The following is a 72089-nucleotide window of genomic DNA, read 5'->3' on the forward strand; positions in this document are numbered from 1 at the left end:
CAAAGTCTCACATTCCACTAACTTGTGACAAAAAATAAAATTTTACATGAACTCGCCATGCCCCTCACGAAATACCTTGGGGTTTCTTGCAAGGTCTCATATTCCACTGGAATTATTATTATTATTTTTTCTTACAAAGTCTCACATTCCACTAACTTGTGACAAAAAATAAAATTTTACATGAACTCGCCATGCCCCTCACGAAATACCTTGGGGTGTCTTCTTTCCAAAATGGGGTCACTTGTGGGGTATTTATACTGCCCTGGCATTTTAGGGGACCTAAAGCGTGAGAAGTAGTTTGGAATCCAAATGCTTAAAAAATGCCCTGTGAAATCCTAAAAGTACTCATTGGAATTTGGGCCCCTTTGCGCACCTAGGCTGCAAAAAAGTGTCACAAATGTGGTATCGCTGTACTCCGGAGAAGTAGGGCAATGTGTTTTGGGGTGTATTTTCACATATACCCATACTGTGTGTGAGAAATATCTCTGTAAAAGACAACTTTTCCCATTTTTTTTATATAAAGTTGTCAATTTACTGAGATATTTCTCTCACCCTAGCATGGGTATATGTAAATATACACCCCAAAACACATTGCCCTACTTCTCCTGAGTACGGCGATACCACATGTGTGACACTTTTTTGCAGCCAAGATGCGCAAAGGGGCCCAAATTCCAATGAGTACCTTTAGGATTTCACAGAGCATTTTTACGCATTTCGATTCCGTGAGGGGTATGGTGAGTTCATGTAAGATTTTATTTAGTGGAATATGAGACTTTGTAAGAAAAAACAAAAAAATGAAAATAAATCAATTTCCGCTAACTTGTGCCAAAATGAACTCGCCATGCCCCTCAAAAGTGATCTTTACAGTGCTGCAGCGATTTTATGGTGTTTTTGCAGTGATCAGAAAAAAAAATTCTGTCAATGCGGTGGGGCGGACTGAACGCAAGTGTGCGCACAAGATCAGGCCTGATCGGGCGAACACTGCGTTTTTTGTAGAGCCTATAGAACATGTCTTATTCTTGTCCGCAATTGCAGGCAAGAAAAGGCATTTTCTATATAGTTCTGGCAACGTGCAGATCCACAAAATGCGGAAAGCACATTGTCGGTGTCCGTGTTTTGCGGATCCGTGGATCCGCAAAACACATACGGACGTCTGAATGGAACCTTCCAGGGGGGTGATCAATGACAGGGGGGTGATCAGGGAGTCTATATGGGGTGATCAGGGGTTTATAAGGGGTTAATAAGTGACGGGGGGGTGTAGTGTAGTGTGGTGCTTGGTGCTACTTACAGAGCTGCCTGTGTCCTCTGGTGGTCGATCCAAGCAAAAGGGACCACAAGAGGACCAGGTAGAAGGTATATTAGATGCTGTTAACAAAACAGCGTCTAATATACCTTTCTGATGCGATTATTTTAACATCGACAGCCTGCTAGCGAATGATCATCGTTGGCAGGCTGTAGTATAACTTCCGAGGAGCACGGGATGACGCGCCAGCGCGTCAATGAGGAACAACCCGGCCGCCCGCAGGAGGTATCCCTGCGTTAGGCGGTCGGGAGAAGGTTAATAGAACATGCAACTTTTTCGTAAAGACATGCGACTTTTGTAAAGGTTAAACTGCTTACCATCAAACCACATCTATCACAGTATTAAAGGACCATTAATAAATCTGACTTAGCGTTTGTTAGTATATTCAGTTCAAAGTTCTCCTTTGTTGGTCCTTCCTTGATAGTAGGAGCTTAGTAATGATCCATATGTTATATACACTGTTGTTAGTATAGTGGGAACCGACCCTGCGTCCCATGTGGTAACAGTGAGGCAACAGGTATTTAATAATAATCCTTATAGTATGCTCACTGTTAGGCCTCTTTCACACGGGCGTTGTGGGAAAAAGTGCAATTGCGTTGCGGGAACATGCACGATTTTTCTGCGAGAGTGCAAAACATTGTAATGCGTTTTGCACGCGTGTGAGAAAAATCGGCATGTTTGGTACCCAAACCCGAACTTCTTCACAGAAGTTCGGGCTTGCTATCGGTGTTCTGTAGATTGTATTATTTTCCCTTATAACATGGTTATAAGGGAAAATAATAGCATTCTGAATACATAATGCATAGTACAATTGCGCTGGAGGGGTTAAAAAATAATAATAATAATTTAACTCACCTTATTCCACTTGATCGCGCAGCCCGGCTTCTCTTCTGTCTTCTTCTTTGCTGTGTGCAGGAAAAGGACCTGTGGTGACGTCACTCAAGTCATCACATGGTCCGTCACATGATCTTTTACCATGGTGATGGATCATGTGATGACCGGAGTGACGTCATCACAGGTCCTTTTCCTGCACACAGCAAAGAGGAAGACAGAAGAGATGCCGGGCTGTGCGAGCAAGTGGATTAAGGTGACTTAAATTTTTTTTATTTATTTTTTAACCCCTCCAGCCCTATTGTACTATGCATTCTGTATTCAGAAACCATGTTATAAGGGAAAATAATAATGATCGGGTCCCCATCCCGATCGTTACCTAGCAACAGTGCGTGAAAATCGCACCGCATCCGCATTTGCTTGGGGCCTGCGTTACGTGAAAAACGCAGAGGAGCATGCTGCGATTTTTTACGCAATGCACAAGTGATGCGTGAAAATCACCGCTCGTGTGAACAACCCCATAGAAATGAATGGGTCCTGATTCAGTGCGGGTGCAATGCGTTCAACTCACGCATTGCACCCGCGCGGAAAACTCTGCGGCTCCGGAAAAAATATAACATGTCCTATTCTTGTCCGCAATCTTTCTTCATAACTAAGACCCTCCATGCCCCTTATTAGCTTAGTCGCTCTCCTCTGTACTTTTTCCAGCTGCAGAGCGTCCTTTCTATGGACTGGTGCCCAGAACTGAACTGCATATTCCAGATGAGGCCGCACCAACGCTTTGTAAAGTGGTAATATCACATCCCTGCCCAACGAGTCCATACCTCGTTTAATGCATGACAATATCCCGGTGGCCTTAGAAGCAGCTGATTGACATTGTATGCTGTAATTTATTCTACCATCTACAATGTTACATCCCCTAGGACATATGAAGCACAGAGATTATTACTACCAAGATGCATAACTTTACATTTGTCCACATTGAACCTCATTTGCCAAGTTGATGCCCAATCACTCAGTGTCCAAGTCAGCTTGTAGTATATCGACATCTTCCATAGACTGCACAGTACTGCACAGCTTAGTGTCATCTGCAAAAATAGAAATGGTGCTATTTATCCCGTCCTCTATATCATTAATAAATAAATTAAATAATAGAGGGCCCAGCACTGAACCCGGGGTCACCACTTATAACTCGGGACCATTCTGAATAGGAATCATTGAACACAACTCTCTGGACACGATCCTTCAGCCAGTTTTCAATCCAATTACAGACTATACTTTCCAATCCAATAGACCTTACTATACCTATTAAACGTCTATAAAAACAGATCATGTTATAGTCTGACAACTTCTATCCTTGGTAAACCCATGTTGGTTATCACTTACAGTATAATATTATTTACAGTCACATACTCCTGTATATAGTCCTATAACAGAAGTTAAACTAACTGTTCTATAATTACCAGTGGAGGACCTAGATCCTTTTTTCAATATGGGCACCACATTTGCCTTGCGCCAATCCTTTGACACTGTACCAGTACCTAGAGAATCTTAAAACATTTAAAACAGGGGCACAGCAATGACTGAACTGAGCTCTTTAAGCACTCTTGGGTGTAATCCATCTGGAACTGGAGCCTTGTTCACATTTGCCTTATTTAACTTATGTTGGACCATATCTACAGTTAGCAAATTGAGTATATCACTGCATGTACTAACAGCCAGCACCACAGATATCAGCTCCTTTTTCTTCTTTTGTATATACAGAGCTAAAAAGCTAAATAAAATCATTTAGTAACTCTGCCTTTTCCTTATCTTTAGTGACTACACCCCCCCCCCCCCCCCCCTTTACCATTATTCAGGGGACCTACCTGCTCGGACCTTGGTTTTATAGCATTTATACATTTAAATAATTTTTGGGACTTGTTTTGCTCTCTTTTGCCACCTGTTGTTCGTTTAGTATTTTTGCTAATTTTATCTCCTTTTTACAGATTTTTTTAAGCCCTTCAAACGCTACAGCTGACCCCTCAGATTTGTATTTTTTAAATGCCCTTTTTTGTCTTTTATTGCCCTTTTTACAGTAACTGTAAACCATGGGGGGTTTAATTTTAGCTGTTTATACTTGTTACCTAAAGGAATAAATTTTTTAGTGCAATTACTCAATGTGGATTTAAATCTCTCCTATTTATCATCAGTATTATTATGTGACAGTAGCTGCTCCCAGTCTATGCCCTGAAATGCTGTCCTCAACCAGGGGAAATTAGCCTTTTTAAAAATCAGTGTCTTTGCTCTGCCTTACAGAGTTTGCTTCTTATAGTTTAGGGGGAATATCATTTTATTGTGGTCACTTTTACGTAGTGTTTCTCGAACAGTAACATTTCCAACAAGCTCTGGATCATTAAAAATTACCAGATCCAACAGAGCATGGCCCCTAGTGGGAGCTTCTACAAACTGGCCCATAAAGTGGTCCTGCAGCAAGTTCAGGAATCTTCTCCCCGTTGCGGTTGAGGCAGAACTATGACCCCAGTCAATGTCTGGGAAGCTAAAATCTTTCATTATGACCACTGTACCAGCCTGTGCAGCTCGCTCTATTTGGTTATACAGTTGCGTTTCTATTCCCACTGTGATGTTAGGGGGTCTATAGATTACACCAAGTATTATTTTTTCTGTGTTTATATCCTTTTGGACTTCCACCCATAAGGTTTCCATATCCTTACCATCCGCACCCACAATTGCCTCTTTCTCCCTTGTCTTCAGATCACCCCTCACATACAGGCACACGCCACCACCTTTTCTATTGACCCTGTCTTTCCTAAATAGTGTAAAGCCCTCAATATTAACAGCCCAGTCATGCGAAGAGTCCAACCATGTCTCAGCCACACCAACTACATCTATGTGTTCTTCTAGTACCATAGCCTCCAGCTCCCCATTTTGCTAGCTAGACTTCGGGCATTTGTGAAAATACATTTTAAATTACTATTACCTGTAAAATGCATATTTGAGATTTTTAGGTTACCTTGGTTGATGTTTGTATGTAACAGGTTCTTGTTACCAGCAGTTCTATTTTTCATCAGTGTATAGTTCTGCCCAGTCTTCTCCCTACTTTTCTCACTAACCCCAGACCCCACTAAATCCCCACTGTCCCCTGCTATATCCCACTCTATCTACACTATCTACCCTTTATTATTATGACCTCCCACCCTTCCCCCAGATCCTAGTTTAAAAGCTCGTCCAGCCATCTAACCATTTTTTCAGCCAGGGCAGTTGCACACTCACCATTAAGGTGCAGCCTGTCCCTACTGTAGAGCCTGCAACTGACCGAGATGTCAGCCCAGTTCTCCGTGAACCCAAACCCTTCCTTCCTGCACCAGCTTCTGAGCCACTTATTTAACTTCCTAAGCTCCCGTTGTCTCTCTAATGACGCTCGTGACACTGGTAGTATTTTTGAAAACACTACCTTGAGGTCCTGGACTTTTTGGGGGACATTATCTTTATACTATTAGTGTCTGGGCGCAGTTATTTTTTTTAGAGCACTGTGTGCCAATAATTGTTGAAGGGGGAACTATCTGTGTGGTATTAGAATTTCCAGGGGGACTGTTTCTGCAGTATAGTATTGGGGGCACAGCGGGCACAGTACTGGGGCACTATCTGTGTGGTAGCAGTATTTCCAGGGGGACTGTTTCTGCAGTATAGTATTGGGGGCACAGCGGGCACAGTATTGGGGCACTATCTGTGTGGTAGTAGTATTTCCAGGGGGACTGTTTCTGCAGTATAGTATTGGGGCACAGCGGGCACAGTATTGGGGCACTATCTGTGTGGTAGCAGTATTTCCAGGGGGACTGTTTCTGCAGTATAGTATTGGGGGCACAGCAGGCACAGTATTAGGGCACTATCTGTGTGGTAGTAGTATTTCCAGGGGGACTGTTTCTATTGGGGGCACAGCGGGCACAGTATTGGAGGTGCTATGTAGGAGAGGAGATGCTCCGGGTCCTCCCCCTGCCATTTGCAGAAGGAGGATTCAGAGCTGGGTGAGGACAGCCAAAGGGGGCAGCAGGCAGATGGTGGGGGGAACCACAGGCCTTGAGCAGGATCTGGGGAGGGAGGAGAGCGGAGGAGCTTCCTGGCTGTAGTCTGCTGTTTATTGTATGATGTGAAGCAGGCAGTGCAGCCAGGACGGGCCTCCCCTCTCCGTATGATGTGTAGAGACAGGCCGCAACTATAGAATGTCAGCTGTACAGTGTTTGTTGGGAGTGGCCTATTATATGTAGGAGGGGCTTTTAATAATGGGTGGGGCCAAAAAATTAAGCGCATTGCATTGTTATTTTCCTACAGAGCTTTTACAATCGCCAAGTAAAAGAATCAGCGCAGCACACTACACCCCGTCCCTGCAGTTTTAAATATAAAGGGGGCTTTGAAAAATTGAATTAGCACAGCGCACTACACATCCCACATTTTTTTGCCTTTCTGACCCCCCCTAGACAAAATTCCTGGGTGCTCCCCTGGGCACGCATACATTGCACAGGACACACACTTAGTAGCATTATCCATGGAGCACATGTTTAAATGGGGATGAACAGTAAAGAAGGAAAACAGTAAATATGAGTTAGAATTAGACCCTGTATGCTGTAGTTGGAGGACTAGCTAGAATCAAGCCAACAACCCACAAGGAAAATCTAGCAAACCTTTATTGCTCCTTGTCTTAAACTCTGGTTATTTAGACTCCACTTATTCACAAGCCCACTTAGTACAGCAAGCCCAGGTAGAGCGAGTAAAATATTAGACATGGTCATTTATTTGTTGAGGAAAATAATCCAATATCACATGTCTCATCAGGCTGGAAAAGGTTATAAAACTATCTCTAAAGAGTTAGGACTCCACCAATCCATAGTCAGACAGACTGTGTACAAATTGAGGTAATTCAAGACCATTATTACCCTCCCTAGGAATGGTCCACCAACAGAGATCTTGCCAAGATCAAGGTGTGTAATAGTCTATGAGGTCACACAGGAACCTAATGTAACATCTAAGCAACTAAAGGCCTTTCTCACATTAGCTTATGTTAAAGGTATTGTCTTACTTCAGCAAATGGCATTCATCATGTAGAAAATTTTATACAAGGCACTTACTAATTTATTGTGATTGTTCATATTGCCTCCTTTGCAGGCTTGATTCATTTATTTCATTATATTATATACAGCTCGTATCCAGGGGTTACAACTATCCAGTAGTGGTTACCATGTTTGCATGCTATAGAGAGGCGCTGGCCTTTCTGGTGGCTGGGACAAGAGGAGTGAACATAGGCTAGTGTTTTTTTTTCTATAGTGAGCAAGCACGGCCACCACTCCTGGATTGGAGGGAGGTTATAACAGTTTTGGATCTGATCAAGGTACAAGATAGGTTGATGTACTGCTCCAAATTAGTAGAAAATTGTATTAACGTGCACAGAGAAATCAAACTCTGACACACCCATTGGAGTCAAAGAAAAAACTCTACTTTATTGTAGGTGTTCACAAAGAATATACCCTCCCGGTGGGAGGTGACTAAGTGTGGTGCATTTTATTGGTTACTGGGAAACAATAGCAAGCATTCAATGGGTTAATCTTACACTTCCCTTCCATCAGGCTGACTTAAGAAATCAGCTAACAGCGCAGCCCCGCAGCCCCCTTTCACTGACATGTACCTAGGGCTTTGGAATGCGCTCCTACCCCCCTCCCATCTTCAAGATAGTGGGAAAGCTGTGTGTGTGTCTGGTGGTACACGCAGGGAGCAGGATGTTTCTACTATGCAGTGTCTGAGCAGTGTGACGCAAGTGTATAAAACAAGCAAGTATCCAAACTGTTTCAATAGTCCATAACCTAACCCCTAAATACAAGAAGATAGATATTTCAGCAGCTGTTTTAATTAACTACAGGTTGATTAGCTTCTTACGACTATAGAGTGTATATATGTCTGAGACTAGATTATTACCCACACTTACCTATTGTTCAGATAATCAGGTTATAAATAAACCTGCACCTCCACTGAAAAAGAATGAAAACACTACCTTGGAGGTCCTGGACTTGAGAAAAAGAATATCAACTTTAATGTGAAAAAGGAGAAAATTCCTTCTTGAAGCAAAAACACAAACATCTTATCAGAGACAAACTCTTTTACCAAAACGAGTAAGAAACGGTTTTAGAAAGCGTGATATAGGTTTAAGCCAACGTGTATTGGCCTCCTCTACATTCCATCCCTATCACATATTTATGGACACAAACATACTTGCCAACATTACAGAAAAGAGTTGTGATTTAGATAACACTTTTTCATCCCATCATTTCACTGTTCGGGCAGCTATTTTTGTTTGTTATTGCAGTGAACATTTTTTATCCAAGGGCTCACCTCAGTAGGTACTGTAGCCTCATTGCTCCTTTCCATTCCTGTCCTAGCAAGTACTGGATTAATCCATTAATCTGTGAGTGTACGACATTCTTCTGACATTCTAGGTTTTCTGTTTATGTTGTAGGGATTTGCTCTGGTAGGCAGGGTAAGCGGACGCAACACAGAGGCAACACCACGGTTGAAAAACAAAAGTTCAGTGTTTATTCACACCAAAACAAGCAGAAAAGGAAAAACACTTTACAGGGTCTTGGTGTTAATTCACACAGCAAGATTCCACAAACCACCTGGCTGTCCACAGCAGGCTGCTCTAATGCAGCTCTCAGCCTGGCAGCGTGGCGGGTCCCCTCAGCTCCCAAAACACAGAGATTCCACAGCTCCAGTATCACTTGGAGAATCACATCACCACCCAGCTGAGCTGCTGGCCGGGTTTTTAAACCCCAGCCCAAAACCTGGCCTGGATGTGGGGAACAGCCACCCACCCTGCTCTTTGACTGCTCCCAATAAGAACCGGCCCGGATTGGCTTTACAGCCATACTAAGTACAACAGTGTCAGAGAGCACTAGCTGCCGCTGACACACAAAATTACAGGAACCTCTGTGACACGTACCTTCCGTCAATGGCGGACCCCTGCACCTTCCTACAATGTATAGCCATTGTAAAAGGCATCACTGTTCCAGGAGGGGATGTTCTAATTATCCTACCGTATATATAATAGGATATGCCTTCTTGAGTGATCCCTTATGTTAGAGCTTGTTTCTTTACATTATTTTGGTGTGACCTGATCAGGCCATTCTGTAACCGTAGGCCCAGTATGAAATTTTGTTATGTTGAGAGTGCACCTGGAGCCAATATTGCATTTTTAGAGACATTTGAATGTACAGATTCAGCAGAGTTAACTGTCACAGTTATAACGTGTTAACTAGATGTGGTAACTCACCAATTGTGACTGTTAACTCTTCTACATCCGAACAAGCTATATGATTATCAATGTAACCTTGTGGTACAGTAATTCAGAGATATGTAAAATACCATATTGTCCAATAGTAGATTCTAAAGAAGAAAAAAAATTAATAAAATTGTGACTGCCTGAAGCCACCTTTCACACGTTTTCCGCGTGGGTGCAATGCGTGACGTGAACGCATAGCACCCGCACTGAATCCTGACCCATTCATTTCAATGGGTCTGTGTACATGAGCGTTGTTTTTCACACATCACTTCTGCGTGAAAATTGCAGCATGTTCTATATTCTGCGTTTTTCACGCAGCCCTAGTCCCATAGAAGTGAATGGGGCTGCATGAAAAACGCATCACATCCGCAAGCAAGTGCGGGTGGGATGCGTTTTTCACTGATGGTTGCTGAGATGTTGTTTGTAAACCTTCAATTTTTTATCACGCGTGTGAAAAACGCATCAAAACGCATTGCCCCGCGTGGAAAAAACTGAACGCATTTGCAGACAAAGCTGACTGAACTTGCTTGCAAAATGGTGCGAGTTTCCCTGAACGCATCCAAACCTAATCCGTCACGCTCGTGTGAAAGGGGCCTTAGGAGAGCTTAGGAGACTACCGTAAGGCCTCTTTCACACGAGCGTGGCGGATTGGCTCTGAATGCATTCAGGGTACGTTCAGGGAAACTCGCACCATTTTGAAAGCAAGTTCAGTTCGTTTTGTCAGCGATAGCTTTCAGTTTTTTCCACGCGGGTGCAATGCGTTTTATCACGCTCGTGATAAGGTTTACAAGCAACATCTCTTAGCAACCATAAGTGAAAAACACATTGCATCCGCATTTGCTCGGGATGCTTAGCGTTTTTCATGCAGCCCCATTCACTTCTATGGGGCCAGGGCTGCGTGAAAAATGCAGAATATAGAACATGCTGAGATTTTCGCGCAGCGCAGAAGTGATGCGTGAAAAATGTTTACACAGACCCATTGAAATGAATGGGTCCGGATTCCTTGCGGGCGAAATGCGTTCACATCATGCATTGCACCCGCGCGGAAAACTCGATCGTGTGAAAGGGGCCTAAGGGCGGACTGGCCATGACTCTACAGGGAAATTTCCTTGCAAATTAAATACAGTGACAAATAAACAGATACAACCCAATCCTAACTAAACAAACAAAAAGAAAAAAACACTAAAATAAACACCAAAACAAAAACTAAAAGACACTAACATAAAATCACAGTCCTGAATCAATGTTCCCTTGTTGTGCTGCGGTCTTTGTTGTGGGGTGGGTACCTTTCACAACTAACTGAAATTCAAACAAAAAGGGAAAACCACGCTGCTTAGAATAAGTTTAGGTTCACATTAGGAGTCAAAAAGGAGTATTTTTGTGATGTTATTCCTCAGTATTTTGCATGGATTATCACAAAGGTAGATGCTCTAATCTCCTAAAGAACAGAAGGAATGGCCCGACATAGTGAAGTAACGCCAACTGAGTTTAAATAAAAGGATTTATTCTACTCACAAGATCCATAAAACAACAGTCATATAAAATGTGCACGCTTCGTCAGTGGCACCTGTGGACTCAACTAAGTTGCTTGCTTTTCAAGGTGATGTGGGCGTTACCACAACTTCTATTCACATAGTTATAACATAACAAACTTCTTCATTTCCCATACCAATTACAAAAATTCCAATACAATAATATTCACATACATAAAATGCAGATACTTCATTTAGTAAAAAACCTTTTGTTCAAAATAACCTCAAAATTCATAAATTACTCCTGTCTCCTCCTCTTTTAATCGTATGACTGATTTAACCCATTCCTCTTCTCCTCCATTATTCTCTCCTACACCACAAAGTTTTTACCTACCCTCCCCCACCATTATTTCAGCTCCACTTATCGATTATCGCACCAGCATCAATATAGACTTTAGTTTTTACATTTTATTACACTCTTCCCCTTCAAATTTAGATCCTTCTCTATCTATAGATATCAAAATCTGTATAACCCCATTTTCTTACTTCATTGTATAAAATACACCCAACTATAATATCTATTTTGCAAATTAAAAAATCTTGAACCAACTTGCCCATCTTATTACCAAAGGTTTATATTTACAGTCACAGATTTTTAAATGCACTGCATATTAATGACAAACCTATATTTTATTTATCTATTATGCAGGCCTTTATGTCAAATTCACCATCGGGGTACAAAGTTTCCAATTTGTAGATCCACTCTACTTTCTTTCTATTTGTAGATTCACACTGAAGACATCAAACTATGAATTAAAACATGTGGAATTATATACATAACAAAAAGTGTGAAACTTGGCATTCTCTTGATGAGCTTCAAGAGGTAGTCACCTGAAATGGTTTTCACTTCACAGGTGTGCCCTGTCAGGTTTAATAAGTGGGATTTCTTGCCTTATAAATGGGGTTGGGACCATCAGTTGCGTTGTGGAGAAGTCAGGTGGATACACAGCTGATAGTCCTACTGAATAGACTGTTAGAATTTGTATTATGGCAAGAAAAAAGCAGCTAAGTAAAGAAAAACGAGTGGCCATCATTACTTTAAGAAATGAAGGTCAGTCAGTCCGAAAAATTGGGAAAACTTTGAAAGTGTCCCCAAGTGCAGTCACAAAAACCATCAAGCGCTACAAAGAAACTGGCTCACATGCGGCCTGCCCCAGGAAAGGAAGACCAAGAGTCACCTCTGCTGCAGAGGATAAGTTCATCCGAGTCACCAGCCTCAGAAATCGCAGGTTAACAGCAGCTCAGATTAGAAACCAGGTCAATGCCACACAGAGTTCTAACAGCAGACACATCTCTAGAACAACTGTTAAGAGGAGACTGTGTGAATCAGGCCTTCATGGTAGAATATCTGCTAGAAAACCACTCATAAGGACAGGCAACAAGCAGAAGAGACTTGTTTGGGCTAAAGAACACAAGGAATGGACATTAGACCAGTGGAAATCTGTGCTTTGGTCTGATGAGTCCAAATTTGAGATCTTTAGTTCCAACCACCGTGTCTTTGTGCGACGCAGAAAAGGTGAACGGATGGACTCTACATGCCTGGTTCCCACCGTGAAGCATGGAGGAGGAGGTGTGATGGTGTGGGGGTGCTTTGCTGGTGACACTGTTGGGGATTTATTAAAAATTGAAGGCATACTGAACCAGCATGGCTACCACAGCATCTTGCAGCGGCATGCTATTCCATCCGATTTGCGTTTAGTTGGACCATCATTTATTTTTCAACAGGACAATGACCCCAAACACAACTCCAGATTGTGTAAGGGCTATTTGACCATGAAGGAGAGTGATGGGGTGCTGCGCCAGATAACCTGGCCTCACTGGCCTCGACAGTCACTGGACCTGAACCCAATCGAGATGGTTTGGGGTGAGCTGGACCGCAGAGTAAAGGCAAAAGGGCCAACAAGTGCTAAGCATCTCTGGGAACACCTTCAAGACTGTTGGAAGACCATTTCAGGTGACTACCTCTTGAAGCTCATCAAGAGAATGCCAAGAGTATGCAAAGCAGTAATCAAAGCAAAAGGTGGCTACTTTAAAGAACCTAAAATATGACATATTTTCAGTTGTTTCACACTTTTTTGTTATGTATATAATTCCACATGTGTTAATTCATAGTTTTGATGCCTTCAGTGTGAATCTACAATTTTCATAGTCATGAAAATAAAGAAAACTCTTTGAATGAGAAGGTGTGTCCAAACCTTTGGTCTGTACTGTACATGTGACTGTTTGATAATTGTTCATTCCATTTTTGGAGAGGCAAGGTGACAAAAAATGACAATCCTGGCATTGGGATAATTTAATAGATGGGGTTTTGATTTAGGAATTATATTTATATCATACCGGAGAGCTAGCAGTCTGAACTGAAAGACCAATTAGTGAGGGCAGAATGTGGCCCCAAGCAAAAAACACATCAAGTGAAATTTACACAACGTGGTCTGGGCAGTTTTCCCTGTCTGAACTGTGTGAATTGCAAGTATATTAGCAAAGGACACCGCTTCATACACCCTGTCACTGGGAAAACATATCCTATTAATTTTCATTTGACGTGCAACTCTAATTTTGTGATTTATGTTTTGGTATGCCCTTGCAATATTCTATATGTGGGAGAAACTTCCACTGATTTAAAAACCAGACTGAACAACCATAGATTCTCCATACATCAGAAACGGCGGGATTTACCGGTACCTAGTCATTTTACTGAACATAAACATGTGGAACGTGAACTAAAATGTTGGATTGTAGACCATGTGCCTCCCCCTGGGAGAGGAGGTAACAGACTAAAAAAAAACAAGAAAATGTGGTGGATATGCACCTTAGAGAGTCTAAAACTGAAGGGGTTGAATATAGAATACAACCCTGGAGGTATTCAATAGCGGTTTGCCAGACATTTCATCATTGATGCTTTCGATCATAATTTTTGTAATGTAGGTGGTATCTGGAATTACAAGCACATAAGTAATTTTGCTTTCTCTCTTTCTTTCGCCTTTTAGATACCATGTAGATTGATGCGAAGAAGGTGAATAAAGAAGCTTGAACATATGCTACAGTGAGCGGTGCTCCATGCGTTTAGAAACAATCGGCTTTATTGAGTTGTTTTAACTTTTCCACTTGGTGTCAAATCAACCTCAGTTTTCATTAGTACACATATATGGGAGATCCCCTATTAGACTATTCATGTACCGTAATGGTGAGATGGTTTAGGGTACACCGCACTGACGCGTGGAGTCCCCATAACCGGATCGCAACTTTGGAGGGGTTGATCCACCCGGGAGGATGGATCCCTCTCCGATTGGTCATGATAGTTATATCGATATATTGGGAATAATGGCATGCCTCCAGAAACAATGATGGCACCTTTAAAAGGATGCCGGATTATGCGCATGCGCTGGTTTCCACATACGTGGTATAGCGGAGCTGTGCTGCGGGCGACAGAGTGGAGCCGTGCTGTAAGCGCAATCCTGATTGTGAGGTTTGTTCTTTGACACTTTGTGGCGCCTGCCCTGTTAGTAAAAAGAGATGCCAGCTTTGGCCATTATTCACATGGATGCGCGATATTGATTGGCAATGTCATGTCTCTTGGTAACGCCCTCTTTTGCCTCCTATCTACATGGACGTACATTTTAATGATTTATATACTATTCATTATCACTATAAGGATATAGCTCACTGTTGTGATGGATATATTATTATCACTTTTTAAATATATTATCATATGTAAAGTGGTTGGATACATTTTAACAGGTTTAATCTTGCGCACAATGTGTATTAATACTTGTATATGTAATTGGTCACATGATGCGGATATGCTAATGAATCACATGATTTGGGTATGCTAATTTGTCACATGACTTTGTATCTGAATGTTTATTGGTCACTAGATTATTTGAGTACTATTTAATGTAGGCACAAGCTTGTATGTCCTTTGCTTGAGAAAGGCTCAGTTGTAAGCTGAAACGTTGCAATTTATTCCAGATGGGTGAATAAAGACACCACGTTTTTTCAAGTCTTGGAGTGCTGTCCGATTTCATACGTATATACAGTACAGACCAAAAGTTTGGACACACCTTCTCATTCAAAGAGTTTTCTTTATTTTCATGACTATGAAAATTGTAGATTCACACTGAAGGCATCAAAACTATGAATTAACACATGTGGAATTATATACATAACAAAAAAGTGTGAAACAACTGAAAATATGTCATATTCTAGGTTCTTCAAAGTAGCCACCTTTTGCTTTGATTACTGCTTTGCACACTCTTGGCATTCTCTTGATGAGCTTCAAGAGGTAGTCATCTGAAATGGTTTTCACTTCACAGGTGTGCCCTGTCAGGTTTAATAAGTGGGATTTCTTGCCTTATAAATGGGGTTGGGACCATCAGTTGCATTGTGGAGAAGTCAGGTGGATACACAGCTGATAGTCCTACAGAATAGACTGTTAGAATTTGTATTATGGCAAGAAAAAAGCAGCTAAGTAAAGAAAAAAGAGTGGCCATCCTTACTTTAAGAAATGAAGGTCAGTCAGTCTGAAAAATTGGGAAAACTTTGAAAGTGTCCCCAAGTGCAGTCACAAAAACCATCAAGCGCTACAAAGAAACTGGCTCACATGCGGACCGCCCCAGGAAAGGAAGACCAAGAGTCACCTCTGCTGCGGAGGATAAGTTCATCCGGGTCACCAGCCTCAGAAATCGCAGGTTAACAGCAGCTCAGATTAGAGACCAGGTCAATGCCACACAGAGTTCTAGCAGCAAACACATCTCTAGAACAACTGTTAAGAGGAGACTGTGTGAATCAGGCCTTCATGGTAGAATATCTGCTAGGAAACCACTGATAAGGACAGGCAACAAGCAGAAGAGACTTGTTTGGGCTAAAGAACACAAGGAATGGACATTAGACTAGTGGAAATCTGTGCTTTGGTCTGATGAGTCCAAATTTGAGATCTTTGGTTCCAACCACTGTGTCTTTGTGCGACGCAGAAAAGGTGAACGGATGGACTCTACATGCCTGGTTCCCACCGTGAAGCATGGAGGAGGAGGTGTGGGGTGCTTTGCTGGTGACACTGTTGGGGATTTATTCAAAATTGAAGGCATACTGAACCAGCATGGCTACCACAGCATCTTGCAGCGGCATGCTATTCCATCCGGTTTGCGTTTAGTTGAACCATCATTCATTTTTCAACAGGACATTGACCCCAAACACACCTCCAGGCTGTGTAAGGGCTATTTGACCATGAAGGAGAGTGATAGGGTGCTGTGCCAGATGACCTGGCCACCACAGTCACCGGACCTGAACCCAATCGAGATGGTTTGGGGTGAGCTGGACCGCAGAGTGAAGGCAAAAGGGCCAACAAGTGCTAAGCATCTCTGGGAACTCCTTCAAGACTGTTGGAAGACCATTTCAGGTGACTACCTCTTGAAGCTCATCAAGAGAATGCCAAGAGTGTGCAAAGCAGTAATCAAAGCAAAAGGTGGCTACTTTGAAGAACCTAGAATATGACATATTTTCAGTTGTTTCACACTTTTTTGTTTTGTATATAATTCCACATGTGCTATTTCATAGTTTTGATGCCTTCGGTGTGAATCTTTGAATGAGAAGGTGTGTCCAAACTTTTGGTCTGTACTGTATATATATATATATATATATATATATACTATATTTTTCAGAATATAAGATGCATCGGACTATAAGATGCACCTAGGATTTGGAGGAGGAAGATAAGAAAAAAAAAATTCATCAGACCCCCATTCTTCCTTTGACCTCATATCAGACCCCAAAATCAGACCCCACGCTCCATTAGACCTTAGATCAAATCCTCATCAGATTCCCATGTACATCAGCCTCAGATCAGACCCCCATGAGCCTCAGATCAGACCCCCATCAGACATTAGATCAGACCTTAAAAAAAACAAAAAAACAAAACTAATCTTGCTTGCTTTAGACAGCGCTGCCACTCTGCAGATCCAGGACTCACCGCTCCCGCTCCCTGTCTTCTTTTGGCACACACTATAGAAGCGGTCATTAGCATTCGGACTATAAGATGAGCTGCCATTCCCCCCCCCCCCCCTGATTTTTTGGGGGAAGAAAAGTGCATTTTATAATCTGAAAAATACAGTAAATGTAGGGGAAGGGTATTTTCTTACATTTATAAAAAAAATGTTAGTTTTTTCTTGATTTTTTAGGGCCCTTTACTTGTACTATACACTTAAATACTCTTGCAGTGGTGTACCTTACATGAAAGCAGGCCATATGACTGCTAGGGGGTCGTGGTGGAAGGTAGGCCTGGCAGTGAGCTGCTTTCACTGCTTGGCTTCCAGACATCTGCTTCTAGGGGGAACTTACTATATAGAGATTTATACAGGTCCTATTGAGTTCTAGTGTAGCTGTATGAAGTCATATGTACTGAGCTCCCCCTAGTGGTGGCAGCAGGAAGTCAGAGCTTTATCATTTAATATGATATATGGAGATTAATCAGTATATTTATGACCGTTTTATAGTATAAATACATTGACATTGAGATGGGTATCATACTTTCTCTGACGTGCAACTGTGTCACACAGATCAGAGTCTTAATTTCTTTCACAATAATTGTGGTTTAATGTAACATTTTTTAAAAAAAATCCACATTTCTGCAGCATTTTTTCTAGCTTTTTTTAAGCAGCTGTGGCCAAATATTTAAATATAGAGAAGTTAGAGAAATATAAAATGTTCCACAATCAGTGCATGTTAGTCAGTGATATACAGTATATATATATATATATATATATATATATATATTTATTTATTTTTTCAAAATCCATCAGGCTGCTGGTATGGCCAAAAAGCCACCACCAAGTCACTATGGGTGAAGGAAACCTTAGACAAGTGACAGAAAACACTGCTAGATCCAACTATACCCCACTGATAGGCATTAATTGGGGGCATTTTGCTATGAGGCCTTGAAATTTCTGAGTACACCCCTGCTGTTATGGCTCCTTATTATGTAGACACTCTTTTGGCCACTGTATGGTACCTCCATCCACGTCTGTATTACTGAATTATTCTCCCCAAGGGCCTCATAGATCTCTATGGGTGACGTATTATAGCAGCACACAACCTTTACAGAGCTGTAATACGCTCATGCACTTATTATTATTATTATTATTTATTATTTAAGCGCCATTCATTCCATAGCGCTGTACATAGATAAGCGGTGCACATACATAACAGACAATTGTACTAATCATAAACAAGATGAGTTACAAACTGGTACAGAAGGAGAGAGGGCCCTGCCCGTGAGGGCTTACAATCTACATGGTATGGGAGAAGGACACAGTAGGTGCGGGTTGAGTTGGTCATGGCGGTATAGAGGCAGCAGGGTCATTGGTTGTAGGCTTTTCTGAAGAGGTGGGTTTTCAGGTTTCTTTTGTAGGATTCCACTGTAGGCGAGAGTCTGATATGTTGGGGTAGCGAGTTCCAGAGTATGGGGGATGCACGGGAGAAATCTTGGAGTCGATTGTGGGAAGAGGCGATAAGAGGAGAGGAGAGAAGGAGGTCTTGCGAGGATCGGAGAGTGCGTGTGGGGATGTATCGGGAAAGTAGCTCAGAGATGTAGGGAGGGGACAGGTTATGGACGGCCTTGTATGTGTTTGTCAGTACTTTGAAGTGGATTCGTTGGGCAATGGGGAGCCAGTGAAGGGATTGGCAGAGGGGAGAGGCAGAGGAGTAATAAGGTGAGAGGTGGATTAGTCGGGCAGCGGAGTTGAGGATAGATTGGAGGGGTGCGAGGGTGCTAGATGGAAGGCCAGCAGAGGAGAATGTTGCAGTAGTCTAGGCGGGAGATAATGAGGGCATGTACGAGCATTTTCGCAGATTCAAAGTTAAGGAAAGCACGGATGCGGGAGATGTTTTTGAGTTGGAGGCGGCAGGTGGTGGAAAGGGCTTGGATGTGCGGTCGGAAGGAAAGGGCAGAATCTAAGGTCACTCCAAGGCAGCGGGCTTTTTTGACTGGGGATAATGTGCAGCCATTGATCGTGATAGATAGGTCTGTTGGGGGGGTTGAACAAGATGGGGGAAAGATTATGAATTCTGTCTTATCCATGTTAAGTTTAAGAAAGCGAGAGGCGAAGAAGGATGATATAGAAGATAGACATTGTGGGATTCTTGATAGTAAGGTGGTGATGTCTGGACCAGAAAGGTAGATTTGTGTGTCATCAGCATAGGAGTGATACTGAAAGCCATGGGACTCTATGAGCTGTCCCAGGCCAAAAGTGTAGATTGAGAAGAGCAGGGGTCCTAGGACAGAGCCTTGCGGGACACCAACAGAGAGGGCATGAGACGAGGAGGTGGTGCGGGAGTGGGAGACGCTAAACGTCCGGTCTGTGAGGTATGATGTGATCCAGGAGAGAGCCAGGTCAGTGATGCCAAGAGATGAGAGAGTTTGCAACAGAAGGGTGTGGTCAACAGTGTCGAAGGCAGAGGACAGGTCAAGGAGAAGGAGGACAGAGTATTGTTTCTTGGTTTTGGCTGTCAGTAGGTCATTGGTGACTTTGGTAAGGGCAGTCTCAGTTGAGTGGTGGGGTCGGAAGCCAGATTGTAGGCGGTCAAAGAGGGAGCAAGAGGAGAGGTGGGAGGACAGTTCAGAATGGACATGTTGTTCAAGTAGCTTTGAGGCATACGGAAGAAGTGATATGGGGCGATAACTGGACAGGGAAGATGGGTCAAGTGAAGGCTTTTTGAGGATGGGTGTAATGGTAGCATGTTTAAAAGCAGAGGGGAAGACACCAGAGTTTAGTGATAGATTGAAGAGATGAGTTAGGGCTGGGATAAACACTGTGGTGAGGTTAGGGATGAGGTGGGATGGGATCGGGTCAAGTGCACAGGTGGTGAGATGTGATCTGGAGAGTAGAGTGGAGAGTTTTTCTTCTGTAATGGTGGAGAAGCGGGTTTTGGGGGTAGAGGACCGAGCAGTTGTGTAGAGGGTCTGTGGGGACTGTGTAGTAAAGCTTTCTCTGATGTGGACTATCTTTTGTTTGAAATATTTGGCAAAGTCCTCAGCTGAGAAGAGAGGAGAGGGTGGGGGCGCTGGGGGGCGGAGAAGGGAGTTAAAAGTGCTAAAAAGTTGTTTAGGGCTGTGTGACAGGGAAGATATGAGAGATGAGAAGTAGGCCTGTTTTGCATCAGCGAGTGAGGATTTGAATATGAGAAGGGATTGCTTGTATGCAGTGAGATGATCTATAGAAGGGGATTTTTTCCATTGTCGCTCAGCAGCCCTGGAAGCTTGTCTGAGTTTCTTGGTCAGGTTGGTGTGCCAGGGTTGTCTGTTGATTTTCCGGATTTTGTTATGTGTGAGGGGGGCAACAGTGTCCAGAGCTGTACTTATTGTGGTGTTGTATAGGGTGGTAGCAGCTTCTGCTGGAACGGCCTGCCAGATTTAAAAACTGAAAGTAGCCTAAGGCTTCATGCACACGGCCGTTCCGTGCATTGGGGACCGCAATTCGTGCAGCTGGCCGGACCGTCCATGGTATACACGCTCTGCAGGATATAATTGCAATAAGTGATTCTTATAATAACAGTGTATTAGAGTATTGTCATTACTACATATTTTGACGTGGGAGCTTCACATTGGATACATATGTATGGTGAGACAAAGTGAATTTGTATAAATGGTTTCTATTGGAAATAAATGTTTACTTTAGAAAATATCACCCCTTATAGTATGTTAGCGGCTGAAGCTGGATATAATAGTTTATATAATAGGAGGCAGAGCTGACTGCCAGGAAATAGGATTGAAGCTGTATGCGAGGAATTCCAGCAGAACCTCTGCATATTGTATTTCCAGTGCTGGAATGCAGAACACGTGGTGATTATGTGCGTAATAATGAACTAACCACCTTTAACCCTTCCTGGCATATAAACTATGCAAGTGCTATGAAGTCATCAAATACTGCAGAGCTACAGGAAATATCATCAGCAATTTGCTTCATGTCAGTAGAAGGAAAGTGGATATTGAGTTTCTTCACTATGCAGAACAAGGGTAATGCATGTATTTGCTTTATATCAGACTTTGAGAGATTTGGCCAGTTGGACTGTATTCATTTAAAGGGAGTCTACCAGCACCATTGCCCATGCTACACTACTGACAGCACTGGGTAGGGGCTGGGAAAAGCAGTACAAACATATATTTTGCAGAGTTGGTGTAGTGGGAATATGAAGTTTTATTCTGCCGGATTCTGCTCCTGCAAGTGCCCAGGAGGTGGAGCTTCACTGTGAAGTGCTCTCTGCATTGATCTCCTTCACAGCCCCTCTCCTCTGTGCTAAGTGATAAATGTTGCATCCAACCAGGAGGCCACTACAGTGTTCACTCTGTGAAGTATCTCAAAGCAGAGTACACTTTACCCTAAAGCCCCATCTATATGGACACTTTGGTACAAAGACAGATTAATCAGTGCAATTACACCCATTGTCACACAGTTCACACTGTGGGTAACTGCTGTAGGCTGGCTTCAGATGAACATATTACAGGAGAATATTATAGATGAGGGTCCCGTCCTGATCGCAGGTCTTCTGACCCAAACTCCCAGCATCACAGTATGAACGCACCAAAATATCTATGGAAATCTGGCATCTGAACATGACCTAAATGTGCCTGTAATATTCATCTAAAATTGGCCTTAGGGGATGTACAGATATAAGGCAGAAAAATCAGCCTCTGAATCTGCCTCCAGATTTTTACAGGCCTTTTTTTGGCAGTGCGAAAGCTGTTTTATTCTGCAGCCCATTAATTGTAGAAAAAAATCGCCTGGAAGTGACTTTTCGTAAAAATGTGTACCATGTGCACTAGGGAAGGTGCTTCCCATTGAAAATAATGAGAATCTGTTTTCAAGCATTTTAGAAGCGTATTTCGGCACATGTTTTACGTGATAAAATGCGCTGCTCTTACTGAAGTTTTTCTTTACGGTTTAGTGGCGGTAGCTGCACCACATCCCTCATCAGGCATGCAGTGTATGGATACGGCCACACATTCAGGTTTCCTGACGCAGTTTTGGAAGCCAAAATCAGGGGCAGATTATAAAAAGAGAGAAAGTATAAAAGACAGGAACTACTTCTCTTTGTTGAATCCTCACTTAGTTTTGGCTTCCAAAACTGCATCAAGAAACCTGACTGTGTGGATGTACCCTAATGCGTTCACACCTTGCATGCAGCACAGGAAAATTACACGTAGTGTTAGTAACTGGGCTCCACAAGGCATTGCCCTGAACCCAAGGAGGAGATAACTGGGCTCCACAAGGCATTGCCCTGAACCCAAGGAGGAGATAACTGGGCTCCACAAGGCATTGCCCTGAACCCAAGGAGGAGATAACTGGGCTCCACAAGGCATTGCCCTGAACCCAAGGAGGAGATAACTGGGCTCCACAAGGCATTTCCCTGAACCCAAGGAGGAGATAACTGGGCTCCACAAGGCATTGCCCTGAACCCAAGGAGGAGATAACTGGGCTCCACAAGGCATTGCCCTGAACCCAAGGAGGAGATAACTGGGCTCCACAAGGCATTGCCCTGAACCCAAGGAGGAGATAACTAGGCTCACAAGGCATTGCCCTGAACCCAAGGAGGAGATAACTGGGCTCCACAAGGCATTGCTCTGAACCCAAGGAGGAGATAACTGGGCTCCACAAGGCATTGCCCTGAACCCAAGGAGGAGATAACTGGGCTCCACAAGGCATTGCCCTGAACCCAAGGAGGAGATAACTGGGCTCCACAAGGCATTGCCCGGAACCCAAGGAGGAGATAACTGGGCTCCACAAGGCATTGCAGCTGGAGTTACCTTTTGCTTTTCTGGAAAAGATTGTATCTTTTTTATTTTCCTTTTTCTTCTAAGTTAAAATTGTGCAACAGAAACAAAGACACAAGTTACAAGTTAGACATTAGTTGCTGTCTTCTTAGGAAAGAGGGATTTTAGAGGGCGGCATGGATCTTGCCCCTGCAGGCTGGACATTTTTAGAGCAGGTAGGGACAAAGCTGCACAGTTGTTTTAATGTGGGCACTGCATTCCTGTAAAGAAACAGATGGGTTGTGCTTACTTACCTGTTCTGGAATCAGTCACAAATAAAATGAGAGGAGTGGGAACAGTTTATGGCCTCCGGCGCTTTGATGTCTGTATTCTCACCAGGGGAGCACACAAAGTATAAATGCATAAATCACAGTGCCACCCTGTTTGTGGCTTATGCACGTGTTTCTTTTCAATGCTGCATTTATAATACAAAGTATCACATGGTCATAGTGTGTTTTTATCTTATAAGGCTGAATATATTGTATGGCAAGTTAGGCCTTATGCACATGGCTGAATGGGTCCGCAATTCCGGAGATGCGCAACGGAGTCACGGAATGGAACACCGGAAACACTACGGAGTGCTTCCGTTGTGTTTCTTTCCGTGGTTCCGCACCGCAAAAAAATATGACACGGCATATTTTTTTGCGGTGCCGATATACCATGGACGGTCCGGCCAGCTGCACGAATTGCGGTCCCCAATGCACGGAACGGCCGTGTGCATGAAGCCTTAGGCTACTTTCAGTTTTTAAATCTGGCAGGCCGTTCCAGCAGAGGCCAGCTAGATTTCACTGTGTCTGGCATAGCCGGATACTGCCATGCACTGCCGGATCCTATTGACTACAGTGGGATCTTACAGGGAACCAGCTGGTTTTAGGCATAATTGCTGGGTTTCAGTCTGACAAAAACCAACGCTTGCACCTGTTTTTATCTGCCCGAAAACCACCACTCATGCTGGAAACCAGCCAGATCGCATTGAAGTCAGTGGGTTTCCGGTGGTGAATGGCAGTATCCGACTATGCCAAAAACAGTAAAATCCGGGGGGCTGTTAAAACCACAGATGTGAAACTAGCCTTAGCTGGGTAAACATGATCTGTATTGTTTCAGTAGCATCTAAAGATGTGGGGAAAACCTTAAAGGAATCTGTCCGCAGTTCAGACCAGGCTAAAGACAGCAAGAGTTTATGATTATGTATTTATATTCTGCCAGATTTTTTTCCTGCAAGTGCACTGGAGGCAGACATTCATAGAATGTGTCGGCAGATAAGAACCGTTTGGCCCATCTAGTCTGCTCAATAAAAAATTCACTGTGAAGTGCTCTCTACATGGTGCGGCTTCACGTCCCCTCCCTCTCTTCTCACAGATGACAGCTGGATTGGTCTCCTGGTTGGAGCCCACAGCTATCACTCAGAGCAGAGGGCTGTGAAGGCGCTCAATGCTGAGAGCACTTCACAGTGAAGCACCACCTCCTGGGCTCTTGCAAGTGTAGAATCTGGTAGAATAAAAGTTCATATCCTCGCTGTTCATGATAAAAGTTTTAAAACGCTATGTTTGTACTACTTTCTCCAACCACTAATATTGCTGTCATGGTTAACACTGCAGACAGATTACCTTTAAAAGGGCCCTTTAAGTGATTCTAATCCCCTCCTACCTGGATGCGACAAAAAGGCGTATCCATAATTATGGAAACAGGCGAGTAGGTTGGGTTTACTTTTGGAATGGGAGTTACGGAAACAGGGTAGCTTTTCGAGCTATGCTGTTTTTATAACTTGTGAGATGCAGAAACTTGCAGTGATACATTGTTACCATATTTCCCATTGTATAGGAACTACAGCCCACTCAGTTGTTTCCATAGTCCCAACCACCTGTGGTCACTGCATCCATTCAGGACCAGGTTGGGGGACTTATTCTTGGATGGGAACACCCTTTTAATGCATAGAGATTTAAGTCTTAGGCCTCATGCACACGGCCGTTGTTTGGGTCCGCATCCGAGCCGCCGTTATGGCGGCTCGAATGCGGACCCATTCATTTCAATGGAGCCGCAAAAGATGCGGACAGCACACGGAGTTCCGCGGCCCCGCAAAAAAAAAAATAACATGTCCTATTCTTGTCCAGTGATTTGCGGACAAGAATAGGCATTTATATTGCCGGCGCCCGTTCCGTTCCGCAAATTGTGGAAGGCAACACGGGCGCCTTCCGTTTTTTGCGATCCATGGTTTGCGGACCGCAAAAAACGGCAATGTCGTGTGCATGAGGCCTTAGGCCCATTTCACACACAGTGTTTACCTTACGCAATTGTTTGCTGCCTTTTTCGTTTTTGTTTGACCCCTTCAACTCTGGGCCTGTTTTCACCTTCCTGCCCAGGTCATTTTTTTGCAAATCTGACATGTGTCACTTTATGTGGTAATAGCTTTGGAACACTTACTTATCCAAGCCATTCTGAGATTGTTTTCTCGTGACACATTGTACTTCATGAGAGTCAATATATTTCACCACTATTTGTGAAAAAATCCCAAATTTACCCAAAAATTTTAAAATTTCAAGTTCTCTACTTTTATAATAGATAGTGATACCTCATATAATAGTTGCTGGGCCCCTGCAGTGATCGCGCGCGCACCGCTCCGGTGTCCACGCGATCACCATGATGTACTATTGTACAGGTTGGGAAGGGGTTAAAAACTATGGGGGTCATTTATCAAACAGTCCATCTCATTTACTATATTACTTTACATTTCCCATATGTCTACTTCATATTTGGATCATTTAAAAAATTACATTTTATTTTTTGGGACCAGTTCCAAAACCCACTTTTTAAGGACCAGTTCAGGTCTGAAGTCACTTTGTGAGGCTTACATAATAGAAACCACCCAAAAATGACCCCATTTTAGGAACTACAGCCCTCAAGGTATACAAAACTGATTTTACAAACTTTGTTAACCCTTTAGGTGTTCCACAAGAATTAATGGAAAATGGAGATGAAATTTCAGAATTTCACTTTTTTGGCAGATTTGACATTTTAATCAATTTTTTCCAGTAGCAAAGCAAGGGTTAACAGCCAAATAAAACTTAATATTTATTACCCTGATTCTGTGGTTTACAGAAACACCCCACATGTGATCGTAAACTGCTGTACGGGCACATGGCAGGGCGCAGTAGGAATGGAACGCCATATGGTTTTTGGAAGGCAGATTTAGCTGAACTGGTTTTTAGATGCCATGTCCCATTTGAAGCCCCCCTGATGCACTCCTACAGTAGAAACTCAAAAAAGTGACCACATTTTGGAAACTACGGGATAAGGTGCCAGTTTTATTGGTACTATTTTGGGGTACATATGATTTTTAATTGCACTATATTGTTTTTTGTGAGGCAAGGTAACCAAAAAATTGATGTTTTGGCACCGTTTTTATTTTTTATTTTTAACATTCATCTGACAGGTTAGATCACGTGCTATTTTTATTGAGCAGGTTGTTATGGACGCAATTTTATCAAATAGGTCTACTTTCTATGATGTAAAAGCATAAAATAGAATAAAGCATTTTTGAAAACAAAAATTTGGTTTTTGTATCTCCATTTTCTGAGCACCCTATTTTTTTTTATTTTTCTGCTGATTGTCTTGTGCAGGTGTTCGTTTTTTGTAGGAAGAGTTTATGTTTTTATTGGTACCATTTTTGGGTACATATGATTTTTTGATCATTAATTATTACACTTTATGGGGCAAGGTGACCAAAAAATTTGTTGTTTTGGTGCAGTTTTTATTTATTTTTACAGCGTTTACCCGAGGGATTAGGTCATGTGACTTTTTTATAGAGCAGATCGTTACGGACGTGGCAATACCTAATATGTCCACTTTTTCTAATTTATTTAAGTTTTACACAATGATAGCATTTTTTAAACCAAAATTATGATATTTTAGTATCCATAGTCTGAGAGCCATAGCTTTTTTATTTTTTGACCGATTCTCTTAGATAGGGTCTCATTATTTGCGGGATGAGGTGATGGTCTTATTGGTAGTATTTTGGGGGGCATACGCCTTATTGATCACTTTTGTGATGTAATGTGACAAAATTGCTTTTTTTACACAGTTTTTTATTTTTATTTATTTTTACGGTGTTCACCTGAGTGGTTAGGTCATGTGATATTTTTATACAGCTGGTTGTTACGGACGTGGAGATACCTAATATGTATACTTTTTTTTATTTATTTCACTTTAGCACAATAATAGCAGTTTTGAAGCAAAAAAACATATTTTAGTGTCTCTATTGTCTGAGAGTGATAGCTTTTTTATTTTTTGACTGATTCTCTTAGTTAGGGTCTCATTGTTTGCGGGATGAGGTGACGGTCTGATTGGTACTATTTTGGGCGGCATACGCCTTTTTGATCACTTGCTGTTGCAATCTTTGTGATGTAATGTGACAAAAAAAAAATGTTTTACATTTTTTTTTTTACGGTGTTCACCTGAGGGGTTAGGTCATGTGATATTTTTATAGAGCTGGTTGTTATGGAGGTGGCGATACCTAATATGTATATTTTTTCTTTTATGTATTTCACTTTAGCACAATAATAGCAGTTTGGAAACAAAAACAAATATGTTTTAGTGTCTCCATGTTCTGAGAGCTATAGTTTTTTTATTTTATGGGCGATTGTTTTAGGTAGAGGCTTATTTTTTGCGGGATGAGGTGACGGTTTTATTGATACCATTTTATGGGACATATGCCTTTTTGATCGCTTGGTGTTGCACTTTTTTTTATGTAAGGTGACAAAAAATTGCTTTTTTTTACACCATTTTTATTTTTTATGGTGTTTATCGGACAGGGTGGATCATGTGATATATTTATAGAGCCAGTCATTATGGACGCGGCGATACCTAATATGTGTGTTTTTTTCTGTTTTTATTTTAAAATAAGGGGAAACCGGCGTTTTTTTCCTTTTTTTTCTTTTATTAATTTTATTACTTTATTCATTTTATTAAAAACACTTTATTTTTTTACTTTTTTCTTTACTTTATTTCTGATGTTCACTTTTGGGGGTCTGGTCCCCTCTGCCGTGCATTACAATACATTTGTATTGTAATGCATTAGCTGTTAGTGTATGACACTGAGTCATACACTAACAGGATGCCTAGGAGACCCAGCCTGAGGCTGGATCTCCTCGGCTGCCGTAGAAGGAAGGTCCCGATGCCACAGCAGTGCGGGGACTCGATGCGCTCACTCACCCGACACAAACCCCTTCTATGTCGTGGTCAGCGCGGACCACGCCATAGAAAGGGTTAATCCCCCATCAGATTTTACAGCGATGCTGGCGGATACAGCAGGGGCCCGGCTACCAGGGACTGCTGGGCCCCTGCAGTGATCGCGCGCGCACCGCTCCGGTGCCGACGCGATCACCATGATGTACTATTGTACAGGTTGGGAAGGAGTTAAAAACTATGGGGGTCATTTATCAAACAGTCCATCTCATTTACAATTTTATAGGCTTGTTTCAGGCGTAGAAAATGGTCTAAATGTAAGACAGCTAGGAAGCAGTCTTACATTTGGAAGTGGCGGAGGTTCTGCTGATGTAATGTAGAGGCCTGCACCTCTTCATAACTTCAACAGATCCACTGCCAGTTATAGGGGTTATTAAGACCAGCGTGTGAAACGCCAGTCTTAATAAACGTGTCCCTATGACTTTTTAGTCTGTAGTAGAATAGTCTACATACAAAGCCCTTTGATGTTTTTAAGGTCATTGGAGTGCTGTGGGCGTGCCATTTTTTCAGGTGTTTTCCTCTATAGATTTCTTTATAGGGCTTCAAAAGTGCCAGGAAAATGCAATAAAATGACATCAAAAATGCTTGAAAATCATGGTGGGAGCTTTATCGAACTAGTGTAAAGTAGAACTGGTTTAGTTGTCCATAGCAACCAACCAGATTCCAACTTTCATCTTTCAAAGGAGCTGTGAAAAATGAGAGGTGGAATCTGATTTTGCTATGGGCAACTGAACCAGTTCTACTTTACAGCAGTTTAATAAATCTCCCCCATGGTGTTTTTTACATGTTTATTTGTTGCCCATAGCAACCAATCAGTTTCCAACTTTCTTTTTTGACAGCTCCTTTGGAAAATGAAAGGTAGATTCTAATTGGTTGCTATGGGCAACTAAGCCAGTTCTACTTTACACCAGTTTGATAAATGACCCCATATGTCTGTGCAAGTTCTCATTCATACAGGTCATGATGTATCAGTCGTAATAAGTCAGAGCACCTGGGATTGAGCGATAACAACAAATATGAAGCCCTAAGAAGGCATCCAACCAGTGGTTATATGAAAAAGATCATAGTACTCGTACAACAGCTGCAAAAGAACCAAGCTATTAATCAGGCCATGCACCATCATATCTACCCTGGGGAGGCCCCTCCTTGTACTGTATATCTGGAATTCTTAAGATCCCCAAGGATGGAACACCTCTCAGGTTTAGAGTCAGCAGCCTCAAATTGGTGACCTACAATATAGTTAAATAAATGCAGAGCACCACATCCACAATTTCACATCTAAAGTTACAACTCGAATTGCTCTGATTACTATTGGTATATGAAAAAGGGGTGATCAAAATTGGACAGCTTTCAGAATGCAGCCGGTCTCTGATCAAGTGACAATTTATATTAAAAATATAAATAAAAATACATTATTCAACTATCCACATTATAAGTCATACATTTACAATTGTTAAGGGGCACTATTGCTGGGACCACACAATAACTAGAACATGGGTCAGATGTATAAAGGGGTTTGAATGGATGAGTTGGATGTTTGATCCATGAATTGCCTAAAAAAATTCCTGGTTCAATTAGAAATGGTATTTAAACAGTCCTCATCATGATGTTCACATTTTGACATCGTGATACCAAGACGACACCTAACAATTGATCAACAGTACCTCGCCATTGCAAGGCTTAAAGCAGGATCTTCTCAGACGGAAGTGGCCACTAAGCTTAGAGTGTCACAGAGTGTCATCAGCAGGTCCCAACAGAGATACAGAGAGACTGGAAGAGACACAGAAAGGCATAGAAGTGGACGTCCTTTGGCCATATCTCACACTGATGACTGGTTCATTGTGAACAATGCCCTTCGGAACTGGATGACGAATGTCACACAACAGGCACATTTAAGGTAGGTGAAAGGCACCCAAGTGTCACGTCAGACCATTTGAAATCGTTAACATCTGCGTGCTAGACGACCTGCAAAGGTCATCGTCTTGCATGGGCCAGGGTGCTGTGGACTGATGAAAGTGGATTCACTCTGAGAAAAAATAATGGTCGCCAACAATGTTGGAGACATCAAGGAGAGCGCTGTGCATCAGCCACTGTTTGCCTCTATTTATTTATTTTATGCACTTATATAGCGCTACTATATTCCACAGCACTTTACATCACACTGTCCTTTATGGGGCTCACAATCTAAGTTCCCTATCAGTATGTCTTTGAAGTGTGGGAGGAAACCAGAGTAGACAGAGGAAACCCACGCAAACACGGGGAGAACATACAAACTCCATGCAGATGTTGTCCTTGGTCAGATTCGAACCTCGGACCCCAGCTACAAGGCACCAGTGCTAACCACTGCCCATACTACTTGAGTAACATCATGAATCCAGTCATAGTACCTCTACATGAACAACACAGTCCTAATTTCATCTTCATGGATGGCAATGCGCCAGCTCATCAATGTCGCATCATTAGGGAATGGCTGCGGAGACTGGGGTACCTCAAATGGAGTGGCCTGCACTTTCTCCAGCCTGAATCCCATCGAAAACCTATGGGATCAGCTGAGTTACCGTGTAGAGTCTCATAACTCTGAACCCCAGAACCTCAATGACCTGAGGGACGCCCTTCAAGAAGAGTAGGATGCCATGCCTCAGCAGACAATGAGAAATCGTTGTTAAGCTATAATTGATGCTCAAGGCCACATGAAAGTTTTTGAGACATTGAAATTTTTTGTGGGGGTATACCATTACTGATGTGGCCTTTTGTTTCAATGAATTCTTTGAGATGAGGAAATCACCATTGCATGCTTCTAATGAAATGCCCTACTTTCATGATATAATATCACTGTAGCTTGAACTTTTTAAGTTTTCCATAAATTTCACCCAAAAGCTAAATATCCCTAACTTTTAGTGAGTAGTGTATGTCGTGAGCAGAATGAATGTATGTCCTGCCATCACAGCCAAACATACTCTTGGATTTCTCGTGTGTATCTGGAAGTTGTTTTGTGCAGTATAATTCTTCTTGAGGATCAGTGTTATTTCACTTGCTTAAAAGCTCTTCCAGGGGTCCACAGGTTGATATTTACATCTTAGGGTACTTTCACACTAGCGTTTTTCTTTTCCGGCGCTGAGTTCCGTCCTAGGGGCTCAAATCCGGAAAAGAACTGATCAGTTTTATCCTAATGCATTCTGAATGGAGAGTAATCTGTTCAGGATGCCTCAGGATGTCTTCAGTTCAGTATTTTTGACTGATCAGGCTTTTCAGAAAACCGTAGCATGTTGTATTTTTACCTCCGGCCAAAAATCCTGAACACTTTGACTGAACGCCGGATCCGGTCTTTTTCCAATTGACTTGCATTACTGGCGCCGTGTGTTCAGTCAAACCGGATCCTGCTTTTGCATGTAAAACCCGAAAAATTTGAAAAAAAAGTTAAAGTCCATAAATGGCGGATCCGTTTTTTCCAATCCTTTTTTTCATTGTGATCAAAATCCTGATCAGGATTCAAATGTAATCCGTTTTCCGGCGGGCAGTTCCGTTGTCGGAATGGAACGCCGGATTTAAACAACGCTAGTGTGAAAGTACCCTTAGTCTTTATTTAATTCACAAAATATGAATGTCAACAACATCCCTTGTAACAATATCTGGCAGACCCAATGACAGTTGTCATGACAAGATATCTCAAACTATTTCTGTACAGTAATATGTTTGTCCCTTGATAAATATGACACACATTATATCACATTCCCAACATACTTGCCTTTCAACCACTGTTTTATATCTCTGTCCTTCTGGTTCACAATGATATGTAGACTGATACAAAACAGGAAGTCACTTAAAAAAATAACTGTTTTATATAGTATTATTTGCAATATGTCCTTAAAGATGACCTTTCACCGATCCTGACATTGTGAACTAAGTATACAGACATGGAGAGCGGCGCCCGGGGATCTCACTGCACTTACTATTATCCCTGGGAGCCGCTCCGTTCTCCTGCTATGCCCTCCGGTATCTTCGGTCACTAAGTTATAGTAGGCGGAGATTTCGGTCACTAAGTTTTAGTAGGCGGAGTCTGCCCTTGTTCTGCTGTAGCGCTGGCCAATCGCAGCGCAGAGCTCACAGCCTGGGAGGTTATTTTCTCCCAGGCTGTGAGCTCTGCGATGCGATTGGCCAGCGCTACAGCAGAACAAGGGCAGACTCCGCCTACTATAACTAGTGACCGAAGATACCGCAGGGCATAGCAGGAGAACGGAGGGGCGCCCAGAGATAATAGTAAGTGCAGTGAGATCCCCGGGTGCCGCTCTCCATGTCTGTATACTTAGTTCACAATGTCAGGATCGGTGAAAGGTCCTCTTTAAAGATGACATGTTGACTCTCTTGACTTTAAAGGGGTTGTTCGGCTTCTTTTTATTGATGACCTATCCTCAGGATAGGTCATCAATATCAGATCGGCAGGGGACCGACACCCGTACCCCCGCTGATCAGCTGTTTAAGGAGATGGTGTGAGCACATGCCATCTGCCTTCTCTCTTCCTGTCTGCTGCTGCTGTCCCATAGAGAGTGAGCAAGAAGAGAGAAGGAAGATGGCATGTACGCCCTTAGCTCACAGTCTCCTCAAACAGTCGATCATTGGGGGTGCTGGTTGTCAGACCCCCACTAATCTGATATTGAAAACCTATCCTGAGGATAGGTCATCAATAGAAAATGACCAGACAACCTCTTTAAGGACTTGTTTTAACATATAATTGTATTGCCCATTATATAAGATTTCTGGAGCATCTTTTCTTAGAACTGTGTTGTGCCATAGCTCAGTTATTGCTCTTTTGGGGGGGGGGGGGGGGGGGGGGGGTCCAGCCTTTGGAGGGGCAAGAAGGGCTGAAACGCGTCCTGAACTGTACTCTATGAACCAAAATAAAATACAAACCTGTTATGATTGCATAGCAGCTGCCTGGATTTCTTGTCTTCTGATATAGAAAATGCCCTTTCCGACTGCAGCAGTCCTACAGGATTGAGTACTGACCAGATTGATATATCCAAGGTCATCTTTAATTCTAAAGGCATTCTTTTATAAGGTAGGGTAGCTACACACTAAGGCCCCTTTCACACGAGCGAGTTTTCCGCGCGGGTGCAATGCGTGAGGTGAACGCATTGCACCCGCACTGAATCCGGACCAATTCATTTGTATGGGGCTGTGTACATGAGCGATTGTTTTCACGCATCACTTATGCGTTGCGTGAAAATCGCAGCAGGGTCTATATTCTGCGTTTTTCACGCAACGCAGGCCCCATAGAAGTGAATGGGGCTGCGTGAAGTGCGTTGCTAGGAGACGTTCGGGATGGGGACTCGATTATTATTTTCCCTTATAACATGGTTAAAAGGGAAAATAATAGCATTTTTAATACAGAATGCTAAGTAAATTAGGGATGGAGGGGTTAAATTTTTTTTTTTATTAACCTCACCTCATCCACTTGTTCACGCAGCCCGGCTTTTCTTCTTTCTTCTTCTTTGATGACCTGGGAGGAAAAGGACCTTTGGTGATGTCACTGCGCGGAGCCATCACATGGCCCATCCCATGGTAATGGACCATGTGATGAGCATAGTGACGTCACCAAAGGTCCTTTTCCTCCCAGGTCATCAAAGAAGAAGAAAGAAGACAGACCGGGCTGCGCGAACAAGTGGATGAGGTGAGTTTAATATTATTATTTTTTTTTAACCCCTCCATCCCTAATTTACTTAGCATTCTGTATTAAGAATGCTATTATTTTCCCTTATAACCATGTTATAAGGGAAAATAATACAATTTACACAACACCTAACCCAAACCCGAACTTCTGTGAAGAAGTTCGAGTTCGGGTCTGGGTACCAAACATGCTGATTTTTCTCACACGCGTGCAAAACCCATTAAAACGCTTTGCACTCAGATTGACATGTATATATTTTGTAGGAAAATATTCAGCAAAACTTTGTACTTATTCATTATATGAGTTCAGTAGCCAAGTGGTCGGTCTTACCAGTGATTGACAGGTGTCTAAATATACACATTTATACAGGGAAAGCTATCATTTACTGATAAGACTGCCCACTTGGCTACTGAGCTATAGAAAATATTTGACTTCAATTATGGTACATCCACAAAATGTGCCTGTCCCCAGTGCCTTAAAAGTATAACTCTGTCTAAAAGTCAGGGTTACAGGGAAATTGTGACCCCCTCTATCCTTTCTTTGGTGTTGGTGAAGACACAGGGAGGGGTGCTTATAGAGAAGAACCCTCTATTTACCAAGCTTTCTTTCCATTTTTCTAACTTAAAGAGGACCTTTCATGGTTTTGTATTGATTAAGATAAATACATTTACTTGCGGGGTACCCTGCTGATGCTGCCACCCTGCCTGATTTTTTAAATATCGCTTCTTTCGCCCCGCTGTGCCCCCTGTATTTTTCGCGCTCAGTATGCTAATACTGAGCATAGGTACAGGGAGGAGGAGACGCCAGCTCAATGGGCGTCTCCTTCTCCCTGGCTGTGCCGCAATCCAATCACAGTGGAGGGCATCACAGCCAGGGAGAAAAAAAGCTCACCATCTCCCTGGCTGTGACGCTCTCGGCTGTGATTGGATTGCGGTGCCCTGCAAGTAAAGGTATTTATCTCAATTAATATAAAACCATGAAAGGTCCTCTTTAAAGGGGTACTATGGGTTGAACATGTTTTCACTGATCCACCGGATAGAGGTCACTGTTAGAATATGGCGGTCTGATCACTTTAACCCACACAATCATGTGAACGGGGGCCCATGTCCCCTTGTTTCAATGGAGTGATGGTTTTACATTCTACTACATACACACTGTATTCTACTGTCAAAAATAGCCAAGCACTGCACTTGGCTATCAGGGGCAGTCTCACACGGATAAATGGACTGGCAGTGTCCATGCTCGAATTGCTGTTCCATTCATACGCTTAATGGGGGCCCCAGTGATCAGACCCCTACCAATCCAACAATTATCACCTATACAGTGGATAGTACCCTAGACCTGGTGGTATCTGCAAAGTTTGGTTCAGTATGTCAAGTTTGTAATGTTTTGCCAAGTTTGCACTGTATACCAGCAGGCGAGGTATGGTTGGCATAGGGACTGGGCTAACCACTCTATTCCTCCCCTCTTTTTAGAAATGGGCTGGTCCTAAATTCTGCCAAGAAAGGGCAGTGGACAGTGAGGAGTGAGAAAGCACGTCCTAATCTTCCTACTCCAGGGGCCTTAGGGACTAGAGAGCTAGCTTATCTGTGAGAACATTACTCCAGAGGGACTGAAGGATTCAAAAAGTAGAGATATCTTTAAAGCTACAAAATTTACAGCCAGCAGAGTGATTAGCAATCACAGCTATCCAGGCCATGCTGCAGGTGAGCGACTACGACTCAGACACCCATCACCTAGATCACATCTAGTCTAGACCAACTCATAACAGCCTGTATTATACAGTGGAAACCTACAGCCACAAGTACTAACTTACATCTGTTAGCTAGAAGTTCAGGGGAGAGAAATCAGCATGACAGCATACCAGAGGTGCATTAGCTACTTTGCCAGCCACCATACCTCCTCATCTACATAGCAACATAGTACATAAGGCTGAAAAAAGACATTTGTCCATCGAGTTCGGCCTGTCATCCTGCAAGTTGATCCAGAGGAATCAGGCAATCAGAATAACTCCCTGGATCAACAACCCCTCTCTAGTAGCTAAAGCCTGTAATATTATTACACTCCAGAAATACATCCAGGCCCCTCTTGAATTCCTTTATTGTACTCACCATCACCACCTCCTCAGGCAGAGAGTTCCATAGTCTCACTGCTCTTACCGTAAAGAATCCTCTTCTATGTTTGTGTACAAACCTTCTTTCCTCCAGACGCGGAGGATGTCCCCTCGTCACAGTTACAGTCCTGGGGATAAATAGATGATGGGATAGATCTCTGTACTGACCCCTGATATATTTATACATAGTAATTAGATCTCCCCCAGTCGTCTTTTTTCTAAAGTGAATAACCCTAATTTTGATAATCTTTCAGGGTACTGTAGTTGCCCCATTCCAGTTATTACTTTAGTTGCCCTTCTCTGGACCCTCTCCAGCTCTGCTATGTCTGCTTTGTTCACAGGAGCCCAGAACTGTACACAGTACTCCATGACTGGTCTGACTAATGATTTGTAAAGTGGTAGGACTATGTTCTCATCACGGGCATCTATGCCCCTTTTGATGCAACCCATTATCTTATTGGCCTTGGCAGCAGCTGCCTGACACTGGTTTTTGCAGCTTAGTTTGCTGTTTATTAAAATTCATAGATCCTTTTCCATGTCAGTGTTACCAAGTGTTTTACCATTTAGTATGTACGGGTGACTTGCATTATTCCTTCCCATGTGCATAACTTTACATTTGTCAGTGTTAAACCTCATCTGCCACTTATCTGCCCAAGCCTCCAGTCTATCCAGATCGCTCTGTAGTAGTATACTTTACACAGTTTAGTGTCATCTGCGAAAAGTGATATTTTACTATGCAAGCCTTCTACAGGATCATTAATAATATATTGAAGAGAATAGGGCCCAATACTGACCCCTGAGGTACTCGACTAGTGACAGTGACCCAATCTGAGTGTGTACCACTAATAACCAATCTGGAGAGAGAAACTGCACTGTGTACAACTACTGCCACTATTTGGTGTACCACCACTCCTTTTTTGCATTGAGTAAAGAAAGACTTGTATTCTTTTACTTATGTAGTATAGTAAGTCTACTGTGTTATGTGCCACTTGTACAGGGGGTGGGAAACTAGGGGCCCACCGGGGTAATAACCTTTGTGGGCCAGTCTGAGCCTGGCTGTGGGCCAGCTCTCTTTGTTTAAGCACTGTTTGTGTGTGGATTAAATTAAATGTTCTGGACTGACGTTCTGCTGTTTGGCCACAAGATGCTGCTGTTTCCTAGGCACAGCTGACTGACTGCATATTTCCATATTCATTAGAGGTGTGGTTCTTCAGAGCATAAAGAAGGAGCTGCAGCCATCTTAGGAGCGAGCTGAGAAACTGTGTGTGAGCAGAGAAGCTAATGGTTCCAGGAGTGGGAGGACCTCCTCTGTGACCACAGCTGCAGCTGAGTGAAGCTAATTGTTGTCCAAGACCCAGATCCTGTCCGAGGAAAGGAGGATTATTTCCAGGAAGGCTGACAAGGATTAAGGAACAAGCTTCATACCCTGTGGGACCTCATGTTTGCTGGAGAGACTGGTTGTTCGGGTCAGAGACATCAGTGGATAAAGAGCAGACCCAGGTAGTTAAGATCGTGCACGCATCACACTGCAGTGTTGGCGCCTAGAGACTTAGACCAGGCCTGTAGTTAGATAGTTAGGGTCTCTGCTTTGTGTCAGGTCTAAAGAGTTGCTACTGGTACTACAAGGACTCTATTACTAAAAGTGACATTGCACATTTGGGAGCTGATAAACACCCCCACAAACTTCCAGTTCAGCGTTTTGCTCAGTAGTAATAATCAGGCATGTGATACCGAACTAGTTATGGGAGATGGAATAATATAGAGCATCCCGTACTAAGCACCAATTGTTCATGTTTGTTTCAGGGTAGTAATAGGTACGGCGAGGCAGTTTTAGTTGTGCCCGCCAGTAGGTAAATTACAGCAAAATTTCCACTTAGCCTTTGGGCTGGGTGTATGTAAATGTATTTTATGTTCTCAACATTTGTGGTTGTGTTTATTATCACGTGTTAGTAAAATTCTGTTTTGGCAAAAGCTGGTGTTGGAGTTTCTTTCCTTATTCGTGACTTCGCTGTACCCTGGGGAGCCCATCCCGGTACACGGCTTACACAGCCTTAGACGTCTGTGGGGGAGACTTACTGATCCTATAAATGGGGTGAACTTAGGCTGCACTAGATTTATTACAGTGGCTCAGTTCAACCCACCTATCCCTTGGTTAAACTTGATGAACTTATATCTTTTTTCAACCGTATTAACTATGTAACTATGTAACTGTCACGGCCTCGGTGTTGTGCGCTTCACACGTTGCCGTGCATGCCGGTTGCCATGGGCAACGCATTTATTTCGTCTTGTATGTGCCTTTCTTCTCCTGGTTCCTCCCCTGTCTGGTGCTGGAGGGGTTAACTACCCTGCTGGGTGTGGTCACTAGGTGCTTCTTATACCTGTGGCTTAAGGTCAGGAGTCTGTTGTACTTCAGCCTTGGTGTGTGCTGGAGTTATGCTCCTTGTCTGGATGTTCCATCTTCCAGTGTGAGGGCCACCTAGTGGAACATCGATATCTCCAGGAATGTCTTCCTATTCCATCCTTCATGTTCTCCTACCTTACCTGTGTGGTTGTTTGGTGTGGGTTTATGTTCAGGGTTTGGTGTCTCGTCTTGTTGTTGTTACATGTCTGGTCAGTTGGTGTTTTATGGCCAGCGTGTATGCAAGTCGTACCCTGTTTGTTGTGCCTCCGGAAGGGGGCTCTATGGTTTCCTGGAGGGGTGAACCAAAAGTCAAGTCTGTGAGCTGTTGCTGGTTCCTGTGTTTGTATGGGTTCCAGTTTACCTTAGTGTAGTCTTCTGTTGTGCTGTCCAGCAGCTGCGGCCGGTAAGTTACCATGCCTTATTGGGTTCTAGGTTCAGTGGTTATCCCCGCCACTGGATACTTACCTGCCGTTCCACTTGGCTTCCTCTCCTTGCTGTTAGGCCTGCAGACCCCTGCTCTTCCGTGTCTTGAAAGAACAGGTCGTCTCTCCTCTGCTGCTATGTGAGGGATTATCACGGCGACTCAGGGTCCTAGGTATCCTGGGTATGAGCCGTCCTACCATCCAGGTCTGCTCATACGGTGAGGTGTTAGGGGCGAGGATTAGGGACGCTTTAGGCTACTTTCACACTAGCGTTTGGGGCTCCGCTTGTGAGTTCCGTTTTGAAGGCTCTCACAAGCGGCCCCGAACGCATCCGTACGGCCCTAATGCATTCTGAGTGGATGCGGATCCGCTCAGAATGCATCAGTCTGGCAGCGTTTGGCCTCCGCTCCGCTCAGCAGGAGGACACCTGAACGCTGCTTGCAGCGTTCGGGTGTCCGTCTGGCCGTGCGGAGGCAAACGGATCCGTCCAGACTTACAATGTAAGTCAATGGGGACGGATCCGTTTGAATTTGACACTATATGGCTCAATTTTCAAACGGATCCGTCCCCCATTGACTTTCAATGTAAAGTCTGGATGGATCCGTCTGAAGCTACTTTCACACTTAGAATTTTTTCTACAATATAATGCAGACGGATCCGTTCTGAACGGATCCCATCGTCTGCATTATAGGAGCGGATCCGTCTCGGCAGACCCCAGATGGATTCGCTCTGAACGCAAGTGTGAAAGTAGCCTAAGGAGGTGACCCACTCCCTGATCCCGGCCTAGCTGTTCCCCCGCATACCTTATATCCTACGGTGGGGGTTTCACCAACTCCCCACCGTGACAGTAACTATGTAGTGCATGGTAACTTTACACTAAATATTGGTTGCTGTCCTTTGAGTGCAAAATGTTCACCTTAGGGCATGCCCTTTTTCCAAAAGCCCCATTCTTTTTTTGAGTAGGCCGAAAGAATTGGATAAAACTTAGCTGCGCCAAACTGCACCACTTTTTAGCCAGATTCTAGGAGCAAAAACACAGTAAATCTAGACCCGTGTCTCCCGTTTCCGCTGTGTGTTCTATTCTATCCACTGAGTTATCACCTGTGATTCCTCATCTCAATAATGTTAAATATAATACAACACCACCTCACAGACTACAGCCCCAATTATTCAGAGATTGGGAAGTGCAACTCTGGTAGGCGATTGTGAGAAAAAATATTAGTACAGGCAACTGATATTTCAAGCACTAACTTGGAAATCTGAGAAAACCAATATATAAAAATCTTTGTGATGGATGATTCAGATCCTGAGGTGGATGGGAAACTTTGCAGCTTACTGCCTTTCCCGCTTAGAATTTAGATTCAGCAGGGTTTCAGAAACAGGTACACAGTAGCTTTATTCTGCCATCTTGTGGTGGATACCAGTACTTCATCCATCAGCAGATTGCTACAGTATGTATTTGTAAATGAGTGCTGTAGCCTGAATTGCTGTTATGGATACAAGTAGTGAAGCTGGTCAAACGGAAATGTGAACTAGTTTTAAAATCTTACATCTTTACAGATCCCTGACCAGTAAGATAAGCCCGAGCCTCCTGATTAAAATGATAGCTTTTTTTTGCAAAAATCAATTGTGCCATTCCCAAGAAAAAAATATGTTTTATGCAAATGAGAGCTTTAGGACTCTGAGGGGCGGTGCATAGCCATTTGGTGCACCTCAGCTTTCCACTGCTGGCTACTCCCCTCAGTGCACTGAAGCCCTCATTTGCATAAAGAATCATTATTTCTTTCTTGGCCATGCTGCAACGGATATTCACAAGGCAGTTAACATTTTAATTAGCAGGATCAACCCTACCAAACAGTAAGTGTGGGTTAATAGGAATGATACTGCTGACAGGTGCTCTTTAAGGCTACATACACGTGTAGTGGAATTGCTCCAAAAGATTTCCACAGCAATTCTACAAGAATCCGTAGGAAAATCATCAGCAAATATGGCCCCCATGCCTAGTTCCATGCTGGTCTCTGTACAAGCCTGCAGTAAAATCTGGTCCATGTGACCACTGCATCCTGTGATTGGCTGCAGTGGTCATATAGGACAACAGGTCATAATAGGCCGAACTATACAGACTGGCATGGACCAAGCAAAGAAGCCAGGGAAGCTCAAGGGTAGGTGATTATATTGGTTTAAAAAAAAAAAAAAATTGGGACTTTTTCTGCAGATCTGCATAAGTTATGCATCAAAATCCACATCCCAACCACATGCTGTGGATTTTAAACTTCAAAGCTACAGGTCAGTTTATATGCAGAAATATTCTGCTATGTGTACATAACATTTTGAAGATGTCATTAGGGCAGAGTTATCATAGCCAGGCGGCTAACCCGAGGCTATGATAACCAGGTGCGCTGCTGATTTATGAGGAGGCGTACACGGTCTCTTTAGTATGGCAGTACAACCAGTCTACAATATTAGGGTATGCATATTCAGCTAGAGCAGCTATCCCACTGACAACTTAGTTATACATTGGATGAAAATAAATAAAAGGCAGAAACAGACAACTTTTTAAGTAAAATTTTAATGAAATCAATAAATTAGTGAGGTACATATTTGTTCTATTGCAAACGCATCTATTTCCAAGTCAAGTTTCAGTAGCTCAAAGCATTCTCCTAACAACATTCTAACTACAGCTATTCTTCCCCTCAGGAAAATGAATCCCTCTTTCTGGTGATCTTGCAAGGTGAGGAAGAAGCAGGTAAATGTCTGTTACTGGGCAAAGCCTCTTACATAGGATGCAGATCCTAGGTCCATGCCTGTGCATGCATAACATTCAAGAAGAGGGTGCAGGAGCCTATCTAAATCCAGACACCAGGATGCAGGGGACACCAACCTGAAAGGGACACCTCAGAGCAAGCAAGAAATCGATAAGAACCACCTCACTTCATGTGAGATTTCTTAATTAAACCTCCTTACCTTTCAGCTGGGGCAAGAATTCTACATTGAGAACGAAATAGGTTTGGCAATCAGAACCAAATACAAATCTAGCTGTATTTTCTGCACTGCCGTTTGGGACAATAACATCATACAAGCACTAGGTGCCCTTCTGAAAGGTTGTGCCCAATGTGGATGCCACCTGTACTGCTTTCAGCTTCCAACAGTTGGCAGCAAACACACTGTAAAATACATCCTGGTATAGGATTTCTTCATATGACAAATGTCTTATTTACAATGTGCAGCGCAGCTATATAGATGACTAAGTGTCTTCACTGGCAGGACAGGCCGCGCTTCATACTGGACCCCCTTCACTACCTCCTGCCCTGCACATAGTAAATAGTCCTCAGTGTGATTTAAACCTCATGCCAAGAAATGTGACTCTAACCCAATGAAAAGCATCAATTTGGTTTTCTTTTTCTACTGAATGAATTTGACACATTCCTGGTTTCTTTTTCTACTTCTTTCACTAGCGGTGGGAAATACAGTACTGGAGACAGATGTAAGCCCATCAAGAGCACACTTCTGTACAACATCCTGCATCTTGTGAATGTTAGGTCCACCTACTCCTGCAAAGTGACCCTAATGTCCACAGGCAGATGATGGAGAAAGCGGCTAAATAGCTGAAAAGCAGAGAGGAGATAGCTAGCTTCCACACATCTCACAGATGTAGATGAACACATTAGGCAACATAAAGTTTAGCTGGCTATAATGTAAATTTTTGTCTCTACATATGGAGTTACACATAACGTTAGAAAACATATGACAAAGGTCCAAGGGATTGCCATATGTCAAGGTGTTTGAGGTGCAAGGATGATTGTGGAGGAAGCATTTTCCTTCGCACACCAAGAGAAGAACTCTAGAGGGAACCTTCTAAAATACTGACAAAAGAGGACAATAGTCTGCAGTGAGGTAGATAATACGTTTACAGGAACTATCAGACATTTACCTCTTACTGTTTCCACTACCCAAGGGAGGGAAGAAACAATGAAACAGGACCACAATCTCCTCTCTTTCCACACGTTATATACTGTAAATGGTGAGCTATGAGCGACTGAAATAAAACCAGTAGACAGTCACCAGGGAGAGATTTCGGTCAGTTCTGCTGAAAGGAAAATTTACCTTTTTTGTGTAGTAAAGACTTTTGCAGTACATAGCCTTGGGCTGTCCCTATTTCAGCAAGACTGACCTAGTTTTGCAACTCTATTCCAGGCCCCTCAGAATTCACTGCACGTTTCTGTAACACTAGGGTAGACGTACATGGACTCAGAACCTATTCTAGGGAAGGCAAAGAACAGATCTTGGCACTAGGTAAATGGGCTAGTAATATAAATTGCCATTTCCTTTTGGAACGTGAGGAATGTCTTCCCTGTGCCCCAGTTACGTTTTCTGATATCAGATGAAACATTTTTCGGGCTTTGCAGCAGCTTGTTTTCTTAGGGCAAGATGTGATGGATATCAAGCACAACTAGAGGTAATCCTGTAGGGAAGGTTGATGGGATGAAGCAGCTACATGCTTAGGATGTGGGAAGTCATGCTTTGTGCCATGGGACGGAAGACGGAGCAATGCAGGGAAGCACAATGCTTTGCATATATTTTTCCTTCTCCTAGAGAGAGAGAGACAGCTGTGCAAATAATATTATTCATTGATGAGGGCACATACCTCATGTACATAGACATAGTATATTACAGTCTACCATACACGCCACTCTCTCATACATACAAGTGCTGTATTTCCATGCATCTACAACCAAATCTCAGAAATGGGTGTTTGTGTAAAGATATTTCCATCCAGAGGCACAGCACATAGGAAGACATTCATACTGTAACTGCACCCCAGATTTAGAAAGTGTGGCTTCTGGAACTTTTTTTTAGGTTTAGTAAAGGAGCTTTTTTTTTTTTCTCTAAAAATCTAAAATGTAAAATATTCCTAGAGGTATTCCAAGTAGTGAGAGTCAAATGTCTAAAATGGCAGGGATTTAGCCTGCTGTAAACGAGATCTTTCCCACAGCTTACATGAAATAAGTGGCCGGTGGAGTGTTTACTTGAAACATACCACACCAGACAATCTCTCTGCAAGCCATTGTGCTCTTATTACATAGTCGGCAATTACTGGTATTTAAAAAAAAAAAATTTTTTTACTGCTCCTGGTGCACCAGGTGAGATAGTGAAGCAAAATAGCCTTGGTGTTAGACTAGGGCTACTTTCACACTCACGTTCAGATAATACAACCATATGCATCCGTTCAGAACGGATCCATTTGTATTATCTTTAACATAGCCAAGACGGATTCTTCTTGAACACTAGTGAAAGTTAATGGAGGACGGATCCGTTTTCTATTGTGCCAGTGAAAACGGATCCGTCCCCATTGACTTACATTGTGTACCCGGATGCGTTTGGCAAGGTTTCATCAGATGGACACCAAAACACAAGCAGCGTTTTGGTGTCCTTCTCCAAAGCGGAATGGAGACTGAACTGATGCAAACTGATGCATTCTGAGCGGATCCTTTTCCATTCAGAATGCATTAGAATGCAAACTGATCCGTTTTGGACCGCTTGTGAGAGCCCATGAACAGATCTCACAAACGGAAAGCCAAAACGCAAGTGTGAAAGTAGACTAAGATAAAAGGGGCTTGCACTGTGGCCTCTGCCTGCAGAACACTTCAACAAATTCAAGGACAAATTCAAGCAAGACCAAGTCATTGTACTGGCCAGAAGAAGAATGGAATCTGCAAAAGTTTGCAACCGCTTTAAATAAATTAACGGACATGTATATGGTAATTGCCTGTATTGCAATGGAAGGATATTTTTTCGTTGGCAGATTATGTTATAAAGTCACATGAACATGTCTCCTAACAAGTTTTACAGTGAAGTCCTCTTGGCAATATTCAGTGATGACTCAACAATGTCTCCCCATTTAGATACCCAAAATGGTAATTAAAACACCAGTTGGTTTAACTTCATCTCAAGCACTAGAGTTACCAGTACTTGATATTTCATAGTGGCATATGAAAGGTTTTGATCAGCAGGAGGCTGAGTCCTGAGACCACCACTGATCACTAAAACTAGGAGATACAGTAGATGTTTTCACACAGAGAAGACAGGCTCAGCAAAGAGTCTCTCTATGTTAGCGCTTCCCTCTCCTTTTTCTAGAGATCACTGAGGGTCAAAACCTTCCATATGTCACTATGAAATATATAAAACGTTTGTTAATACTACAGTTACCCTTCAAATTCAGTGTAAACCTTTGTTAGACTGCTTTTGTAACCTCCTCGCTGTGTAAGTCACATTGCAATTCCACTATTGGTACATGATCATTTTGCTATCTTTATACCATAAGTCTTGGTCATATTAATAAATCAAATAAAAAAATATAGATGCTGGTTGTGCAGTTACATTGCCTCACGAAATGCAAATAATGTAATACATAGAGGAACATGGTGGTCCAGTGGTTAGCACTCCTGACTTGCAGCACTGGGATCCTGGTTTCAAGTCTGAAAAGGCAACATTTGCATGGAGTTCAAAAAGATACACTTAGGTTTGCTTGATATTTACAGTAAATTGTGAGCCCAGTGGAGACAGGGACTTTATTTGAAATGTATTATTGGGGCAGAAATAAAATCTGTCAGCTTGTATTATATACCGTATTTTTCGCCATATAAGACGCACCTGCCCATAAGATGCACCTGGGTTTTTGAGGAGGAAATTAAAAAAATATATATTTTGAACGAAAAGGTGTGCTTTTGAACTACCGTAATGGTGGTCTGTAGATGACACTATTATGGGGGATCTGTGGATGGCACTGTTATGGGGGCATCTGTGGATGGTACTGTTATGAGGGCATCTGTGGATGGCACTGTTATGGGGGTCATTGTGGAGGCATCTGTGGATGGCACTGTTATGGGGGCATCTGTGGATGACACATATATAGCATCTTATGTGTCATCCACAGATCCCCCATAACAGTGTCCCTGTGTAGTAAATGGGGGCCGGCATCTGTTTCTGTAATGGCAGCGGGGCCCGGTGCAGTCACTGTATTCTACTACACCGGGCCCCACTCTCTGTAGTATACGGTAATCATATCTGACCTGTGGGTATTGTTAAAGTATTCCAATCATCTTAAATATAGCGCTGTACTACTTACAACTAACTTCTTGGCAGTCAGGAGGCCGGGCGGGCGCTCACTACGCCTGCTTCATTCATAAAGTGGGTGGCGCAGGCGCAGTGAGCGTAGTGGGCTACGCTACGAGCGCTCGCCCGCCCGGCTTCCTGACTGCCAAGAAGTTAGTTGTAAGTAGTACAGCGCTAGATTTAAGATGATTGGAATACTTTAACAATACCCACAAGTTAGATATGATTACTGTATACTACAGAGAGCGGGGAAGTGTAGTAGAATACAGTGACTGCACCGGGCCCCGCTGCCATTACAGAAACAGACGCCGGCCCCCAACCCCTCCTCCCTCTCAGCATATTCACCGGACAGTCACAGCATTCGCCCCCATAAGACGCACTGCTATTTTTTCCCCACTTGGGGGGGGGGGGTAGTGCGTCTTATAGGGCGAAAAATACGGTACATTGTTTGTCCCTGGCGAGAAATCAGAAAAAAGGAATCTTCCATTGTAGTACAATGCTATTTACAGAACAACACGGCTCACCACTGCGAGACCAACAAAGAATCTTCTAGCTCGGAAGCTGAGATCACGGGGATGAAAGGCACACCCATCATGTCCTCATGTACTAATAAACACAAAATAGTGCTTAGTGTGTGACAACCACATATTTTACAAATGGTTCAACTAATTGGAATAAATATATATTTACACAAACACCCTATTAAAAAAGTTCTTTGATATTTTTACATGAACGTAATCCACTCATCTCAGCAGACAATCCCACAAGCACACACCTCAGTAAAGACGAGGGTAGACATTCATTCAGTTCACGCTAACAGTTCAATTCTCAGTTGTCTACTTTTCTTCCGCTCCAGCAGGTGGCAGAAACTGATAAGGAGGATGCTCTTCTACCTCTGGAGATGAAGCTTCAATCACTGTAATCCATGCATATATCAGTTTGTCTCAGTGTCTAGGCTGAGCAAAATGCCTTGCTGAACAGAGACCAGAAGTAAGAAGCTCAAGTTGCATGTGCACCAGTGCACGTGCTGCCCCGCACTAGGAGATGAAAGATTGACAGGAGCAGCATCTGCATAATAAGACCTTTGAGGCACTTTCTAGAGGCTGAGTGCTGTAAAGCTGGCACTCGCCAACTTAGCAAGACATAGACGCAAGAAAGGACAATGCAGAAATTCTGTGGATTGCTAACAGTGGCCACAGTGTAGCTCAATGTTGTGACCTTGGTATCTCAGAAATCTTCTCTCCTAACCAAAAAAAAACTGCACAGCACAGAGAATATATGGCTTTACAAGTCCTTCTCACCTCTCTGTGACAAAACTGGGTTTCTTTTCCAGAAGACTTGAAATTGCATAATAATCATTATGTTGTAAGATGCAGGGAGTATTGTAGCCATTCCAGCCATGAATTGGAAAACATGTGACTCTACCAATGACCAGTAGAGAAGCTGGAGGCATAAGGCAACTCTACCCCTGTACTGTGAGTCCTTCATTCCATGTTGGTGCTGTCGGAACGCGAAATATTTAGCGTCTGTGCAGACACCGATATATCAACTTGATCCACAGGACTATGGTAATCAGATGTCATATCATGGTCTATTAGTGGCAATTGCATTGACGTCAGTGTAGAGGAGCTGACAGGGCCCTTCTTTAGAGACTGAGAATAAAAACCAAGGAGGACATCAAGTTTTTCTTCAATGGATTGAACCTGTACAATAAATAAATATTATTACTTCTGCATCACAATTTCACAGAGAGGTTTTTCTATATTAATGTACAGGAGAACTAGGTCCTTGGTATACATGAAAGAAAGTCCAGTTATTATTGCTTGAAGTTACAGAAACAAACCCTGCAGAGGCTGACCTCCACTCTCCCCCTTTGGTGATTTAGGGGATATAGCTGTATTAGTCGAAGGGAAGGAACACTTCAGGCAAAACTAAAATGATGTGTTAATGTCCTAATCACACAAGAGGGCAAGCTGGAAAAAAATTGCATATGGCGTTGAACTGAAAAACAACACAAGTCCGGCATACTTTTATGGCTTTCGTTTTTATGGCATTCTCAAATACCAAATTTTAATAGTTTTTCTAGAGTTTTAATACTTATCCTGACCCCAATAACCTAATAATTTTAAAGCAGACCTTTCATGCATTTCTTTTATTCTAGATAAATACCCTTACTTGCGGAGTACCCCCCGCTGATGCTGCCACCCAGCCTGTTTTTTTAAAAATATGGCTCCTACGCCCCGCTGTGCCCCTCTGTAGTTTTCCCGCTCAGTATGTTAATACTGAACATCGGTACAGGGAGGAGGAGATGCCAGGGTTTCTCAATGGGTGTCTCCTTCTCCCGCTTTAAATTTACTTCTATGGAGCTGTTTGAGGGACGATCTGTAGTTTTTACTGATACCATTTAGTATGACTTATTCAATACTTTTTATTCATTTTTTTGGGAGGCTTCAAAAAAGAGCAAAGGGCATTTTTTTTCCTCACAGCGTTCACCGTACAGGGATAAATACTTTTACATTTTATTAGTTTGGGCATTTTGAGACTTGTTGATCCCTATGATCTTTATTTTTAGTTTTATTATTTTACACTTATTTTAAGTCCTCCTAGGGGACTTAAAGGGAACCTGTCACCAGCTTTATGGTGTCCTAACTAAGGGCAACATAAATAAGTGACTGATTCTCTTAGCAAAATGCAGGGTCACTTTCTTTAATTGACCCAGTCAATCTGCCAACATCTTGTATTCAAAAGCGCCAGCTGATAATGATGAGTCCTGAATATTCATGAGCTCCTGACTCTCCCCGCCTACCTGCTGCTGAGTGACAGTTATTTTCCATATGAATCAGCAGCAGGTGGGCAGGGGAGTGGCTATAGTTCTGAATTAAATATAGGCTGGACTCAATGACATCACGCTGGACTCAAATCAGCTCATTAGCATGCGGCATGTGGCATCTTTGTGTGTATATTATGAGGTAACCATCTGTCACACCAGTAAGTGAATACATCTAAGGTACTTTTTAGTAGTTAATGATTGTATATAATTAGTTAGATTATAATCAAATGTCCACATGACAGGTTCCCTTTAACCCCTTAAGGACCGAGGACGTACCGGTACGCCCTATTTCCCGAGTCCTTAAGGACCGAGGACGTACCGGTACGTCCTGACTTAAAATCTGCATTCCGGCGCCGCAGGGGTTAATAGGAACGGGACGCCGGCTGAAATCATTCAGCCGGCATCCCGTAACAACGCAGGGGGGGGTCATTGGACCCCCCCGTATCGGCGATCGCAGAAAACCGCAGGTCAATTCAGACCTGCGGTTTTCTGCGTTTCCGGTCCATTCGGGTGTCCTGTGACCCGATGAACCGGAAAAAGACTGCGATCGGTGGCGTAATTTTACACCACCAATCGCAGTCCGAGGATTTGCAGAGGCGGAGCTGGCCCTGGTGCTGAACGCCGCTGTCCAGGGTGCTGATTGGTGCAGGGGAGAGAGGCGCGAGATTCAAACTTCCTGCGCTCCTCTCTCCCCTCCTCTTCCTGTCCAGCACCCTGACCGTGCAGCATCGTCCAGCACCAGCTCCTGTGTCCCCCTAAATCGGCATCCATCACCCTCCTGCACCCATCGCCACCCAGGTAGGTTAGGGTCAGTGAGGGAGAGGCACCGTTAGGCAGGGATAGAAGGGAAAAGTTAGAAAAAAAAAAAAAAAAAAAAGCACATTTATTCCAAACTTTTTTTTTTCAACTTTCAGACCCCAGACCCCCCCTGCCACTTGCCCCCCCCGCATCCCCCCCACCACCAGCCCCCCCCCACCACCAGCCCCCCCCCACCCACCAACCCCCTCCCCCCACCACCAGACCCTTCCCCCACCACCACATTTTTTTTTTTTCTGCGTGCGCTGACTGGCCGGCACTTTTTAGCGTCCGTCCACTGTTAGCGCATCGCCCGCCCCACCACCCCACCGACCGCTGATCAGCGTTGAACCGCAGATCAGCAAGTTTGAACTTTTTTTTTTTTTTTTTTCCTAACACTTCATTTTTTTGCCTGGACTTTTTAGTACGTGAACACCCGTGCCCCCACACACACGCACATAGAATAAAGGTTTACACGCACGCACATACACACGCACACACACACACCCATGGCCCGCCGGGTGTTCTCAGGCCGAGGAGGCATATGCCCAGATTGCCTCCGACTCTGAGAGCCCCAGTGAGGATGAGGATGACCCCACGTTCCTTTTGTCATCCGCATCCTCCTCATCATCATCGGATGACGATGAGCCACCAAGGCAGCGGAGACGCCGCCAGGCGGAGCCAGGGGCCACACATGCTAGGGATCCTGTGGCCCACCCTAGTACGAGCCGCCCTGGGGTTCGTACTGGTTTCCCGGCCCACCAAATAAGTTCACCGGAGCCCCCTGCCGATGAACTTAGCTGGTGTCCCCCAGTGGACTTTGAGCCTGAGATTCCGGATTTCGCTGGCAATCCTGGAATCCAGATTCCCACAGTGGGGTTTACTGAAATAGACTTTTTTAGTTTTTTTTTCAGTAACCCACTGGTGAATTTGATGGTGGAGCAGACGAATCTGTACGCCCAACAGTTCGTCGCTCAAAACCCAGGCTCAGTTTTGGCTAGACCCGGTGGCTGGACGCCGGTCAGTGCAGCCGAGATGAGGACATTTTGGGGCCTCGTGCTGCATATGGGTCTAGTCCAAAAACCCAGTGTCAGGCAATACTGGAGTGGGGACGTCCTGTACCAGACCCCACTGTACAGTATGGTCATGATACGTCACCGGTTTGAGGCCATCCGGAAATGTCTGCATTATTCCGATAATGCAGCATGTCCACCCCGAGGTGATCCTGCCTATGACCGGCTGTACAAGATACGGCCGGTCATCGATCACTTTGGGGCCACATTTCAGCAGGCCTACGTACCTGGAAGGGAGGTCGCGGTTGATGAGTCTCTCGTTGCGTTCAAGGGGAGACTCAGTTTCCGCCAATACATTCCCACAAAGCGGGCGAGGTATGGCGTGAAGCTATACAAAATTTGTGAGAGTACCTCAGGGTACACTTACAAATTTCGTGTGTACGAGGGGCGAGATTCCCGGATTCAACCACCAGAATGTCCCCCCACTCTGGGTGTTACCGGGAAACTCGTGTGGGACCTTATGTACCCACTGCTGGATAAGGGTTACCACTTGTACGTGGACAACTTTTATACCAGCATTCCCTTGTTCAGGTCCCTTGCCGCCAGATCCACGTTCGCTTGTGGGACCGTGCGGAAAAATCAACGCGGCCTCCCTGCCTACCCCCTCCAGGTACCTATCCCCAGGGGTGAGACCCGTGCACTTACCAGTGGAAACCTGTTGCTGGTCAGGTATAAGGACAAGAGGGATGTCCTTATGCTGTCCACAATCCACGGTAACAGCACCACCCCAGTCCCTGTGCGAGGTACCGCGGCAACGGTCCTCAAGCCCGATTGTATCGTCGACTACAATCGGTATATGGGAGGAGTTGATCTCTCTGATCAAGTCCTCACGCCATATAACGCCATGCGCAAAACCCGGGCATGGTACAAAAAAGTTGCGGTCTACATGGTGCAGGTTGCCATGTACAACTCTTTTGTACTATCCCGAAGCGCTGGCAGCACAGGGACATTCCTCCAATTCTATGAGGCAGTCCTCAAAGACCTGATCTTTTCGGACCGGGAAAGAGCAGGCCGGAGTACCTCGGGAACTGGAGGCGCCCGGATCGTCCCTGGCCAACACTTTCCAGGTGTGGTCCCCCATACTGGAAAGAAGGGACGAACCCAAAAAAAGTGCAGAGTGTGTCACAAGAGGGGGATACGGAAGGACACCACAACTCAATGTGACACGTGCCCCGATCATCCGGGCCTCTGCATTATCGATTGCTTCAGGGAGTATCACACTTCCATGGAGTACTAAATTTTTATAATCCCCAACAGTTCACTAGAGAACATAAAACACTATGGCTCTCAGACTTTGGAGACACGAAAACAATTTTTCTTTCCCCAAAAAATATTAGTTTTAGTGCAGGCATCCTCAAACTGCGGCCCTCCAGATGTTGTAAAACTATAACTCCCAGCATGCCCAGACAACCTACAGCCATCATCAGGGCATGGTGGGAATTGTAGTTTTACAACATCTGGAGGGCCGCAGTTTTAGGATGCCTGCTTAGTGTCTCCAAAGTCTGAGAGCCATACATATTGGGCATCGTCGCGTGCGTAAAAGTCGTCGCTATAAAAATAACTTTTTACCAAACGCCTCGGATGAACGGTGTTAAAAATATAAAATAAAAACGGTGCCAAAACACCTATTTTTGGGCAAAATTTAAATTTAAATCCATTTTGCCGGTAATAAAGCAAGGGTTAACAGCCAAACAAAACTAAACATTTATTGCCCCAATTCTGTAGTTTGCAGAAACACCCCATATGTGGTCGTAAATGGCTATATAGCCGCACGGCAGGGCATAGAACGAAGGGAACTCCATACGGTTTCTGGAAGGCAGATTTTGATGGACAGTTTTTTTTTTTTACACCATGTCCCATTAGAAGCCCCCCCTGATGTAGCCTAGACTAGAAACTCCAAAAAAGTGACCCCATCTAAGAAACTACACCCCTCAAGGTATTCAAAAATTACTTTACAAACTATGTTAACCCTTTAGGTGTTCCACAAAACTAAATAGCGAATGTAGAAACAATTTTAGAATTAAATTTTTTTGTTACATTGCCTCAAAAAAGAGTAATATAGAGCAACCAAAAATCTAATTTACCCCAAAAATTGTCCCAAAACAACAACCACCTTATCCCGTAGTTTCCTAGATGGGGTCACTTTTATGGAGTTTCTACTCTAGGGGTGCATCAGGGGGCTTGAAAGGGTACATGGTGTAAATAAACCAGTCCAGCAAAATCTGCCTTCCAAAAACCGTATGGCGTTCCCCTTCTTCTATGTCCTGCCGTTTAGCCAAACAGTAGTTTACGACCACATTTGGGGTGTTTTTGCAAACTACAGAATCAGGGCAACCCATTTTGAGTTTTGTTTGGCAGTTAACCCTTGTTTTACTCCTGGAAAAAACTGATTATATTGGAAAATTTTCCAAAAAATAGAAATTTCTAAATTGTTTCTCCATCTGCCATTAACTCTTGTGGAACACCTAAAGGGTTAACAAAGTTTGTAAACCCAGTTTTGAATACCTTGAGGGGTGTACTTTCTTAGATGGAGTCACTTTTTTGAAATTTCTATTCTAGGGGTGCAACAGGGGGCTTCAAATGGGACATGGTATAAACAAAACCAGTCCTGCAAAATCTGCCTTCCAAAACCCATATGGTGTTCCCCTCCTTCTATGTGCTACCGTTCGGCCAAACAGTAGTTTACGACCACATATGGGGTGTTTTTGCAAACTACAGAATCAGGGCAACCCATTTTGAGTGTTGTTTGGCAGTTAACCCTTGTTTTACTCCTGGAAAAAATTGATTATATTGGAAAATTTTCCAAAAAATAGAAATTTCAAAATTGTTTCTCCATCTGCCATTAACTCTTGTGGAACACCTAAAGGGTTAACAAAGTTTGTAAACCCAGTTTTGAATACCTTGAGGGGTGTACTTTCTTAGATGGAGTCACTTTTTTGAAATTTCTATTCTAGGGGTGCAACAGGGGGCTTCAAATGGGACATGGTATAAACAAAACCAGTCCTGCAAAATCTGCCTTCCAAAACCCATATGGTGTTCCCCTCCTTCTATGTGCTACCGTTCGGCCAAACAGTAGTTTACGACCACATATGGGGTGTTTTTGCAAACTACAGAATCAGGGCAACCCATTTTGAGTGTTGTTTGGCAGTTAACCCTTGTTTTACTCCTGGAAAAAATTGATTATATTGGAAAATTTTCCAAAAAATAGAAATTTCAAAATTGTTTCTCCATCTGCCATTAACTCTTGTGGAACACCTAAAGGGTTAACAAAGTTTGTAAACCCAGTTTTGAATACCTTGAGGGGTGTACTTTCTTAGATGGAGTCACTTTTTTGAAATTTCTATTCTAGGGGTGCAACAGGGGGCTTCAAATGGGACATGGTATAAACAAAACCAGTCCAGCAAAATCTGCCTTCCAAAACCCATATGGTGTTCCCCTCCTTCTATGTGCTCCCGTTCGGCCAAATAGTAGTTTACGACCACATATGGGGTGTTTCTGTAAACTACAGAATCAGGGCAACCCATTTTGAGTGTTGTTTGGCAGTTAACCCTTGTTTTACTCCTGGAAAAAATTGATTATATTGGAAAATTTTCCAAAAAATAGAAATTTCAAAATTGTTTCTCCATCTGCCATTAACTCTTGTGGAACACCTAAAGGGTTAACAAAGTTTGTAAACCCAGTTTTGAATACCTTGAGGGGTGTACTTTCTTAGATGGAGTCACTTTTTTGAAATTTCTATTCTAGGGGTGCAACAGGGGGCTTCAAATGGGACATGGTATAAACAAAACCAGTCCTGCAAAATCTGCCTTCCAAAACCCATATGGTGTTCCCCTCCTTCTATGTGCTACCGTTCGGCCAAACAGTAGTTTACGACCACATATGGGGTGTTTCTGCAAACTACAGAATCAGGGCAACCCATTTTGAGTGTTGTTTGGCAGTTAACCCTTGTTTTACTCCTGGAAAAAATTGATTATATTGGAAAATTTTCCAAAAAATAGAAATTTCAAAATTGTTTCTCCATCTGCCATCAACTCTTGTGGAAGACCTAAAGGGTTAATAAAGTTTGAAAAAACAGTTTTGAATACCTTGAGGGGTGTAGTTTCTAGAATGGGGTCATTTTTGGGAGGTTTCTATTATCTAAGCCTCACAATATGACTGCAAACCTGAACTGGTCCATAAAAAGTGGGATTTTGAAGATTTCTCAAAAATTTCAAAATTTGCTTCTAAACTTCTAAGCCTTGTAACATCCCCAAAAAATAAAATATCATTCCCAAAATGCTACAAACATGAAGTAGACATATGGGGAATGTAAAGTCATCACAATTTTTGGGGGTATTACTATGTATTACAGAAGTAGAGAAACTGAAACTTTGAAATTTGCTAATTTTTCAAAATTTTTGGTAAAAAATGTATTTTTTTATGCAAAAAAATTAACTTTTTTGACCCAATTTTAGCAGTGTCATGAAGTACAATATGTGACGAAAAAACAATCTCAGAACGGCCTGGGTAAGTCGAAGCGTTTTAAAGTTATGAGCACTTAAAGTGACACTGGTCAGATTTGCAAAAAATGGCCTGGTCCTTAAGGTGAAAATGAGCCTGGTCCTTAAGGGGTTAATACAAAAAAGTCAACCTTCAAATAATTATGTTCAGTTATGCACTCAATACTTGGTCGGGAATCCTTTTGCAGAAATGACTGCTTCAATGCGGCGTGGCATGGAGGCAATCAGCCTGTGGCACTGCTGAGGTGTTATGGAGGCCCAGAATGCTTCGATAGCGGCATAAAGCTCATCCAGAGTGTTGGGTCTTGCGTCTCTCAACTTTCTCTTCCTAATATCCCACAGATTCTCTATGGGGTTCAGGTCAGGAGAGTTGGCAGGCCAATTGAGCACAGTAATACCATGGTCAGTAAACCATTTACCAGTGGTTTTGGCACTGTGAGCAGGTGCCAGGTCGTGCTGAAAAATGAAATCTTCATCTCCATAAAGCTTTTCAGCAGATGGAAGCATGAAGTGCTCCAAAATCTCCTGATAGCTAGCTGCATTGACCCTGCCCTTGATAAAACACAGTGGACCAACACCAGCAGCTGACATGGCACCCCAGACCATCACTGACTGTGGGTACTTGACACTGGACTTCAGGCATTTTGGCATTTCCCTCTCCCCAGTCTTCCTCCAGACTCTGACATCTTGATTTCCGAATGACATGCAAAATTTGCTTTCATCCGAAAAAAGTACTTTGGACCACTGAGCAACAGTCCAGTGCTGCTTCTCTGTAGCCCAGGTCAGGCGCTTCTGCCGCTGTTTCTGGTTCAAAAGTGGCTTGACCTGGGGAATGCGGCACCTGTAGCCCATTTCCTGCACACGCCTGTACACGGTGGCTCAGTCCACTGCTTCCGCAGGTCCCCCAAGGTCTGGAATCGGTCCTTCTCCACAATCTTCCTCAGGGTCCGGTCACCTCTTCTCGTTGTGCAGCGTTTTCTGCCACACTTTTTCCTTCCCACAGACTTCCCACTGAGGTGCCTTGATACAGCACTCTGGGAACAGCCTATTCGTTCAGAAATTTCTTTCTGTGTCTTACCCTCTTGCTTGAGGGTGTCAATGATAGCCTTCTGGACAGCAGTCAGGTCGGCAGTCTTACCCATGATTGCGGTTTTGAGTAATGAACCAGGCTGGGAGTTTTTAAAAGCCTCAGGAATCTTTTGCAGGTGTTTAGAGTTAATTAGTTGATTCAGATGATTAGGTTAATAGCTCGTTTAGAGAACCTTTTCATGATATGCAAATTTTTTGAGATAGGAATTTGGGGTTTTCATGAGCTGTATGCCAAAATCATCAATATTAAAACAATAAAAGGCTTGAACTACTTCAGTTGGTGTGTAATGAATCTAAAATATCTGAAAGTCTAATGTTTATCAGTACATTACAGAAAATAATGAACTTTATCACAATATGCTAATTTTTTTAGAAGGACCTGTATATACACTCACCTAAAGAATTATTAGGAACACCTGTTCTATTTCTCATTAATGCGATTATCTAGTCAACCAATCACATGGCGGTTGCTTCAATGCATGTAGGGTTGCGGTCCTGGTCAAGACAATCTCCTGAACTCCAAACTGAATGTCAGAATGAGAAAGAAAGGTGGGCTACAACAGCAGAAGACCCCACCGGGTACCACTGATCTCCACTACAAATAGGAAAAAGAGGCTACAATTTGCACAAGCTCACCAAAATTGGACTGTTGAAGACTGGAAAAATGTTGTCTGGTCTGATGAGTCTCGATTTCTGTTGAGACATTCAAATGGTAGAGTCCGAATTTGGCGTAAAGAGAATGAGAACATGTATCCATCATGCCTTGTTACCACTGTGCAGGCTGGTGGTGTATTGGTGTGGGGGATGTGTTCTGGGCACACTTTAGGCCCCTTAGTGCCAATTGGCCATCGTTTAAATGCCACGGGCTACCTGAGCATTGTTTCTGACCATGTCCATCCCTTCATGACCACCATGTACCATTCCTATGATGGCTACTTCCAACAGGATAATGCACCATGTCACAAAGCTTGAATCATTTAAAATTTGTTTCTTGAACATGACAATGAGTTCACTGTACTAAAATGGCCCCCACAGTCACCAGATCTCAACACAATAGAGCATCTTTGGGATGTGGTGGAATGGGAGCTTCGTGCCCTGGATGTGCATCTCTCAAATCTCCATCAACTGCAAAATGCTATCCTATCAATATGGGCCAACATTTCTAAAGAATGCTATCAGCACCTTGTTGAATGAATGCCACGCAGAATTAAGGCAGTTCTGAAGGCAAAAGGGGGTCCAACACTGTATTAGTATGGTGTTCCTAATAATTCTTTAGGTGAGTGTATATATATATATATATTGTGGGGATTCGCTCTGGTAGGCAGGGTAAGCGGACGCAGTACAGAGGCAAGAACACGGTAGTAAAGCAAAAGTCAGTGTTTATTCACACAACAAGGGAAAAAAATAACACAAACACTTGGCAGAGTCCTGGTGTTAATTCACACCACAGAAATTCCTCATGTTATTTCACATGGCCAAAGTCCATAGAACTCAAAACGAACACGTCACCTGAATATCCACAGCAGGCTTTTAGGGTGCCTGGCTTCCAGCTGGTGGCTCTCATGCAGCTCCCCAAGACACAGAGCCTTCACAGCACCACTTTTCCTTGGAGGAACATACCACACCCAGCTGAGCTGCTGGCTGGGTTTTTTAAACCCCAGCCCAAAACCTGGCCTGGACGTGGGGAACAGCCACCCACCCTGCTCTTTGGCTGCTCCCAATAAGAATCGGCCCGGATCGGCTTTTCAGCCACACTAAGAATAAACAGTGTCAGCGACCACTAGCTGCGGCTGACACATAAAATAACCGATTCTTATCTCACCGAGGCCAGGAACCTCGGTGACACGTACCTTCCGTCAATGACGGACCCTTGCACCTTCCTACATACCTCCCCCCTTTGTTCAACCCTGAGGGGGTGAACGCACGCCAGACAGTGTACTCGAGACAGGGCATCCGCGTTTCCCTGTAACCGGCCTGCCCTGTGTTCTACTGTGAATTTAAAGTTTTGCAGCGATAAGAACCACCTGGTGACCCGAGCATTCCTCTCCTTGGCCTGGCTCATCCACTTGAGAGGGGAGTGATCGGTCACCAGATGGAATTTCCTCCCCAACAGATAATAGCGGAGAGACTCGAGTGCCCACTTGATGGCCAGGCACTCTCTCTCCACTATACTGTACCGGGTCTCCGCTGGAGTGAGCTTACGGCTGAGGAAGACAACGGGGTGCTCCTCCCCGTTGACTTCCTGAGACAGTACCGCACCGAGGCCTACTTCGGAGGCATCAGTCTGGACCACAAATTCCCTCTTGAAGTCGAGCGTCACCAAAACTGGGGACCCACACAGGGCCGACTTCAAAGTGGAGAAAGCCTCTTCCGCCTGGTCATTCCAGCGGACTATCACGGACTTCCGTCCCTTTAAAAGCCCTGTCAATGGAGCCGCTAAAGTGGCAAAATGGGGAACGAACCTCATGTAATAGCCCACCATTCCCAGGAATGACCTTACTTGTCTAGAGGTGGCAGGTCGGGGCCAATTCCGTATCGCCTCTATTTTGCTCACTTGGGGTTTAATGACTCCACGTCCAATGACATACCCAGGGTATTTAGTCTCCTCTAACCCTATTGCACATTTCTTTGGGTTAGCTGTTAGTCCCGCCTTTCTAAGGGAGTCCACTACAGCCTGTACTTTAGGTAGGTGACTTTCCCAGTCGGTGCTATGGACAACGATATCGTCCAGGTACGCCGAAGCGTATCGACGATGTGGATGGAGTATAATATCTATTAGCCTTTGAAATGTGGCGGGAGCGCCATGTAGACCAAAGGGTAGTACCTTGTACTGATAAAGCCCCTCTGGCGTGACAAAAGCCGTTTTTTCTTTGGCAGCCTCTGTCAAGGGTACCTGCCAGTACCCTTTGGTGAGGTCTAACACAGAAAAATACCGGGCTTGGCCCAACTTTTCAATAAGCTCATCCACTCGGGGCATGGGATACGCGTCAAATTTGGACACCTCATTAAGTTTGCGGAAGTCATTACAGAACCTCAATGTCCCATCTGGCTTGGGTATTAATACTATCGGACTGGCCCACTCACTTTTAGACTCCTCGATGACATCCAGCCGCAACATAAGTTGCACTTCCTCCGAGATGGCTTTTCGCCGAGCCTCAGGTACTCGGTATGCTTTTAACCGGACTTTTGCCTGAGGCTCGGTGACAATGTCATGTTGGATTACGGAAGTGCGTCCAGGGAGGTCTGAGAACACATCCGTGTTCCGACTAACAAACTCCCTGGTTTCCTGAGCCTGTTTAGAGGAGAAGCTGTCAGCAATTTTTATTGTGGCAACCGCTTCCCTTGCATCAGACTTAGGAGCCGGAACCTCTTGTCCAAGAAAGCCCGGTCGCGGGCTGTCTTCCGTACAGGTTTCCCTATCCTTCCAGGGTTTTAGCAAATTAACATGGTAAACCTGCTCTGGCTTTCGCCTCCCCGGCTGGTGTACTTTGTAATTTACCTCTCCTATTTTTTCACATACCTCGTAGGGCCCCTGCCACCTGGCTAGGAACTTACTGTCCACTGTCGGCACCAGAACCAAAACCCGATCACCCAGGTTAAAGTTCCGGACCCGAGCCTGCCGATTATAAATCCAACTCTGGGCTCGCTGAGCGGCCTCCATATGTTGCAGCATAAGGGTTTTATTGAGTAAAAAACAACACAATTATCCCAACAGGATGGCTTAACGTCAGCCATTTAAAGTTCAAACACATAAAGCACTTATCTTCAGCTCTCACGTGTCCTATAACAGTCCATTTTTAAATAGGCAGAAAGGCTAGAGTCACCTTGAGCAGAGTCTTCTCTCTCTCTCTTTCTCTGGAACACTGAGGAGAGGAATGTTCCCAAGACCTCTCCATTAGAGTCTTTTCCTCATCAGCCATTCCCTTTTTACTACCTCTGGGAGCTGCACCTGGACTCTTTTCCAGTAGTGTGGAAATCCCAGCATGAATTGCTGCAACAGCCACACTGCAATCTCTGGAATTAGAGCACTGAGATCAGCAACCTGAATGACACATACCGTATCTGCCCTCTAGGTACCTTTCATGCTGGTTGCCTACAAAATATATATATATATATATATATATTAATATATACATATATTTATATATATATATATATATATATATATACTGTATATATATATATATAGTGACACAGTGAGAGGTTTGCTCTGGGAAAACAGGCATTTTCCTCCCAGCATGTGCTGCTGGGCTGATTTATAGCCAGGTGAGGTCAAATCCTGGATCGGATTTTAAGTGCCTGTCTGGGCTTTTGCAGCCCCTGGCTGTCCTTAAATAGGCAGCTGGGCTCAGAAGCGAGGTCTCTGTTTTGGGATCTGGAAGCCTTGTGTCTGGATGAAGGCTTGCTACCTGTTTGGCGTGAAAACGGGTTGGTGCTGCTATGCTCAAGGACTCTTTGAGGCACAATTGCCGCATGGTGTGAATTATCACCAACACTGCAAGGTGACTTTTTGCTTGTTTATGACTGCTTGTTTTGTCACTTGCCTAAAGTGTGAATAAAACACTGAACTGTTTGATCCAAAGAACTTGTTGTTGCCTTTATACTGTGTCCGCTAATCCAGTCTACCAGCGCAAAACCCCACAATATATATATATTTATATATATATATATATATATATATATATATATAATCCCAGTAAATCCATAGCACTTCCTTCAGTAAAACATATAGTTTTATTCACCAATAGCAACGTTTCGGTTCGTACCCTGGAACCTTTCTCAAGCAGTGATAAGAAAAGGGAGTGCACACAACATATATATAGCATATTCAATGTCAATCAATCAATAACATAATTAAGTGATAATTGTGATAAAATTCATAAAAGTGTATATCAAAATGTAATTATACATGATTCCAGACACCTATAGAACCACATCAGTGATATAAATGAATGCATCCTAAAAAATCCATATACATAAGAGACTATAAGTCATATTTCATACTAATTAGACCACTCATTAAAACCCAAGTGATATAATAAATAACATGATTAAAAACAATAGTTGAACATTTGCAACCTGATTCAGATACAAGCGGCATATGGAGAGCTGGTGTGGTGCAGAGACTACTGCGCTTGCGCAGCGCTACTTCCGTAATCATTCCCATTGCGATTGGTGAATAAAACTATACGTTTTACTGAAGGAAGTGCCGTGGATTTTCTGGGATTATTGATATTGGAAGTCTGGATCACTTCATCAGCCACTGGCACCCATTATCACATAATGCTGCTGTGCTGTTCACGCTCTCGAAATACTGGTATATATACAGTACAGACCAAAAGTTTGGACACACCTTCTCATTCAAAGAGTTTTCTTTATTTTCATGACTCTGAAAATTGTAGATTCACACTGAAGGCATCAAAACTATGAATTAACACATGTGGAATTATATACATAGCAAAAAAGTATGAAACAACTGAAAATATGTCATATTCTAGGTTCTTCAAAGTAGCCACCTTTTGCTTTGATTACTGCTTTGCACACTCTTGGCGTTCTCTTGATGAGCTTCAAGAGGTAGTCACCTGAAATGGTTTTCACTTCACAGGTGTGCCCTGTCAGGTTTAATAAGTGGGATTCCTTGCCTTATAAATGAGGTTGGGACCATCAGTTGTGTTGTGGAGAAGTCAGGTGGATACACAGCTGATAGTCCTACTGAATAGACTGTTAGACTTTGTATTATGGCAAGAAAAAAGCAGCTAAGGAAAGAAAAACGAGTGAGACTGTGTGAATCAGGCCTTCATGGTAGAATATCTGCTAGGAAACCACTGCTAAGGACAGGCAACAAACAGAAGAGACTTGTTTGGGCTAAAGAACCCAAGAAATGGACATTAGACCAGTGGAAATCTGTGCTTTGGTCTGATGAGTCCAAATTTGAGATCTTTGGTTCCAACCACCGTGTCTTTGTGCAACGCAGAAAAGGTGAACGGATGGACTCTACATGCCTGGTTCCTACCGTGAAGCATGGAGGAGGAGGTGTGATGGTGTGGGGGTGCTTTGCTGGTGACACTGTTGGGGATTTATTCAAAATTGAAGGCATACTGAACCAGCATGGCTATCACAGCATCTTGCAGCGGCATGCTATTCCATCCGTTTTGCGTTTAGTTGGACCATCATTTATTTTTCAACAGGACAATGACCCCAAACACACCTCCAGGCTGTGTAAGGGCTATTTAACCATGAAGGAGAGTGATGGGGTGCTGCGCCAGATGACCTGGCCTCCACAGTTACCGGACCTGAACCCAATCGAGATGGTTTGGGGTGAGCTGGACCGCAGGGTGAAGGCAAAAGGGCCAACAAGTGCTAAGCATCTCTGGGAACTCCTTCAAGACTGTTGGAAGACCATTTCAGGTGACTACCTCTTGAAGCTCATCAAGAGAATGCCAAGAGTGTGCAAAGCAGTAATCAAAGCAAAAGGTGGCTACTTTGAAGAGCCTACATATTTTCAGTTGTTTCACACTTTTTTGTTATGTATATAATTCCACATGTGTTAATTCATAGTTTTGATGCCTTCAGTGTGAATCTACAATTTTCATAGTCATGAAAATAAAGAAAACTCTTTGAAAGAGAAGGTGTGTCCAAACTTTTGGTCTGTACTGTATATACACACACATTTTTTTTTTACTTAATACTCTTCACTGCATAGAAGACCCATAAAAATTTGTGGTCACTAAGTGGTTAAGTTAATGTCTAAAGAGATCACTGTGAACAAGATTTATGAAACTACCTAAAAGAGAAGCTGTTTTTGTTGCCAATAGCAACCAATCACAGCACAGATTTCATTTCTTGTTCTGCTCTTAAAAAATTAAAGCTGTGCTGAGATTGGTTCCTATAGCTAACAAAGATAGTTTTATGTTTAGATAATAATCTGTCCGTATGTGTCTACATTTGTGATTTTTCTAGACAGTGCCTTATGTACAGATGGTTTTAAAGATGGTGTCCGCTCGCGCTTTCAGTGGGCGCCATAGCTGCCAAGTTTCTGCTGTTTCAAACAGCAGAGACCTGCGGTGGATGTATGCGATCAGCCATAAGTTTCATTGCATACATTTAACCCCTCAGATGCCTCTGAACGGTCCGGAGGTGGGAACCACGCGCTCCCACTCCCGTAACAGCTTTCCCTGGCTGAGATCGGGGAACCTGCTACATCGGAGTAATAGCAGAAGGCCTCAAGCAGGCATTAGTAGCTATTTCTAAAATATGCCAATATAGGCCAGCAGGTGGCAGCACTGTATTGTTATATTGTAAATGAAGTGTTCAATAACTAACAGCTATATAGCCATCACAGAACACAATGGGTAATCTAATTATCGCCAGTTACAGTTACAGACTTATAAAAAAGCTAACAAAAAAAGTAAGAAAATGTTTTTCAAAATAGTTAAAAAATCTTTAAAAAAAATTAAGTTCAAATCTGGGTGATTTTAACTTTTTTATTTTTTTTATTTAAATATATATATATATATATATATATATATATATATATATATTTTAGGGAGGTCTTTTCCTGAAAACCAAAATAAAAGTACATAACCAATGAAAGAAATACACATCATGGGCATCAATGCATGCAAAACTGCCCATACTGACCTGGAGAATGAAGGTAAAGTTTTACCACATAATGAACATTGTAAAAAAATAAAAAATCTCCCCCACTTTCTACTACATCATATCCAAATGTAAATGGTGCTATTAGAAAGCACAACTTGTCCTGCAAAAAATACGCCTTCATAAGACTATGTGAACGTAAAAATAAAAAAGTTAGGACCATACCATATAGTTATTAAATTTATGTTGCCAAGAAATTGTTTCAAATATATAGCGTGAAGCAACATCATGAGAAACTGGTAAATATTGGATAAAAGTGGTAAGAAATGTCTAGTAAATAGGATATCTAATAAGCTTTTATAGCTCATAAACTTGTTAAGCTACTAAGTACAGAAAGGAAGTAATAAGGGTTTTCCTGAAGACATTTAGCCCTTCCACTGCTTTAATAAATAAGCCTATTACAGTAATCATCTCCTTTAATCTCAATTACCCTGAGATCCAGTGTACATCATAGTGTTCTTCACTAAAGGGATGAGCTGGCACCCATAACAGCAACTCTTGAAGTATACTTTTATAGATCTTAGCAGATGATTATGGAGATTCTTAATGAATTATTTGGTCTCTGAGCATGACCTTTACACCTTTTGTGCAGTTGATTACATTACCACAAATATAGCCTATAGTTGTTATACAGACAAGCAGACAAAAGGAACTGTTTGTCAGATATGGGTTTGTGTCACACATACAGGTGAAACTCAAAACATTTTAATATCGTGCAAAAGTCCATTTATTTCAGTAATGCAAATTAAAAGGAATTGCATTATTGCAACTTAAAATTAGAAATTTGTGAAAAGGTTCAATATTCTAGGCTCAGAGTGTCACACTCTAGTCAGCTAATTAATCCATACCGCCTGAGCATAGGGTACCTCAAAATTGTGACTTTGGGGTTTCATAAACTGTAAGCCATAGGCATCCAAATTATAACAAATAAAGGCTTGAAATATCTCGCTTTGCATGTAATGAGTCTATCGCATATGTTAGTTTCACCTTTTAAGTTGCATTCCTGAAATAAATAAATTTTGCACAATATTCTAATTTTTCTAGTTTTACCTGTAGGCCCTGCTTTATCATAGAGCAGCGGTGTACGCACGGGCTGCTAGAGGCTGCATGTAATTTATGACTAGGTTGTACGCTTCGTCTGAGTATTGTTGGGACTTTTAATTCTAGAGCAAAAAAAACATACTGATTGTGGGAAACAAGACGCCAGGCACACCATAGTCTAAGTAGAAAACTCTAAAGGGTAAAAAGGTTGGTTGCTAGCTACATTAGATATACAGTAAGTTCACTTTATACATGCATCAACCACAATTTGCGGTCCCCAATGCATTTTCGAGGGTCACTTTAAGTTCCCAGCCCGCCCCTGACTGTGAATATTTTATATTTTATCTGTTTTGTTACATAATTACATTTGGTATTGTTTTTTATGGTTTATGTTATATTGGGATTTATTAAATATATTGTCTCAAATACTTAAAGAGGCTCTGTCATCAGGATCAACCCTATTAAACCAGGCATACTGGCTGGTAGGGCTGATCATGCTGATTGAAACTATACCTTTCTTTTGTCTGTGTGATAAATAGCTGCAGAGAAATCAGCATTTTCATTGATATGCAAATTAAAAGAGAACTCGGAGGTGGGGCTGAATGGTCTGAGCACTGCTTTGTAACACCCCCTGTGCTCTGCACACTCCCCCTGATCATCAGGCTGTGGGCAGAGCTGTGTCCTAGCATGTAAATATCATATCACTATGTACTATAGCTTCTCCACACTGAGATCTGCTCAGAAAGCTAATCTACATATTACTGTACTATTCCCGCACAATATATGATTATACAGATACCAGTAATGTGTGCCAGCTTATAAGCATAGAAAAAAACTGATATAGCTATGTGGTATTGCTATAGCTGGGCGGTTACATGATAGGTTTTACATCTAGAGATCCCAGGTTTGAATTCTGGGAGAGATGTCATATTTTCTTTCTATAGATAGACTTTTCTTAATAAATGTGGAAGAAAAAAAAAATGTCCTTATCATATTGAGAATACAGTTTGTTTTCAGCATGATCAACCCTACCAGGCAGTATATCTGGTTTAATAGGGTTGATCCTGGTGACACTTTAAAATATCATTGTATGTCCTAAGAGCTAACATTTCTTTTACACACCATTACAACAAAACCAAATGTATATAGTTTTTCTTTTTACTATTTTTGCATCATAAATATCACTTTCTTTCTTAAAAATGATTTCAACTCTGTATTGATATTCTAAAACTCATAGCTTTGTATTTTTCCATTGAGGTAGCTGTGTGAGGGCTTGTTTTTTTGAAAGGCAAGATTTAGCTTTAATTGGTATCACTTTGGGGTATATATGACTCTTGGATTACATTTTATATTATTTTGGCGGAACTGAGGTGACTCAAATCCGTGGAGGGGGGTCAGTGATGCCTACGTGAAGATGTCCGTGACGGATCCGTGTGTCCACTTTTTGCTGTCCGTGTGTCATCCATGTTTCATGGACACTACGCAGCTGAAAAATTATTTTCAAAGCATCTCTTCCTAATGATCCGTGAAATACTGATAAAACACGGATGGCATCCATGTTGCATATGTGGTTTTCATGGACCTAGAGACTATAATGGGTGTGATGGATCGGTAAACATAGACAAAATAGAGCATGCATCCGTGCTAAAAACAGACCCACGGACCGTGGTAAAAAAAAAACTGATGTGTAAATACACAGGTTAAAATTAATGGGTACATGTGGCGTCCGTGGTGAACACGTACCACACGCGTCCGTGGAACACTGATGTGTAAATGAGGCTTAACAGTAATAAAGGACTGTATTTGGGGATATGACCTTTATTTTTAACTTGACATTTAATACAGTACTAGTTGTTAAGTATCATGGTCTGACAGGTACATGTATGTGAATTTGCATTATGATATTAAAAATGTCAGGTGCTCAAACATACTATTTGGTCAAATAGGCCACAAAGGCACCAAAATAAGCTTCCAAAAATGCCTCACGAGGACTCAACATCCGTATAGTGTCTCTTTTCTTTTCTTTTTCCTGTTGCTGGCTGGTTACTTTTGCATCAGCCAGAATTTGTGTGTTTATTATTGTCTTTTATTTCCACTCCAATGATCTGTGCTGAAGAATATAAATGCATGATTATACTTCTCCCCCCTTAAAATATGTATAATGCCGCAATGTGTGACTTATTCTATTTCACATCACATGCCTTTTTATTTCCCACGCAGATAAATCTCCCTCCCAGCTCATGCACAGCTCCAGTAAATTTGTTTGATAGGAACCATTATATCGTTTTAGTTAGCTACAGATAGTTTAGTGTCATCAGCATACTCACAGAAGTTTGTAACATTACCAATGAATTATCTTTTTTTCCAGAGTCTATGCTATTGAGAAAAAACATACAGATAATGGAATTCAGCTTTTACTAATCCAGCTTTTTCTCAATGTTCAGACCACTGTTCATTTTAATTAAGCTATAAATACTTTGCATACAGGAAATTTATGCAGGGCATAAATATATTACAAAAGAACGTTCTCAGTTTCTAATACACAGTTTTGGTACATGTTATTGCTATCATTTTATTTCAGGAAAATTGGATGAGATTAAGAAGGCATGTTTATGGAAGCAAGCAAAGATGGAAAATCAAAAATGTATATTACGCAAACCAATAGACGTTATGACAAAGAGATGAGTGCACCTGAATACAAATTTCTATATACTGTAACAATGAAGAGAACTTTTGCAGAGTGTAGATCCAGTAGCGCCATTATTTGTGATTACAGCTACAACTGGAGATTAAAGGATAACTGTCACACTTAGACCCTAATTTCAATTTTCAGATATGTAGTTACTAATAACAGGATATTCCCGAATCAATAACTATTAGACTTACTTACCCCATATTTAATAAGATTCAGCCCTTAGCAACCAGTCTGCACAAAACTACAATCTCACTCTCTTGTTAAGATGGCCGCCGATGCCCTCACCCCTCACTACCCACAATGGTGGGATCCTGGACATTAGGGAAGGATCCACATGGGATTAAGGTCATCCCTAGGTGGTTTATGCTATTAGTTTTGGTTGGAATTTTTCCTGCCTTTTTTACTGTTGCCATGTCCAGGCAGATTGCCTGGGGTGGCAACATGGTTTTCATTGGGTCGCCACCGTTTGGGTAATTCTGCCCTGCGGTGGCAACCATTTTTTTTATTGGCTGATATTTTAGCCAATGGATATCTTTGTTTATGTTGTCATGGCTGTGATTGGCTAGTCGGGTTGAGCTGGTGCAGATAAATATGTGGGCGCAGGTGAAGCTGGGGTCCGTTACCTCATCTGTGAAGGAAGAAGCATCGCTGCTGAAGACCGTCCCCCTTTCTGATGGATGTGCTGATTGCTGAGCTGAGGAGAAGAGCGGGTGTCGCGGAGGGGGAATGGCTGGAGTCTTGCCTGAGGGAGCTGTCCGCGCCTGGCCCTGCGCTGCCTGAAACAGTTAATGTGTAAGTGAGGACTGTGGCATCTCCTTTAGGTGAGAGGCGCTCTGTGCGCCAGAAGAGACATTGCCGAGTTTTTTCTCCCTCCCCTCCTAGGCGTCTGCAGTCATTGGAGCGGCGTGAGACACCTTCTTCCCGGTGCAGGGATGCTAGAGGTCGCCGGGATACATCTTGTCCACAGCAAGTACGCAGGGAGGCAGTGCGGGCTGGCTTATCTGTGGTAGCTCCTGGAGATCTCACTCGGTCTTCTTCTGTTCCGGATCATCTGCCTCGGGAGCCGGAAGCTATTTGTGTTCCTGTGCTTGCATCACCTTCGCAGGCTGTGTCTTCAGCGCCATCTGGTGGTCAAAGGGAGCAACTGCATCTAGAGGAAAATGTACTATTAATGAATCAGTGTTCAGCAGCAGGTCCTTCCTTTAACCCTGTGTTTAACCCTGAAATTGTTTTGGAGGCATATAAAAACTTTTCCGGTTTCGGTTGGTATTATTATAATGAGGGTTTCCGTCAGAAACTTGCTGTGTATCCGTCTGTGCGCTGGGGAGTTAAGGATGTGGGCCTTTGGTTGAATTTGATGTTGCCGCAGCGTTTCTCCCCATCGCATAGACCGATTGCTAATCAAAGTGTAGGCCTATTGCGTAAGGGTACCTGTTTTGCATTCAATGATACTCAGTGTCAATGGCCTGCCACATGTAAATACAAGCACGAATGCTCTTTTTGTGGGGGGGGGGCACCCAATGTCCCGATGTTTTAAGAAAGCTAGCATCTCCCCCCCCCCCCCCCCCCCGTCTTCAAAAGAATTGTTGGGAAAAGTACTGAGTCCAGTAAGGTTGTCGATCATGCTGCTGTCACGACTGTGACTGATCCAGACAGGTCTGGGAGGAGAAGGTCGCAGCGACTTGCTACTCGCGATAGCTTGTGAGTTTGCTCTGTGGTTCAGGGTATGTCATCAGGGTTTTGCCTTGTGAACCTTTTTGTCCTGACTGGGAGTTTGTAGGCATCCTTCTCAGGTGAGTCCTGTCTGCCACTCCCAGCTACTATATTAGTTTCAGTTTCACTTGCAGTCATTGCCAGATATAGTCCTTACTTCCAGTGTTATTCTGACCTTTGAAGGAGATCGTTTGATGGTATTGCTGTGGAGCTCTTGTCTGGCGTGGACTGTCGTTATTGGGATCACCTTCTCTGCTCGTGACTGGATAAGTCTATTCTCTGTTATAGATTGTTTGTTGCTGTCTTCCCCTGTTGTTCTCCTAGACATGAGTGATGGTGACTAGTGCTCCCATCTGCCTTTCCCCAGTCTAGTCTTGCTAGGGTGACTGAGGGTTTAGGCATCCTGCTCGCCGCACGGGTTCACACCCCGTCTAGGGTATCAGGGCAGACAGGTGCCAGCTTAGGGTTAGTCAGGGGTGGCCGTTCTATCTCCCATCCATAGATAAGGGTCCCCCTTCCCCTCCGTCTGGTACGACACGCCTGCTGCTGGGATAGCGGTCGTGACAGTATATCTGGCCATTTTGCTTTGTATTTTTCTGTTCCACTATGGATCCGGTTACGGTTTTGGCAAAAGAATTACAGGGGTTATCCCTTGAAGTGGCAGGATTAAAAGCAACAGTGCTGCAGCAGCAGCAGCAATCCTTGGGTTCCACCGTTGCTACGGGAAACCAAGGTACTCCTGAGCCAAAAGTGGTTTTACCTGATAGGTTCTCAGGAGGGAGAGACCAATTTGTAACCTTCAGAGAAGCTTGTAAATTGTTCTTCAGGTTACGCCCTAGATCCTCTGGCGGCGAGGAACAACGGGTGGGCATTGTAATTTCTCTCCTGCAAGGAGATCCGCAGGCTTGGGCTTTCTCCCTACCATCAGACTCTCCAGCCTTACGATCAGTGGAGGAGTTTTTTGAAGCCCTGGGTCTCGTATATGATGACCCGGACAGGGTCAGAGTCTAAGCTACGTGGACTTCGGCAAGAGAACCGGTCTGCTGAACTATATTGTTCCGAATTCCGTAGGTGGGCTACTGATACATTATGGAACGACTCGGCCCTTAGGAGTCAGTTCTGCCAGGGGTTGTCTGAAAAATTAAAAGACGCGCTGGCGGTATACGAGGTCCCTGGGTCTCTCGAGGCTGCTATGTCTCTGTCTATTAGAGTCGACAGACGACTCAAGGAGAGACTATTAAACTCTACAGAGGCCTCTATAGGGCAGGGATCGGTTTGTTATGATCCAGTCGAACCAATGCAAATAGGGGGCGTCACTAGACGGGTGAATCCTCCGAAGGTCCGCCATAGGTCAGAGGTTTGTTTTCGTTGTGGGGGGAGGGGTCATTTTGTAAAGGTATGTCCCTCAGAACCCGAAGAGAACAAACAAAGGAGCCGCGGGAAAACTAGAGTCCCCAGATTGTGCGGAGGATAACAGTCTGAGCGTATTTGTTTCCTCCATACGCATGTCTCAGTTTTTGTTGTCCGCTACCGTTAAGGCTGGCAATAAGACTGAGATCTGTTCCGTCTTTTTGGACAGTGGGGCGGGGGTCAACTTGGTGGATTCACAGTTTGCTCAGGCTCTGGGTTTTACTCCAGAACCGGTACGCAGAACTATTCCTGTTTTTGCCATCGACTCCTCCCCTCTTACTCAGAGAGAGTTAACTCAGATCATCCATAACATCCATCTGCAGGTAGGGGACCTCCATAAAGAGCATATCTCTTGTTATGTCATGGATGGTCTTCCGGCTCCTATGGTATTGGGGCTTCCCTGGCTGGTGACTCACAATCCAGTGGTGGATTGGCAGGCCGGGGAGATTGTGGAGTGGAGTGATCATTGTAAGGACAACTGCTTGAGTAGTAGGTGCTCTACACTCTCTGTAACATCTCTGCCTGCCTTTCTGTCAGATTTCATGGATGTGTTCTCTGAGAAGGGTTGTCAGGGGTTACCACCTCATCGTCCATATGATTGCCCAATTAACCTAGTACCTGGGGCAAAACTACCTAAAACCCGGTTATATAATCTTTCCGGCCCGGAGAGGAAGGCTATGCAAGATTATATCTCGGAGAGTTTGGCTAAGGGACACATCAGACCCTCTTCTTCACCTGTGGCTGCAGGGTTCTTTTTCGTTAAAAAGAAAGATGGGGGCCTGCGTCCTTGCCTGGATTTCCGGGAGTTAAACCGGATAACTATCCGAGATCCCTATCCTCTTCCTCTCATTCCCGACCTCTTTAATCAGGTTGCTGGTGCTAAATGGTTCTCCAAGATGGATCTCAGAGGAGCCTATAACCTGGTTCGCATCAAAGAGGGGGATGAGTGGAAGACGGCTTTTAATACTCCAGAAGGGCATTATGAAAATCTGGTTATGCCTTTTGGTCTTACTAATGCGCCTGCGGTGTTCCAACATTTTGTCAACGATATTTTTAGTCAGCTTATCGGGAGATTTGTTGTGATATATCTTGATGACATCCTGGTCTATTCTCCAGATCTGGATACACATAAGATCCATGTGAGACAAGTGCTGCAGATATTAAGGGCCAACAAATTGTTTGCTAAATTAGAGAAATGTGTGTTCGCCGTAAAAGAACTGCCATTTCTGGGGTATGTGTTGTCAGATTCAGGTTTCCGCATGGATCCAGAGAAAGTCCGGGCGATTATGGACTGGGATCTGCCTGAGAACCTGAAGGCATTGCAACACTTCCTGGGGTTTGCCAATTTTTATAGAAAGTTTATAAAGAACTATTCTTTGGTGGTCAAACCACTGACGGACATGACCCGAAAGGGATCCGATTTTTCCAAATGGTCACATGCAGCCAAAACTGTCTTTACATCTCTGAAGGAGAGATTCACCTCAGCCCCTATTCTCGTACAGCCAGATATCTCGCTTCCTTTTATTGTAGAGGTTGACGT

The sequence above is a fragment of the Bufo gargarizans genome, chromosome 3 (assembly GCF_014858855.1).
Source record: "Bufo gargarizans isolate SCDJY-AF-19 chromosome 3, ASM1485885v1, whole genome shotgun sequence".
NCBI lineage: Eukaryota > Metazoa > Chordata > Amphibia > Anura > Bufonidae > Bufo > Bufo gargarizans.